The sequence below is a fragment of the Nelumbo lutea genome, chromosome 7 (genome assembly GCF_056320005.1).
Source record: "Nelumbo lutea isolate HS-2025 chromosome 7, American lotus-T2T, whole genome shotgun sequence".
Lineage (NCBI taxonomy): Eukaryota > Viridiplantae > Streptophyta > Magnoliopsida > Proteales > Nelumbonaceae > Nelumbo > Nelumbo lutea.
The window spans coordinates 36,898,822-36,970,910 of record NC_142690.1 but is presented as its reverse complement, the minus strand read 5'-3'; the positions used below and the strand labels follow the sequence as shown (position 1 = coordinate 36,970,910).

The 72,089-nt window shown below is 38.0% G+C and overlaps 3 protein-coding genes across 4 annotated transcripts; 2 read left to right on the top strand and 1 right to left on the bottom strand.

Moving 5' to 3' along the window:
* Positions 1 to 26,337: 26,337 nt before the first annotated feature.
* On the bottom strand, positions 26,338 to 56,307 carry LOC148846110 (uncharacterized). Of its 2 annotated transcripts, XM_088953009.1 has the most exons (4): positions 53,639 to 56,210; positions 53,349 to 53,508; positions 26,928 to 27,261; positions 26,338 to 26,839 (listed from the first exon to the last, which is right to left on the bottom strand). In XM_088953009.1, exon 1 carries the CDS (start codon positions 55,808 to 55,810, stop codon positions 53,921 to 53,923), a length of 1,890 nt encoding a protein of 629 aa, XP_088809135.1. In that variant the 5' UTR covers positions 55,811 to 56,210; the 3' UTR covers positions 26,338 to 26,839; positions 26,928 to 27,261; positions 53,349 to 53,508; positions 53,639 to 53,920. The 2 variants fall into 2 exon arrangements, with proteins under 2 accessions (XP_088809135.1, XP_088809134.1); XM_088953008.1 differs by lacking the exons at positions 26,338 to 26,839; positions 26,928 to 27,261 and having other exon boundaries at positions 53,190 to 53,508; positions 53,639 to 56,307.
* Positions 35,077 to 35,586, top strand: LOC148846112 (uncharacterized). The gene has a single exon (XM_088955926.1). The coding sequence runs from the start codon at positions 35,077 to 35,079 to the stop codon at positions 35,584 to 35,586; it is 510 nt and encodes a 169-aa protein (XP_088812052.1).
* On the top strand, positions 35,979 to 36,641 carry LOC148846111 (uncharacterized). Its single transcript, XM_088955925.1, has 2 exons — positions 35,979 to 36,415; positions 36,527 to 36,641. Exons 1-2 carry the CDS (start codon positions 35,979 to 35,981, stop codon positions 36,639 to 36,641), a joined length of 552 nt encoding a protein of 183 aa, XP_088812051.1.
* Positions 56,308 to 72,089: the final 15,782 nt, after the last annotated feature.

Sequence of the window (72,089 nt, the reverse complement as noted above, 5' to 3'; positions counted from 1 at the left end):
GCAAAGATCTAATCTTGCAATGGTAGATGGCGGCAGTAGGAGGAGATTTCCAAAACAAAAAGGCTGAACTGTTTTTCTATTTTTTTTTTGGAGAGTATGAATCAGATCAGATCTGAATTCGCAGGAGGTATCCTATACCTCTTCAAGGTGGTTCGAAATCTCCTCCTTTCTTCTTGATTAAGAAACATCCTTTTTAGGAGTTATCCCAATCCAAATCAGTATTTGGATAGGGGATAATCTTAATCCCTTTTGCAGATAGAGTTAGCTTACTCCTGATCTTATCAGGAGGTTACCAGATTCAAATCTAATTTGAATTTGGTCTCTAAGAGTGGATAAGGCTAAAGGCCCAATCCTTTTACTAACTTTAATCTCAAATTCGCCCCAAGGATGGGTGATCATATCAGCCCACCTCAAAATGGGCTTTTGGCCCATTAAGTGTTCAGTGTCTAATTACTTTCCAATCTGCTGCCCAGTTGGGCTTCTTTGAATGGCGTGGGACCCAAACATTGATCTACACACCAGCCACATGGGTTCGGCCCAGCCTTTAATACAAGGCCCAGCCGAATTCACTGAAAAACTCAATGAACCCCTTGAGTCCATCATATGGACCCTATGGGCCCAACACTTACATTAAGTGGTCCCTGGGCCAAGCCATCTTATAAAAACCCAGGGACTGTGGGCAGGTGCAAGATTAGCCCATCAGGTATTATCCTCAATGGTCTTACACTTAACCTCTCAGCCCTTAATGATCAAGCATTGCCCGACAAGAGAGGACCTCTCCCTCGGCTGCAAGGAACAGTGCCGCACTCTCCTCTCACATGGATCCCGGGAATTAAAACCATTTGCAAACAATTCGAAACCGTACATATATATATAAATATATTAATTTTGCAAAACAAAATTCCAACGATTGAAATCAACTGCCGGCAGTTTGGTTTCCATCAGAGAGAGTGCATTCCCGATCATTACCCTTTGTCCGACAAAGTGGCTGATTCTGTCACTATGATCACCCAGTCAGATGAATTCTCAAACTGCCCCAACATACCCAGGTTTTGATCCCCGCTAAGGATCTCACTGAATGGCATATCAAAGGCATCCTGATCCAACACCTAGTGAAATGTCATAATCGAGTCTAGGGGTCAGGTGTAACTTTCCAGTTTTGCCCATCTATCTCCAAGGTCCAGGGCAATACTGGAAATCTGGTCCGGTTCAAGGATTCAAGTAATCCCATACTGCATGTGCCTCGGGTCTTACCCTAATGGCTGAGACAAGCCATCCCAACACTTGGTGGCACACCAGTATCAGCCTTGGCAGGATAAATCTCCCCAGACTTATCCAACGGCTGTGAACATTTAAAACTAACATGAGTCTCTATAAATGTCCAGTTTTTAGGGTTTTACACAGAATTAAACCAAACAACATGAATCAAATATGCACTTTATTTATTTCCACTAAATAACAAAAGTACATCAAATCAGATTGAAGCTATGGGCATACAAAACTGTCTAACATCGACTCGGAGCGTCGACTGATCGATCTTTGCTGAGATTACCACTTTTGTACCATAGATTAGGCTGAAGGGAGTTTCTTCTGTGGTCGTCCAAGGTGTGGTTCGATATGCCTAGAGTACACTATTCAATTCATCGTCCCATAAGCCTTTAGCTCGGTCTAACCTCGTCTTAAGTCCATCTAGGATGGTTCTATTGGTGACCTTGGCTTGGCCATTTGTCTGGGGGTAGCCCACTGAGGTCTATTACTGTCTGATGTCGAGGGAGGCACACCACTCTTGAAATTTGGCATCATTGAACTTCTTTCCATTGTCGGTGACTAGAATGTGAGGGAGGCCGAAGCAACAAATGACGTTTTCCCAGAAGAAGCTCTAGATTGCCCAAGCTGTGATAGTGGCTAAGGGCTCGGCTTCAACCCACTTTGTGAAGTAGTTCGCTGTGCCAACGAGGTATTTTCTGCCCTCCATTGCTTGTGGGAAAGGGCCGAGGAGGTCCATTTCCCATTTAGCGAGGGATCAGGGGCTGCTGAGGGCTGAGAGGGTTGTCACAGGTTGATGATATATGTTGTTGTGCCTCTGGCATTGATCACATCTTTGCACAAGTTTGGTTGCATCTTTGTGAAGTGTTGGCCAGAAATATCCTTGTCTCAATGTCTTCTGGGCAAGGGCCCTGCCACCGAGGTGGTTTCTACAGATGCCTTCATGAATTTCTCTGAGCATGTAATCCCCCTTCTCGGGGCGAAGGCATTAGAGGTAACGTAGGGTGAAGGATCTTCTATATAATTTTTCTTCAATCAAGGTATAGTGGGCCGCCTGACGTCAGAGTCGTCTAGCCTAGTTCTTGTCGTCAGGCAGCTGTTCCGTCTGGAGGAAATTGACGATGGGGTTCATCCATGATGGCTCAGCCTCTATTGGTTGTACTTGAGCTTCTTCAATGAACGATTGAGGTAGCTTCTCCACACGAATGGTGCAGCCGAGGACCATGCCCGAGGTGCTTGCCCGCTTGGATAGGGCATCGGCTCTCGCATTGTCAGCTCGCGAGACTTGCTGCAGGGTGAAGCACTGGAAATGGCGGGCTAGCTCTTGGACTTTGGTGAGATACTTGGACATGCTTTTCTCTCTAGCTTCGTACTCGCTGTTCAACTAGTTGACCACCAACTGAGAGTCGCTGAAGGCTTTGACATGTGAGGATCCAAGGCCCTTTGCCAGTTGTTGTTCGGCGAGAAGGGCCTCGTACTCGGCTTCATTGTTGGATGTTAGGAAGTTGAACCTCAACGCCTATTCAATGGTTGAGTTGTCTGGGGTAAGGAAGATAAGGCCAGCACTGCTTCCTTTGGCATTGGATGACCCATTTACAAAAAGATTCCAAGTAGGGGAGCATCTCTAACTGGGTGCCCTTTTCCCGGTTCATCTTTCGGGGCCCGAGGGAGAGCTCGGTTGAAGGTGCACTCTGTCACAAAATCTGCGAGGGCTTGTGCTTTGATGGTAGGCCTCGGTTGGTATCGTGTGTCAAATTTGGAAAGATCGATGGCCCATTTGATCAGATGCCCCGAGCTCTTGGGCTCGGCAATGACACCTCTGAGGGGCTGTTTTTCAAAACTGTGATGGCGTGATCTTGGAAGTATGGCCTAAGCTTTCGAGCTGAAACCACGAGAGCAAAGGCCTGTTTCTCCACTTTAGGGTATCTGGCTTCGACATTACATAGTACCTTGCTGATGTAGTATATCGGTTTCTATGCTCTATTGTCTTTGATTAGAACTGAGCTGACTGATTCGTCCCGGCTAACAGTTACAGGTATAGAGTTTCTCCTGGGACTGGGCGGGTCAAGAGGGGAGAGGAGGCGAGGTACTCCTTAAGTTCGTTGAAAGCTTGCTGACATTTCTCTGTCCATTGAAAGTCTTTTAGTTTCTTGATGGCTCAAAAGAAGGGAAGACATCGGTAAGTTGACTTTGACATGAAGCAGTTGAGTGCTGCCACTTGGCCAGTGAGCTTCTGGGTTTCCTTCACCGACCGAGGAGGTTCCATGTCCAATATGGCCTGTATCTTCTCAGGGTTGGTCTCGGTGCCTCATTGAGTGATGATAAAGCCAAGAAACTTGCCCAAAGTGACGCCGAAGGCACACTTATTGGGGTTTAACTTCATATTAAACTTTCGCAAAGTGTTGAAGGTCTCGGCCAGGTATAAGGTGTGGGCTTCGGCTTTCAAACTCTTCACCACCATATTATCTACATAGGCTTCAACATTCCTCCCCATCTGATCCTTGAACACTTTATTAATAAGATACTGGTAGGTAGCTCCTGTGTTTTTAAGCCCGAAGGGAATCACCTTATAGTAGTAGTATGTACCATGTTCGGTGATGAAAGAGGTATTCTCTTTGTCTTCGGGGTGCATCTTTATATAGGAGTATCCAGAGAAGGCATCCATAAAGCTAAGCAATTCATATCCTACAGTGGCATCGACAAAGTGGTCTATTCTTGGCAAAGGAAAATTGTCCTTAGGGCAGGCTTGTTTAAGGTCTATAAAGACAATATAGATTCGCCATTTCCCATTAGCTTTCTTAACCAAAACCACATTCGACCACCAATTAGGATAGTATACTGATAACTCTATATTTTGATGCCTTAAGGGCATCATTTTAGGGGTATTTTATACCTTAGACTGACTAATATGTACCCATTTTTCAGTTAAATTCAACGTTGTAACCTCTGAGGGTCCTTGTGCAAATTTTGGATAAAAACTGGGAAATTTATAGAGTTTTCTGTAGATTTTTTGTAGCTGGTGAGAATTCTAGTTGAGAGAGGGGGTGTTTCTGTGAGAAACTGAGCATAGGAGGGCGCCTCCTATTGGTTAAACCCAGATAGACGCCCCTTCTATTGTATTAGCATACTCCCCTCTCCTTAGCAAACCCTAAGGTGCCTACCCACTCATTATTTTCACCTCTAACAAACCTTAGCCGCCCTAGGCTATCAAATCTCCACCCTCCACTCTCTCCTAACCTCTAATCTCAACCATCCAAGATTTAGCAGCCCTCATACCCTTAGATCTTTCCCTATACAACATCCTAGCCTTACACGTCACTCCTTAAACCTCAACCAATCACCTTAGGGCGCAACATCACACCAACTAATCACATTTCTCCAGCTTTAGGCACCCAAATTTGCTCCCTCCATTCTGGGCGCCCAAATCTCAACCCTACATAATATTGGGCGCCCTCTCATTCACTTCTCAGCCTTAGGATCACCATAGAACAATCCTAACCCTCCATTCTCAACCCTAGGGCACCCATATATCTGCAAAACCCCAACTGCCGCCCCTCTCTTTCTCTCTACTCCCAGCTTTGTCCACCCTTCTCTATAAAAAGAACCCTAAGGGCCCTGGAGAAGGGGTTGGTCAATTCACCCAGTTCAAAGCTAAGATTTCTTGAGGAGTTCAAGGGTTGTAGAAGGGAATGACGCCCAGATCTTGTCAGGAGGGGTTCTTGTAAGCATTCTAGCTAATTTGTAACTACTGCAACTGGATTTGATCAACAATACTTTCGTTTTCTTTATTTTCTTTTATGTTATATTTGTTGGATTATGCCCCTAGGTAAGACGAAAGGTTGTTCTTGAGAAGTTCAAGGTTAGAGGAAGAGGAGAATGCCCAGGCAAGAGGTGGGGTTCCTGTTTGCAGTTCGCCAAGGCCACTACTACCACGTCTAGATCCAGATCCCAACTAGTTCCCATTGTTTTAGATTTACTTTTTACGCATGTTTTTATTTTTTGTTCTTTAATTTCCAGTTTTTATTTTATTTTTGCAATTTGATTTTATCAAATTTAATTTTCGTCTTCATTTCCGTAGATCTGAAATTCGACCAGGTAAGATGGAAGGCCCAGCTCGAGGAGTTCAAGGGTTAAAGGATAGATCCGAAGACTACTACCTCTGACCGAGTTGCAGATTTTTTATTTAGTTTTTTTATTTCTGTTATTTATTTATTTTTTTTGCAATTTTTACTTTCAGCATTGTTAGAATTTTATTTTAATGGATTCTAGCTCAGCTAATTAAATTTTGTTTTTTTGGAATATCAAATCTTGTTATAGTGTCCGGATTGAAGTAAGTAAAAATTTTCCCTCGCTTCCTTGTGAATACGACCCCTTTCTCACCACTAACTGCTTTTTGTAGTTATTTTGAGAATCGAAAAATTTATAAATATTGAGTGAAACTGGTGTTCCAAAGTGGTTAACGACACGCTTCTGGGGACACCAAGTTTTGGCACCATTGATGGGGAAGCAACAAAGAAAAATTTTTATTTGCTTTGTTCGTATCTGTTTAATTATTTTTTCATTTTTATTTTTGTTTGATTACTTGACCTATAATCTCATTTTAATTCTTGTTTCTCTTTGATTTTGTTTGCCCTAAGCTTCAATCAAATTGATGTACTTTATGAGTTTATTGTAAATGAATAAAAGTGCATATTTGATTCATGTTCCCTTGGTATGTTTCTGTGTAATACCCTTAAACTAGAAACTTAATGAGACTCGTGTTAGTTTAGAATGTTCACAGCTAGTGGGTCGGTCTGGGGAGACCTATCCTGACAAGGCTGACACTGTGGTGCCACCAAGTCGGTTGGGGTGGCTTGTCTCAGCTACCGGGGTGAGACCCTAGGCACATACAGTGTGGGATTAATTGAATCTTTGAACTGAACCAGATTTCCAGTATTGCCCTGGACCTTGGAGATTGATGGGCAAAACTGAAAAGTTACACCCGACCCCTACACTTGATTATGATACTGCACTAGGTGTCGGATTGGGCTATCTTTGATATACCAATCTGTGAGATCCTTAGCGGGGGTCAAAACCTGGGTATATTGGGACAGTCTGAGAATTCATCTGAGTGGGTGATCATAGTGACAAGATCAGCCCCTTTGTCGGACAAAGGTAATGATCGGGGATGCACTCTCACTGATGGAAACCAAGACTGCCAGCAGCCGATTTCAACCATTGAGATTTGTTTTGCAAAATATATTTTATATGAGATATAAAAAGTATATATATATATTATGGTTTTGAAATGTTTGCAAAAGGTTTTAATTCCCGAGATCCATACTTGAGAGAGTGCAACACTGTTCCTTGCAGCCGAGGGGGAGGTCCTCTCTTGTCGGGCAGTGTATGATCATTATGGGCTGAGAGTTTAAGTGTAAGGCCATTGACGATAATACCTGATGGGCTAATCTTGCATCTGCCCACAGTCCCTGGGTGCTACAAGATGGCTTGGCCCAGGGACCACTTAGGGTAACTGTTGGGCCCATAGAGCCCATTTGATGGGTTTCAGGGGGTGCACTGTCCATAACAGTGTATTCGGCCAGGCCTTGTAACAAAGGCTGGGATGAACCCATGTGGCTGATGTGTAGATCAATGTTTGGGTCCCACACCATATAAGGAAGCCCAACTGGGCAGCAATTTGGAAGGTTTAATAAATACATAACCCTAAATGGGCCTTAAGCCCATTTCGAACTGGGCTAATTTGATTAGTCTTTAAGGGGTGAATTCTAAGATAAGATCAACTGATAGGATTGGGCCCACACCCTATCCACTCAGAGATTCCAAGATCTAAATGAGATTTAGATTTAGATACTTCCTAATTAGATTAGGAACTGGCTGATCTAATCTACAGATAAGATAAGGTTTATCCCTTATCTTAAAGGGACTTCTAATCCAGATATGATTTGGGTTAGCAACTTCTAATGAGATTAGGAGCTGATCCCTTTAAGTCTATAAAAGGAAGAGGGGGCGGCAGCCTTTAGACAGACAATCACCAGCAACAGTCTTGTTTTCAGAGCTGAGATCACAGAGGAGAGAATTCTGCACCCTACAAATTCTGTCTAGCCGCCTCCTTCCTGCAGCCGCCACCTATAGCAGTTCGATCTCCATTGCTTGGGAGAAATCAAGATCAGATCTTGATTCCAATCTTTTGGAGAAAAGATTGGTAGCAGTTATATTCACTAGCCGCCCAGGTGAATCTTGGGAAGAATCAAGTTCTTAGGAAGGACACTACTGATTCTGCTCCACCCTACACTACACCATCTTCAGTGGGAGCAGATTTTGGTTTCTACCTTGGGCGTGAACACCTCCGTTGAGAGATATTATTTCTCTGTATCAGGTATTATCTCTTTCTCCTCCTTTTGGTTCAGATCTGGTTCAGTTTATAGTTCAAGAATGATCCTAGAAAATATGATTTTCTAAATAGGGAATTCAATTCCCAGTTGAAGGGAAAGAAAATTTTTTGAAATTCGCCCGCCCTTTATTCCGCAATCTTGGGCGTCCATATGATGGTTTCCAATCCCTTCAGGGGTATCAGAGCCAGGTTCAAATCTTGAGCCATTCTGTTTCAGATCTGAACCTGAGCAATCAGGGAGAAGGCGTTCTACCCAATTTGCACAGATATGGGTTTTGGGAAATTTGTTCCCAAAACAGATGGGCAAATAATCTGAAATTAATTTTAAATAAATCTAATTATTATTTAGAATAGTTCTTTATAATTTTCTGGATTTATGGGCTATTCGTACAAGAGGAGATCGAAATCTTGGATTGCGTAGGGAGAACTGCAAGATTTGCAGTTTTTGAATTGAATTTATTACGGTCTGTAAATAATTTTTTTCCTTTTAGACTCAAAGTATAGGCATTCGATCTGATGTAATAATTGATAGAAATAGGATTTTTATTTATTTTTTAATTTTGGATCGAAGATGGCGGCGCAAAGAAGGAGATTTCGCAGATGGGAGATTCACTATATGCGATTTGCAGTTTGAGAAACTGCAATTTATGATCTAACCTCTATTTTGCAGGATGGAGTGTGCGAACAACCTTGATTAACTGTTTTTGTTTTCCTTTTATCAGTTATTTAATTTTAGATTATTTTCTTGAATTAAGGAGTTAATTAAAAATCAAACCCTAGACCCATTCGAACCAAGATTGGTTCAAACTGTTTTGACCAATTCTAAGGTTTAATCAAGTCTGAAAGTCAGCCCTAATTTTCCCACTAATAGGCCTAAGGATTGATATTTAATTAAATGGTTAATTCGGCCCAGCCTGTAAAGGCCCAGTTTTAAATAGTTAAAACTGCAAAAGACCATTTTAAATGATAAAGCTATATGGGCCGAACTGGGTAACCCTAATTCAACCCATATACTTAGATAATATTAATGGTTAATATTATGGAATTTTAACGGGCTTCCAACTGGCCTTACAGATAATTAATTGATTGGATCAATTTATCCCCGCATGAGATGTATGGATGTGTGATGTGTTGCGTACATGGGCCATAAGTACTTGGCCCATGCTCATTCGACAATGACTCTTGCGCACACCATGGCTGAATGCACATCATTGCCATGGTGTCCCTTTTGGCCATTGGAAGACTTCCCTCAGTGGTGGGACCCACACCTCATCAAGAGGTCACGTGTGGAACCCTAGCCGATTTAAGGCCCACCAAAATCTGGCTTTATGAAAGTCAGTGGGAGCCACTTTGGTTTGACCTAAATCAAACTAGGGCGTAATTTTGTTCCCTCCAGCTAATATGAGTGCATGTGATAGGGAGATTCATATGATGAACTCTCTAAAGGCCTTCCATCATTAGCATGAGGATGGGTCCTTCAGTAATGAGGAAACGCACCAGAAAATGGGCTATCCATTTGCTGTTGGGCTTGTCTGAATGTTTCATAAGATGATAGGGGCGTCATAGACCGATGTGAGAGGGGCTTCACCAGAAAATAGGAACTCTCTCACGATACCTTGGCGTTCACGAATATGATGAGTAAGCACTCACTGGACAGAAAGGTTTACTTGAAAATGACTCTGAACCTTGTCTGACAGAGGCCAAAGGGAAAACTCATATGATGAGTGGATATGATCCTTCACAGAAAGGTGGTGGGGTTATGCAGCTGAAACAGTTTGCTCCATGCACCCTATGTGATTTCCCACATTTCCAGAGACAACTCGTAGTCTCCGTCACTGAGAAAGGAGGAAAATCTCAGAGATGAATAAATGGAAATGGGTCGTAGATTAAAATCCATATCTATGAAATGAACATGAATCAAATTAGGTTGTGGACTGATGTTTGCTCTTTTATCAGAAAATGGCAAACGGGTCTTTTGCAAAGCTTCTTGATGACAACAAGCTTAAGGGCCCAAACTACGTCGACTGGTACAGGAACCTTATGCTGGTCCTAGCTTCAGAAAAGCAGGACAAAGTGGCAAAGAATCCTGCCCCGGAGCGTCCGGGAGACAGGGCTTCTGAGGCCCGAAGGAGAGACTATCAGGAGTGGGAGGAGAAAAACTCCCTAGCCCGATGTTACATCATCGCTTCCTTAGACAACCCAATACAGAGGCAATTCGATCAGATCGAACTTGCCAAGGACATATTGGACAGCCTAAGGACGATGTATGAAGAGCATAATCGTTCTACTCGGCAAAAGGTCTTGAAGCAGTTCATGACCACTCAAATGTCCAAGGGCCAACAAGTTCACGACCATTGTCTTCGGATGATGGGTTACATCAATGAACTGGAGGCTCTTAGATCAGGGCTAGACCTCCCAACCCAGATAGACGCTATCCTTAATTCTTTGCCTCCTTCCTTTAATCCGTTCATAATGAACTATAACATGAACAAGCTGAATGTCAACTTGCATAAGCTCAGCAATATGTTGCAAAGAGCTGAATAACTGATTAAAAAGGATGAGCCTATAACTATGCTTGTTGAGGCTAGCAAAACTGGCAAGAGAAAGAGGAAGGCAAAGAAGCCTCAGAAGAAAGCCACCAAGGGCAAAAGGGAGAAGAAAGACAAAGCATCAGATGCATGTCACTTCTGCAAGAAGACCGGCCACTGGAAACGGAATTGTCCTGCCTACCTGGAATCCAAGAAAGGTAATTTTGAAACTTGTGTCATAGAAACCAATTTATTGGTAGCTTTTGCGCCCTGGGGACTACTGCAACTGTTGCAGCCACAACAATAGGAACCATGGAGTTAATTTTTAGAGAAGGAAAATTTATACTCAAAGATTGTCTTTATGTACAAAACTTAAGAAGAAATTTGATTTATGTTTCAAACTATGTGCATATGGTTATTCTGTCTTCTTTAGTAATACGATTACTATTAAAAAAAATAATAGATTCATCGCATACGGGGAACTGGAGAACGGTCTCTATGTTCTACATCCTTCCCTAGAAATTAACATAACCGAAACTACGTCGGCTGAAATCCCCAAGAAGAGAGCTCGTGATACAGTTAATCACACGTGTCTGTGGCACTACCGACTTGGCCACATCGGTATTAACCGAATCACAAGGTTGGTAAAAGATGGTCCTTTGGATTTTCTAATTGTAGAAGATCTTCCCACCTGTGAGCCTTGCCTACAAGGCAATATGACAAAACGGCCATTTGACGGTAATCCTGAAAGATGTACAGGCACAATTGACCTAATGCATACTGATGTATGTGGTCCCCTAAGTGTTAGGAGACGGAATCAACACGTGTATTTCATCACCTTCTCAGATGATTTCTCACAATATGGTTACGTGTACCTAATGAGACACAAATCTGAATCCTTTGAAAAGTTCAAAGAGTTTAGACAAGAGGTCGAGAAATAGTTGGGGAGAGAAATTAAAGCCCTTCGATCAGATCAAGGTGGCGAATATTTCTCTGACGAGTTCAGGGACTACTTAAAAGACAATGGGATAGTATCACAATTAGCTCATCCTGCTACGCCACAACTTAACGATGTTTCAGAGATGAGGAATAGGACCTTATTGGATATGGTCCGGTCACTTCTCATACAATCAAAGTTACCCACATTCTTTTGGGGTTATGCATTAGAGACTGCGATCTACATGCTGAATCGGGTTCCAACCAAATCGGTTCCGATCAATCCATATGAACTTTGGACCGGAAAGAAACCAAGTGTCAGACACTTGAAGACTTAGGGTTGTCCAGCACACGTTAAAAGAACGAGTGCAGACAAGTTGGAATCAAAGACCAATCGTTGCCTGTTTGTAGGCTACCCAAAAGGCTCTGTAGGTTACCTTTTCTATGACCCAAGTGAGCAGAAAGTGTTATGCAGTTGAAATGCCCAGTTCTTGGAGACCGATTATATCCTGGACACCCATCGTCAGGAAATTGTTCTTGATGAGGAGAGCTCAGGAGCAGTGGGACATGTCCCACAAGTTCCAGGTAGTGACCAACCTAGAAGATCCACTCGGGTATCCAGGACACCAGTCCATTATGGTTATGACCGGGATAGTTACCTGGTGGAAACCTTGACTAGTGAAGAGGATCCCGTGACTTACGCGGAAACTATGTTGGACATAGATTCTCAGAAGTGGGTGGAGGCCATGAGAGCAGAGATGGACTCAATGGAGACCAATGGAGTCTGGACTCTAGTAGATCCGCCCTCCGGGGTAAAAGCAATTGGTTGCAAATTGATTTACAAGAGGAAGAAGGGCCCCGATGGTAGGGTTGAGACCTTCAAAGCTCGTCTGGTGGCGAAAGGGTACACTCAGAAAGAGGGCATCGATTATGAGAAAATCTTTTCGCCTGTGGCCATGCTTAAATCCATTAAGATCCTGCTAGCTGTAGCAGCATACCATGATTATGAGATTTGGCAAATGGATGTCAAAACTGCATTCCTGAATGGAGATCTTACTTAAGATATCTATATGCAGCAGCCGCAAGGCTTCATAGCTGCGGGTCAGGAAAACATGGTATGTAAATTTAATAGATCCATTTATGGACTTAAACAAGCTTCTAGAAGCTGGAACATCCGTTTTGACTCTACTGTCAAATCGTTTGACTTCGAGCAGACTCCGGATGAACCTTGTGTTTACAGGAAGTACAGTGGAGATAAAGTTACCTTCTTGGTTCTGTATGTAGATGACATTCTACTCATTGGGAATGATGTAGTAATGTTGACTACGGTAAAAGTATGGCTTTCACAGCAATTCTCCATGAAAGATCTTGGAGAGGCCTTCTATATACTGGGTCTTTAACTCTATAGAGATAGATCGAAGCGGATAACAGGATTATCCCAATCTGCCTACATTGACAAAATAGTCAAAAGATACAGCATGGATAAATCCAAAAAAGGAAATGTTCCTTTCAGGCACAGAGTCACTCTCTCCAAGAAGATGTCTCCCATGACTTCTGAGGAGATTGATGGCATGAAGGACGTTCCCTATGCCTCTGCCGTAGGGAGCATCATGTATGCCATGCTGTGCATTCGCCCTGACATTGCTCAGGCAGTGAGTGTAGTAAGCAGATTTCATGCCAACACAGGGTAGGAGCATTGGACTGCTGTGAAAAACATACTTAAGTACCTTCGAAGGACAAAAGTGTTTGTCTAATCTGCAGATAAGATAAGGTTTATCCCTTATCTTAAAGGGACTTCTAATCCAGATATGATTTGGGTTAGCAACTCCTAATGGGATTAGGAGCTGATCCCTTTAAGTCTATAAAAGGAAGAGGGGGCGGCAGCCTTTGGACAGACAATCACCAGCAATAGTCTTGTCTTCAGAGCTGAGATCACAAAGGAGAGAATTCTGCACCCTGCAAATTCTGTCTAGCCGCCTCCTTCCTGCAGCCGCCGCCTATAGCAGTTCGATCTCCATTGCTTGGGAGAAATCAAGATCAGATCTTGATTCCAATCTTTTGGAGAAAAGATTGGTAGGAGTTGTATTCACAAGCCATCCAGGTGATTCTTGGGAAGAATCAAGTTCTTAGGAAGGACACTGTTGATTCTGCTCCACCTTGCACTGCGCCATCTTCAGTGGGAGCAGATTTTGGTTTCTACCTTGGGCGTGAACACCTCCATTGAGAGATATTGTTTCTCTGTATCAGGTATTATCCCTCTCTCCTCCTTTTGGTTCAGATCTGGTTCAGTTTATGGTTCAAGAATGATCCTTGAAAATATGATTTTCTAAATAGGGAATTCGATTCCCAGTTGAAGGGAAAGAAAAATTTTTGAAATTTGCCCCCCTTTATTCCGCAATCTTGGGCGTCCATTTGATGGATTTTCTATCCCTTCAGTTGCATGTAGATATCTTCACTATGATCTCCATTCAGGAACACAGTTTTGGCATCCATCTGCCAAATCTCGTAGTCATGGTATGCTGCTATAGCTAGCAGGATCCTAATGGATTTAACAATGGCCATGGGTGAAAAGTTTTCCTCATAATCGATGCCTTCTTTCTAAGTATACCCTTCCACCACCAAACAAGCTTTGTAGGTCTCATTCCTGCCATCGGGGTCCTTCCTCCCCTTGTAGATCCATTTGCAACCAATTGCTTTTACCCCTGAGGGCGGATCTACTAGAGTCCAGACTCCATTGGCCTCCATTGAGTCCGTTTCAGCTCTCATGTCCTCCACCCACTTCTGGGAATCTATGTCTAACATAGCTTCCGCGTAAGTTACGAAATCCTCCTCACTAGTTAAGGCTTCAACCAGGTAACTATCCTGGTCATAACCATATCGGACTGGTGGTCTAGATACCCGAGTGGATCTTCTAGGTTGGTCACTACCTAGAACTTGTAGGACATCTCCCACTGCTCCTGAGCTCTCCTCATCAAGAACTATTTCCTGACGATGGGTGTCCATGATGTATTTGGTTTCTAAGAATTGGGCATTTCGACTGCAGAACACTTTCTACTCACTTGGGTCATAGAATAGATAACCTACCGAATCATTTTGGTAGCATATAAATAGGCAATGACTGGTTTTGGATTCCAACTTGTCTATACTTGTTCTTTTAACATGTGCAAGACAACCTCAAATCTTCAAGTGTCTTACACTTGGCTTCCTTCTGGTCCATAATTTATATGGATTTTTCGGATCTGATTTGGTTGGAATCCGATTCAGCACGTAGATAGCAGTCTCTAATGCATATCCCCAAAAGGATGTTGAAAATTCTGAGCGTATGAGAAGTGACCGAACCATGTTCAACAAGGTCCTATTCCTCCTCTCTGAAACACCTGAATTGAGGTGTAGCAGGAGGACCTAATTGTGACACTATCCTGCTAACCTTTAAGTAGTCCCTGAATTCATCAGAGAGATACTCGCCACTTCAATCCGATTGAAGGGACTTAATTTCTCTCCCTAACTATTTCTCGACTTCTTGTCTGAACTCTTTGAACTTTTCAAAAGATTCAAACTTGTGTTTCATTAGGTACTCGTAACCATATTGTGAAAAATCATCTGTAAAGGTGATGAAATACAAGTGTTGATTCCGTGTCCTAACACTCAGGGGACCACATACATCAGTATGTATCAAGTCAAGTGTGCCTACACATCTTTCGAGCTTACCGTCAAATGGTCGTTTAGTCATCTTACCTTGGAGGCAAGGCTCACAAGTGGAAAGATTTTCTACGGTTAGAAAATCTAAAGGACCATCCTTTACCAGCCTTATGATTCGGGCAATACCAATATGGCCAAATCGGTAATGCCAGTGGCACGTGGGATTTACTGTATCATGAGACCTTTTCTTGGATTTTTCGACCAACGTAGTTTTAGTTAAGTTAGTTTCCAGGGAATGATGTAGAACATAGAGACTATTCTCCAGTTCACCGCATGCGATGAATTTGTTATTCTATTTAACAGTGATAATATTACTAAAATAAACAGTATATCCATCAACACACAGAATGATGTAGAACATATATGACGCCCCTATCATCTTATGAAACACTCTGACAGATCCAACGGCAAATGGATAGCCCAATTTTATGGTGTGTTTCCTCATTACTGAAGGACCCATCATTGTGCTAATGACGGAATGCCTTTAGAGAGTCCATCATATGGATCTCCCTATCACATGCACTCATATTAGATGGAGGGAACAAAAAATTATGCCCAAGTTCTAATTTTAGGTCAAACCAGAGTGGCTCCCACTAACTTTCATAAAGTCAAATTTCTGGTGGGCCTTAATCGGCTATGGTTTCCGCACGCATCCCTTTTCAGGGTTGTGAGGCCCACCAAATAAGAAAGGACCACTCAATGACCTTATGGGACACCATGGCAATGATGTGCATTCAGCCATGGTGTGCGTAAGAGCCAATAACGAGTCATCATGGGCCAAGTGCTTATGGCACATGGTCGCAATACATCCAACATCCAAACATCACATGTAAAGGAATAATTGATCTAGTCAATTAACTGTTGTAAAGCCCATTGAACAACCCATTTAAAATCCATAATATTAACAATTAATGTCGACTAGGTATATGGGCTGAATTGTAGTTAGCAGTTCGGCCCATACAACTTTTCTCACAATATGGGCTTTTGCAATTGTAACCATTTAAAACTGGGCTTTACAGGTGGGCTGAATTAATCCCTATAATTGAACATCAGATTTGGAACAGCAAGTGTGAGAAAAGATGGACTGAAAACAGTCCCCTTCAAACCCTAGATTCGGTCCAAACAGTTTTGGTCCAATCTAGTCCGAAATTGTCCGAAACTGATTTTCAATTCAAGAGTTAATTCATGAAAGATCTAAAATTAATAATTTTAATTTTAAACAATCACAAACCAAATGTGTACTGTTCGCTCCACCTGCAAAACAAAGATTAATCACTAGGGTTGCAGTTTCACAAACTGCAAATCACAGAAAGTGATTTCTCCATCTGCAAATCTCCAGCGCCGCCTTCTTCTTTCATCTTCTTCAATCAAGAAAATAAAAATTACAGAAATCCTATTTCTATTAATTAATTACTTTCTTGATCAAATCCTATACATTCAGTCTAGAAAATAAAAATATATATATATATTTACATACCGAGTTGAATGAATAATAATAAAAAAAAAGGGTGCCCAGACCATCTGCACCAAACCTGCACTACGATCTCCAGGTTCGAACAGTCCATTAAATCCAAATAAATAAAGAACAGTTCTAAATAAATTTTAGATTTAACAGAAATTAATTTTAGATCAATCGCACTTAGCAAGAAACAATTTCTTGAAATAAAGAAAATAATCTGCGTAAATCTTGGCAGAACATCTTTTGTCCATCTGCGCAGGTTTAGATCTGATTTTCTTTTGGTTCAAGATTCAAACATGTGGCTCTGATGCCACTAAAAGAATGGTATGATCCATCGTATGGACACCAAAAAGGTTGCGGAATGGGTGCGCGAAATTCAAAAATTTTCCTACCTTCTTTCAATTGGGAATCATATTCCCTAAATTTTGGAATACAACATTCAAAGATCCTACTTGAACCATAATTGAACCAGATCTGAACCAAAAGACAATGAGGGAATTATACCTGATCTAGAGAAGCAGTATCTCCCAAAGTTGGTGTTCACGCCCAAAGAGTACACCAAGATTTGCTCCTACTGAAGATGACACAGTTGTATGTGGAACGGAACCAATAGAGTGCGTCATACACACTGAATCCTTCGCAAAAATCCACTACAAACTCTGAGCACCAAACCCTTTCAGTCTTTTCTGCAAAACTGATGTCAAGAACCGATTTCTTGATTTATTTCTATTTCAAAGATCGAATCTTGAAAGAAAGAATGGCGACGACTGGAGGAGAACTCTTGAAGTGAAGATGGCTGAATTGCTTCTCTTCTCTCTGGAGTGTGAATGAGATCCAATCCCAATTCGCAGGATGATTTCTTTTTCACAAAACCCTAGGTTCGAAATCTGATTATGATCTCTTAGGATTTCTCCTCTTTTCTTCTTTATTAAGAAACCTCCTAATTAAGAGTTATCCCAATCCAAATCAATATTTAAATAGGGGATGATCTTAATCCTATCTGCAGATTAAGTTAGCTTACTCCTAATCTTATCAGGAGGTTACCAGATTCAAATCTGGTTTGAATTTGGTCTCCCTGAATGGATAATGTTAAAGGCCCAATCCTTTTACTAACTTTAATCCCAGATTCGCCCCATTGATGGGTTATCATATCAGCCCAGCTCGAAATGGGCTTTTGGCCCATTAAGTGTTCAGTGCTTAACTAGTTTCCAATCTGCTGCCCAGTTGGGCTTCTTTGTATGGCGTGGGAGCTAAGCATTGATCTACACACTAGCCACATGAGTTCGGCCCAGCCGAATTCACTGAAAAACTCAGTGAACCCCTGAGCCCATCACATGGACCCTATGGGCCCAACACTTACATTAAGTGGTCCCTGGGCCAAGCCATCTTATAAAAACCTAGGGACAATGGATAGGTGCAAAATTAGCCCATCAGGTACTATCCTAAATGGTCTTACACTTAATCTCTTAGCCCATAATGATCAAGCACTACCTGGCAAGAGAAGACCTCTCCCTCGGCTGTAAGGAACAGTGTTGCACTCTCTACTCACATGGATCCCGAGAATTAAAACCATTTGCAAATATTTTGAAACTGTATATATATATATATATATAAATACATATAATATATGTAAATTTTGCAAAACAAAATTCCAACGATTGAAATCAACTGCCGGTAGTTTGGTTTCCATCAGAGAGAGTGCATTCCCAATCATTACCTTTGTCTGATAAAGGGGTTGATCATGTCACTATGATCACCCACTCAGATGAATTCTCAGACTGCTCCAACATGCCCAGGTTTTGACTTCAGCTAAGAATTTCACTGATTGGCATATCAAAGGCAGCCTGATCCAACACCTAGTGAAGTATCATAATCGAGTCTAGGGGTCAGGTGTACCTTTCCAGTTTTGCCCATCTGTCTCCAAGGTCCTGGACAATTTTAAAAATCTGGTCCGATTCAAGTATTCGAGTAATCCCACACTTCATGTGCCTTGGGTCTTATCCTGGTAGCCGAGACAGGCCATCCCAACACTTGGCGGCACACTAGTATCAGCCTTGGTAGGATAAATCTCCCCAGACTTATCCAATGCCTGTGAACATTTAAAACTAACACGTGTCTCAATAAGTGTCCAATTTTAGGGTCTTATACAGAATTCTACCAAACAACATGAATCAAACATGCACTTTATTTATTTACACTAAATATCAAAAGTACATCAAATTGGATTGAAGCTAAGGGCATACAAAACCATCTAACAGCAATGTCATCCAATTTGTTATTATTGTCGTAGTAATTTTTTTGTTTATTATTGTTGTTGCAATTACATAGGATAGTTATGTGACATATGAACAAATGACAATGGTTTAGATAATTATATGTACAACATACGGACATGTAGGTGATGACCATTGCTTTATTATTGTAAACTTATGTATGTATTAAATGCTCTGTATCTTATGGGATTTTATCATTTTATATTTGTACTAAGAATTGAAGCTTTTTAAATTGTTATTAAGTATTATTTTATATTTTAATAATTTAATTTTTATTTTTAAAATTTGTATATTTTTAATAAACTTAATTATTAAATATCTTATTTTGTATTAATTAAACATGGAATTTATTCATATTTTTCATTGTATTAATATTTTTTATTTGTGATTAATTATTTTTATTAATTTTTCTTGTGTTATTTATAATTATTAAAATTTTTAATAATTATGATCAATTATTATTTATTTTACTATTTTTATTCATGTTGGTTCATTATTATTAACACTAAATAATTAATTATTTATTATTTATTATTTTTATTAATTATTTTAATTTTATTAAATTTGAATCATATTCATATTTTTTATTAGTGATTATTTATTTTTATTATTTTTTATTGTGTTATTTATAATTATTATTTATTTTCAGTAATTATTATCAATTATTGTTTATTTTATTATTTTTATTCGTGTTGGTTCAGTATTAGTAATATTAAATAAGTAATTATTTATTATTTATTATTTATTAATTTTATAAAATTTTAATCATATTCATACTTTTCATTAATGATTAATTATTTTTATTATTTTTTATTGTGTTATTTATAATTACTAATTAATTATTAATTATTTTTTTATTCGTGTTATTTCAATATTATTAATAGTTAAACAATTAATTATTTAATTATTTACTATTTTTTATTCAATTTTAGTTATTTTTATTATTTTTTTGTATAATTTCGATATTATTATGAATTTGATAAGTTATTTTATATGAAGTAGTGCTAATTGCATTCAAAATTATAAAATAGCATATACCATGGGTAAAATAGTAAAACAAAGCAATTTTATATGTTCACAATTGATCCAAAACAAACAACATTATCTATTGAAATCCTCTAAAAGTAGAAAAGCATGCATGCCTCTTTTCAGATTTCAGACATTTATAATATCATTTTAACTTTTTAGATTTGAAATTTCAGATTTATCAAACGCCACACCACCTATGGCAAAGAGCAAAAAGTGTGTAGGTTAAAGAAATCCTTATATGGTCTAAAATAATCACCAAGAGCTTGGTTCAACAAGTTTCATCTGGCTATGCAACAGATTGGCTACAATAGTGTCAGACTAACCATACATTACTTTTGAAAAGGGGGGAAGGAAATATTGTAGCCTTGATAGTATATGTTGATGATATAGTGATGATAGGTGATTGGAAATTCAAAGGCTAAAAGACCTCTTAGCCACTCAATTTGAGGTGAAGGATCTAAATGCCTTACGATACTTCCTTAGAATTGAAGTGACACGCTCACAAAAGGGAATTTTCATTTCTCAAAGGAAATACCTCATAGATTTGTAACATGATTCAGGAAAACTAGGGGTTAAGCCACTTGACACTCCCATTGATCCAAATAATAGGTTGGGTGACAATCGTGGTGAGATTATCAAGAATGTAAAGCAATTCCAGAGACTTATGGGAAGGCTCCTCTATTTGTCCATGACCCGACCAAGCATTGCTTATGCCATAGGTGTTCTTAGACAATTCATGCATGTTCCTAAGACCACACACTTAGAAGCAGTCGACAAAATCCTCAGATATCTAAAGAAGTTTCCAAGAGTTGGTTTGTTATTTTAGAAGAATGGGTACTTGAAGATCGAAGTATATACAGATGCTAACTAGGATGTATCAATTGATGGCAGAAAGTCCACTAGTGGGTATTGTTCTTTTGTGGGAGAAAACCTAGTCACATGGAGAAGCAAGAAACAAAGTATGGTCGATAGGTCTTGTGTTGAAGCTTGAATGTAGAACAATGTCCCATGTGGTGGCTGAAGCTATGTGGATAAGCAATTTGTTGAACAAACTAGGTTTTCCATCTGATGACCCCATGCCCTTGTATTGTGATAACAAGGATGCCATCAATATTGCCACCAACCCAGTTCTTCATGATAGTACTAAACATATTGAAGTTGACAAACACTTTATTATAGAGAAAATTGTTAATGGGAAAGTGTGCACCCTATATGTTAGTTCTAAGGAGCAATTAAGCTGGCTTAGATATAAGGGCGGTCATATGCCTGCCGCCTAAGTCGGTGTCGCCTTAGATCAAGACCACCAGCTTAGGTAGGAAAGGCTGCATTTGCTTCCTAATCTGAGGTGGTTCATAGTTATCAAAAGCAGTGGTTTTTCCATGACCGTTGGCTTAGCCTGGAAGTTGGCGGTCCAAACCCTTAGGTGCCATAACGTTCCACCATTTTTGTTAATAGCTAGCTGGCAGACATTAACTCTCGCTTTAGGTCTTATCCAGCCCATATTTCTATGTTGCTCATAACTAAGCCAGCAGATACTGACCGCTGGTACAGACCTTTTTCTTTTAAAATATATATATATATATATATATATATATATATATATATATATATATATATATATGCCTACTTAATTTCAGCATTTTTCGTACTTGAATTTTTCTTATGATTCAGCATTTTAATATGCCTACTTATTAGAAATCTTATGACAATTGATACATGAAAACTTGATGAATAAAAGATGTAACCTAAAACAACTAGTAACATTACAAGAACTTTAAAAACTTTCAAATTTTCCAATAATATCCAATTGACATATTAACGATATATGCCACTAGTAATAATACTTGTCTTCCATTTGGGCATTAAACTTTGGGTTTCTCAAATTTCCTCACTGCTCCTTGTGAGTCAAGCATTAGAATGTTAGCAACACTTTTCATTTAATAGATGTGTTAAATTCAGCAAGCATTGAATATGGCAAGAAGAAGCAAGAGTGATCTCCAAAGACTGAACTTGCTATATTTGATAAAGCCAATTGAGTAACAATAGCAAGGCAAGCCGGTCTATCTACAATCACAAAAGTGAGATAATTCTCTATAGACTATTGTAACAACCTTGACTCCGAATTCTATGATGGATCAGTCCCAATTGCTCAATTGATTTAAAATAATAAATAAATAGGTTATTACAACAAAAAATATGTATACTAACTTCAAATCTCCTACTTACAGTAAAGCCAACATAAGATGCTAGGGTTTCACAAACCATGGAACTAAAGAGGAAAAGGAGAAGATGCAGCCACTCCTACCAACCTTTCTAGATGCCTCTAGTAGGAGAAGAAATGGTATAGACATTTCAGCCACAAGCTTCTAGCAATCACAAAGAAAGGTCATTAATCTCTAGCTAGATTTAGCCCTTTTCCTTTTCCAAAGCTAGGCCTAGAGCTAGATTTGTCTCTTGAACCCCTACAATGAGTTATACGCATGAGTCGAAGCCCCAGAGGCAATACACTAAGAAGTAGAAGTGACCAACAGATTGATCTCTATGATGAAATAATCGAACGTATCTTGTTTCTTAGTCTCGAGGTATTGAGGACAATTCTTCTTCCAGTGGTCGGTCTGCTTGCGGAAGTGACAGGCATCCAATGCCTTATCTTTCTTCTGCTTTTTGGTTTTGCTACCCTTCTTCTGAGTCTTCGTTTTAGCCTTCCGCTTTTTTTTGTCTGATTTGCCACCTTCAAAAAGCATAGCTATCAGTTTATCATTCTTGATCAATTTTTCAACCCTCTACAAAATATTATTGAGTTCCTAAAGGCTAACATTTAGCTTATTCATGTTGTAATTCATGATAAACTGATTGAAGGACGAAGGCAAGGAATTGAGGACAGCATCAATTTTGGTATCATGATCTAACCCTGACCCGAGAGCCTCCAGTTCATTGATATAACCCATCATCTTTAGACAATGGTGATGAACTTATTGGTTCTCGGTCATTTGTGTAGTCATAAACAGTTTTAAGACATTTTGTCGAGTAAAACGGTTCTGCTCTTCATACCGTCTTCAAACTATCCAATATGTCCTTTGACACTTCGATCTTATCGAGTTGTCATTGTATCAGATTGTCTAAAGAAACTATAATATAACATTGGGCAAGAGAATTTTTCTCCTCCCATTCTTGATACTCTCTTCTTCGGGCCTCAAAAGCCCTGTCACTCGGACGATCCGAAACAGGGTTCTTAGCAATTTTGTCCAATTTCTTGGATGTCAGAACCAACATAAGGTTTTGGAACCAATCAGCATAATTAGGGCCCTTGAGGTTGTTATCATCCAACAATTTTTTGAAGTTTCCGTTTGCCATTTCTGATAAAGGCAAAACAGATTTATAAGTCTACAACCAAATTGATTCATGTCACCACATAGAAAGAGCTTTTAATTTATGTTCCATTTTCATTTTTGGGCATCTCTAAGATTTCCTCCAATTTCAGTGACGGAAATAGTTGTCTCTAGAAATGTGGGAAATCGCATGGGTGCACGGAGCCCACTGTTTCATCTGCAAAACTCCACCACTTTCTATGAATGATCTCATCCACTCATCTTATGAGCTTTCCCTTTGACCTCTGTCAGACGAAGTTCATAGCCATTTTAAGTTAAACCTTTCTGAGTCTTCAATTTTAGGATAGGCCCCTCCTACATCGGTTTATTACGCCCCTATCATCTCATGAAACAATCCAGCCAACTACATTAACAGATGAATAGCCCAATTTTATGGTGCATCTCCACCCACCAATACAGTCAACCTTCATACTAATGATGAAAGGCCTTTAGAGAATTCATCATATGAATTTCCCTATCACATGCACTTATATTTAATAGCGAAAACAAAAACCCCATATATCTTATTTAGGTCAAACCAAAGTGGCTTCCATTGACTTTCATAAAGTCAAATTCAAAGTGAGCCCAAAATGGCTAAGGTTCTAAGGTGTTCCTCTTAGAGAGAAACTAAAGTGGACCCCACTAAGTAAGGAAAATCATCCAATTATCTTAAGGGCACAATGGCAATGATGTGCATTCAACCATGGTGCTCGAAAGAGCTACTATCGAATTAACATGGGCCAAACACTTATGGCCCATGTACGCAGTACATCACATCATATACATCACATGCATGGAATCCATAATTGATCCAATCAATTAAATAAGTAGAAAACCCATAGCTAAATTTAAAAAACTTTCGGCCCATTTAGAGCCCATAATATTATCAAATAATATTACATAGGTATGTGGGTTGAATTGCAAAGAGCAATTCGGCCCATATAGCATTTATGTTGAATTAGGCTAAAGCAGTTTTAATAATCCAAAATTGGGTTTTATAGATGTGGGTCAAATTGCATCTTGCAATTAACCATCAACTCCTCGACTCATATAGGAAATTTTAGGGTTGAGAACAGCTCCATCGAACCATAGATTTGGTCCAACCAGTTTGGTCCAGTCTGATTCGAATGGGTCTAGGGTTTGATGTTTAATTCAAGATGTAATTCAAGAAAGAAATGAATGGAGGAGATATCCATCGTATGAACGCCCGAATCTTGCGGAATAGAATGGATGAATTTCAAAATTTTCTCTCTAGCCTATTGGGAATCATATTCCCTATTTTAGAAAAATCATATTTTTCAATGATCAATCTTGAACCAAGAACCAAACTAGATCTGAACAAAAACAGTAGAAGAATGATAAACCTGATACGAAGAAATAGTATCTCCCAATGGAGGTGTTCACACCCAAGAAAAGAACCAAAGACTACCCCCACTGAAAATGGTGCAGTGCAGGATGAAGCATAATCAGTAGCGTTCTCAAAAGAACCAGATCCTTCGCAAGAATCAACTAGACGGCACATGAGCACTACTTCCAATTAGCCCTTTCACAAATGACTGATATCAAGATCCAATCTTGATCACTCCTACTGACAAGAGGAAATCAAACTGGCAAATATGGCAGCAACAGGAAGTGGCGACAAGAGAGTTTTAGCACAGCGATGCTGAATTCTCTCTTCTATGATTTCAGCTCTGAAAATAGAACGTGAATATGAATCTCTTCTAAAGGCTGCCCCTCTTCCTTTTATAACATTAAAAGAATCAGCTCCATATTTGCCAGTTTGATTTCCTCTTGTCAGGAGTGATCAAGATTGGATCTTGATATCAGCTCCATATAACATTAAAAGAGTTTCTGATCCAAATCATATTTGGATCAGAAGTCCCCTCAAGTGATAAGGGTAACCCATTATCCTATCTACATATTAGATCAGCCCCCTCCTAATCCTATTAAGAGGTTTCCATATCTGAATCACATTCAAATCCAGACTCTTTGAGTGAATAAGGTTAAGACTTCATCCTATCTACTAATCTAATCTCAGAATTCGTCTCTCATTTAACTGATCAAATCAACCAGTTCGAAATAGTCTTTAAGTCCAATAAGGTTATGTGCTCACTTAGCCTTCCAAACTGCAACCCAATTGGGCTTCCTTGTATGGCATGGGACCCAAACATTGATCTACACATCAGCCACATGGGTTCAATTGAGCATTTGTTACAAGGCCTGGCCGAATACACTATTATGGACAATACACCCCCTAAAACTCGTCACATGAGCTCTATGCGCCCAACACTTACCATAAATGGTCATTGGGCCAAATCACCTTATAACACACAGGGACTGTGGGCAGATGCAAGATTAGCACCCAAGATTAGCGCTAATCTTTCATATCTTGGACCTGATACGAAGTAGTAGTAATTCCTAATGAAAATGTCCACGCCCAAAGAGAGGTATGTACTTGATTAGAGCAAAGGGCATAATTGTCTAACAAAAATACCATCCCAAAAGTTGAATATTTTTATATATGGCTCATTTTTAAATAAAAAACAAATGAAAGAAAAAAAGAAGTTTGAGGTTCCTTCTTTCACAAAGTAACTAACATCTTGGTCCAACCTTCTTAGCTTTCCTTTCAAAAAAGACAATTCTAACCAAAACTAAAAAAAGAAAAGAAATGGCTTAAATCAAACATTGTTCCAAATGACATGCAATTTCTTACATCAAACAGTGTTCCAAATTCAACCCCTCTCTTGGTACTTTTTATGGGCTAATTGTAGACTTTGTCCATAAAGCTGGAACAAAAAGAAACTTTCCTTTTTTCATATGGCATCATCATCATCTAAGCCTTTCTCATATGGTTTAATGAATTTAGAAAGGAAACATTTTTAGGAAAGTTATGAACTATATATATAGTAATGGTTAATGAACCTCGAATTTAATTTCTCTTTTCTGGACCCTTTTGTTGAGGTGTTCAATTACATCCTATAGAGGCATTCTAATTTCTTTTAGAGAGGTAATGCTTTGCATGCAAAAAAAAATATTTTGGAATATTTAATTTTAAATTTTTCTCTATTATAACTCAAACATGAAAAATATAGCCGTTTTCACCAAAAAACAAAGGGACAATATAATATAAACCTTGAGATACAATATTCAAGGTTCTCATGGATTTCTAGCACATGGATTATGCAAACTCACTATGGTAGGACTAAGAAATAAGCAAAAGGGGTCTTGGCTACTTAAATCAATGCAAGTAAGAGAAACAAGTTTAGTAGTTCAAGTTTACAAACTCATTATTGAATATTTTACCTACAGACTTAATAATAAAAAACAAAAGGAAACATACTAGAGAATGACACATGAAAGAGAGAGCTTGATAATTGGCCAAGGATCCTTGAATGAAAGGGATGAAAAACCCTTCCATGTTTAGGGAAACCTCCACAAATAACAAATAGCTATCATGCTAAGATTGTTGATGCCATTGCACTAGGAAATCTCAACTTATACTTTACTGTTAAAAGCCATGACAGAAAGATGTGGGTTGAAAGTGAAATGTTGCCAAAAATGCAATGATCATGTTTTTGCTTTGTATTGAGAGATACATTTGGCAAGTGAAAATAAACATCGAACGTCGTTCACGTGGACCTATAGACTCTTCAAATGTATGTTGTGTTTGAGTTTGGGGCCTTGTGGGAGGTGTGGTAAGAGTGTCAGCAATGTCAATAGGAACCCTCTTATGTATCATCATCTACACGGGTAAAGGCCACTGGTCTTGGCCTATTTGCCAACGGAGTCCAGCCAACTTTACCAGTTGAACAGACCCCATCAAAAAACGCTTTGCACTCGTCGACAAATTGCAGTCTTGCATACCTAAATACTTTCGCATTTGGGTAGGCCTATTATCAAACAAACAAACAAGCCATCCTATTAGATCCTGCATACAAATACATTACCTCCGAACAACAAATTTTTAGTGTAGTTTACCTTCAAGAATACTTCCCACTACTCATTTGACTAGTCAACTGTACCAATAGATGGATTATACCCATTTCCAGTCCTATTGATAGTGTCAGTCATAGTTGATATTTTCTCTTTAGGTAATCGAAACCATTCTTTAGTTGTTTCTGTGAGAATTTATTTTGGATATTTTCCATTAACTTCTCCTGAACCCGTGTCCACGATTCTTTCTTCAGTGAACCACCTTGTCTCCCATGGCTAGACACCTCATCAAGGCATAAGTCCAACAATAGTTTTTGCAAGGCTTGGGTCCTTCCAAGTGGCTTTATCAAAATTATCTCCAGTAGCCATTCCTAACCCCCTATTAATGATAAGGCATGGATTATGGCAGAAGTAGAAAACCCAAACTCAAAGCATATAGTTATCACAAAAGAAAATTCTCAAAGCAATAAAAAGTAATACCCTACACACCTGAAAGAGCTAATCACGTTTAGGAAAGCATGCCATAAAACAAAGCATCCTATTGTATGCATAGCCTATACAATGACTCTGCTGTGAGTTTAATGACAAACCATCCTATTGTATGCCATAAAACATCTAACCAAGTTTCAATTCATATGGGAATAACCGAGTTTGTTTTCAATTCAGGTGGGGAGTTTGATTTCAATTCTACACTACCTTGGTGGACAATGGAGATTACAGATTAGTGATGGATTCAGTTTATAACATGGCAAACTAGATTCCTTGCAACCAAGATATCTCTATAATGAGTATATGCTAGTTTGTGGTTAGTACCACATTGGGATTGCTTAACTAGTTTTTAGAATATATTTCCATTTATATCCACCAGTCTTACGAAGTATCTGATCCAATATTTCCACTTAATTTTAGAATATACTTTTGTAATTCCATTCATAAAATCAAAATCATCAAGATTACCGAATAAAATCAGTATCATCTATTGCCCATAACATTTAAGTAAGAAACCAAGAAAGTGCTGTGATTAAAGAAAGCTGTGTTACAGTATTTGTATGCAAGCAAATTTCAGACAATTAACCGATAAGCACACTACCAATCAAAATGGAATCAGATCTTGGAGAGAAATCCACAAGATACGAGAGCTTATTGAAAAGGAATACTCGAAAAGCAACAAAATGGAAGAGAAATACAAAGCCATTGGGCCCAATGCAATCCGTTAACTGAGAAAGATGCAAGTATCCTCATAAATCATTATCATGTCAATTTTTCAGCATTTAGTCCCCCTTAGAAGATGGGGGAAACATCTAAAAAAAAGAAACTAGCAACTAGGATACAGTCTTACTGCCCAGCTGTTTCACTCGATTAAATCCCTAAAGTAAGAAGGCTAACCTTAAACTAGGTTGGAATCTTCTACAGAAAGAATGTAAAAGCTGCAAAAAATCCCAAAGACAGAAGGAAAGAAACAATGGGTTACTAGTCATGTACCTACTGCCACTTCTGCCCAAATGGCAAAAAGATGAAATGCGGGAGAAAGAAACAAAAAATAAGGCTTATAGAAATCTTATAGAACCTCTTCATAATTCCCACTGATGCAACATTACCCAACCCAGGCACTTGCTATCAAACCACTTGAAGAAAGTTTCATGAAGTGCCTGTTGTAGATCTGCTTTGAGCTTTACAGGGTTGTGTTCATGGCTTGATCTCTTTTAAGCTAATAGAAACAGCAGATCTCTTTTAAGGCGACAATTAAGGTTCAATAAGAGATACATCCTTTAATTTTACCCAGCTGGGTTGATCCTTTCCAATTAATTTATTAATTATATTATTAGTAGATGAATCATATATATTAATTATATTGCATGGCCAAGGGCAGCTAACCATTCACAAAATCCAAATTCTAGTAGTATTTAACGGTTGGGTTATTCTCATCAGGAACTATTAGAAATACCCTGTTAAGACAGAACTTAATTATAAGCTGGATGAAAATGAATTGTTATTCTCACCAGTCACCATTTTGATGGGTCCCCAGAACTAATAAAGACTGCGCATTACAGAACATGACTGCATTGAAGTTCTAACATTTGAAAAGGAGTCAAAAAAGGGAGACCTGTACGTAGCACTGGATATGGTGGTAAGAACAAGAAAAAAATAAACAAGTGCATATATATATATATATATATATATATATATATATATATATATATATATACAGAAGCCCTGTTGAAAGAAAGTTTCAAACTGAAGAGACTTCTGTTGCAGTTGGAAGGGTCTGTGATAGAGGTCATAGGTGGATGTGCTCCAAGACTATTTCAGATTGTGTTGAAGCACTAATAGGAGCTTATTTCATTGGCGGTGGATTAATGGCTACACTTTCATTAATGAAATGGTTGGTATGGATGTTGAATTCAATCCTATATTAATTGATGACCTCGTTAGAAATGCAAGTCTGTGGTCTTCAATGCCAGAAGTTAATGAACTTGAAACACTGGAAACGAAGCTATGTTATAGCTTTTCTGCCAAGAGTCTTTTGTTGGAGGCTGTAACACACCCATCAGTGGAGGAACTAGGGGTTCAGAGGATGAGCTGTCATCTTATTCCTGTTGATTTCCTTCTTTATTTCATTTCTTTTGTACTCTTCTCTTCGGCCTATTGTCAAACACATTTAGGGCAGAAGATACCCTATGCAGCTCCAAAGGATGAGCTGCGCTACCACCTTGACCTCACAAACGTCACCACAGGCAAGGGTAACGTAAACTGTCAGAGGTCTCTAGAGGAACTCAGAACATAAACCATATGACTCCCCCCAACACCCAAAGCCAAGAGGGAAAAAAAAAAAAAAAACCCTCAATAATCCTTCGCTCAACAAGGCAATCTTCCAAAAACCACCAAAGCAAAAAAACAACAGTTCATCTTCCGAAAAAAACATAAATAAATCAAACGAATCAGATTATTATCACCAGAGCAAAAATATTTGAGCACATAAACAACAAAATAAAGAAGACACATTTGTTTGAAGAAGAATGACTACCTGGAGCTTGGATTCACGAGCGTTCTTCCTGGAGCTTGGATTCACAAGCAGAGCTTCCTCCCTAAGAAAACACGAAAATGACTATGTTTTTTGGGTTTGGGGTTATCAGGGGTAGCGTGTGTCATTTCCAAAATATTGGAAGGGTAGATTCAACTATGCACCAGCTCTGAAACGCGTCTAAGCGTGTTAAAGAGCCGGACCAAGCTCTAAAGTTTTCAGATCTGAAAATAAGATTCAAATCAAGTTTAAGAGGAGAAACCAAACAAGTGTAAGGATCTGAAAAGCAACATTTTCAGATCCAGACCTCTAAAAAGTGCAATCAAACGCCTCCTTAGGCACTAAAGCCAGGGGTTGTACCATGTATACCTCTTCCTCAAGGTCTACATTCAGGAAGGCGTTTTTAATATCTAGTTAATGAAGATCCCAATCAATATTTGCAACAAGAGAGAAAAGAACTCTGATGGAGTTCATCTTAGCTACTAAAGCAAAAGTCTCTGCATAATCTACTCCATATACCTAGGTAAACCCTTTTACGACCAACGTGGCCTTGCACCTTTCTACTATGCCATCAGCCTTGTGCTTCACTGTGAACACCCACTTACACCCTACCGGTTCCTTACCCTCAAGAAGATCCACTAACTCCCATGTACCATTTTTATGTAAGGCATTTATCTCTTCTTTCATTGCATCTGTCCAATTAGGTACTAAGAAAGCTTCTACCACGTTTTTGGGGATAGGGACATTGTCAATGGAAGAAAGGAAAAAACGAAAAGAGAGTGAGATGTTCTCATATGAAACAAAATGGGAAATAGGATGCTTAGTGGTACAAGACCTAACTCCCTTTTTGCAATAGGGATGTCTGGTAATTAGCATATGAAGTATCAATAGCAAGAGGATCAGAAACATCAATAGGAATAAGAGTACCTAGTTGGGTATGATCTGTCCCCAGTGAATCTGATGATGTTGGTGGTATAGTGTCAAGTTGCTCCACAGCTCTTGAACTCGGTAAACAGGATCAAAACACCAATAACCCTTCTAAGAAGAAGGATAACCCAAGAATACAAAGGGAATGGTACAAGGATAAAGTTTACCATGAGTAGGAGACAGGTCTTGAACAAAACAACAACCAAACACACAGATAGGAATGGAGAAGAGGGGAGCCTTGGGAAATAAGAGTAGATGAGGGGCCTTGTACCCTAACAAGCGAGATGGTATACAGTTGATAAGATATACAACACAACATCCAACCAAAAACGTTTTTAGGAACATTCATGTGTATGAATAACCCACGAGCAACTTCAAGGAAATGGCAGTTTTTTCTTTCGGCAACACCATTCTGTTGGGGGGTTCTAGCATAAAGTTATGATGGATGGACCTACATGAAACAAAAAACTCCAGGAGATCACTATGAAAGTACTCTTTAGTATTGTCCAATTGGAAAATTTGGATCTCCATTTGAAATTGAGTGAATATTAAACGTTGAAAATCTTTAATAATTTTGGGTACATCTCTGGACCGCATAGGATACACCCATGTATATCGGGCGTAGTCATCAATAAGTGTAATAAAATACTTATAGACAGTTATGAATGTTAAAGTAACAGGGCACCAAACATCAGAATAAACAATATGGAAAGGAAAATCAGATTTATTATACCTTGAAGTAAAATGATTTCTATAATGTTTGCTCAAGTTTGACATATGAGTTCAAACACTAACACTGACTTAAACAAATCTAGAAACATTCAAAAGATGAATGACCCAAACGACTCTACCATAAATAGACTGACTCTTACTAGACAAACTCTTGGACGCAAGAGCCGTAAGACTAGCTTTATTCTCTAGCATATAAAGACCATCCACCATATGACCTCTACCAATCATCTCCCCCGATGCTAAATCCCGTATCGCATAAGGGAAAAAGGTTACTAAGCAGTTTAACGAATTTGTTATACTACTAACAGAGAACAAATTTATAGGTAGTTTTGGAACATGTAGAACATCAGAGAGGGTGAGTCCAACAGGAATGGAGATGGTTCCTTGACCAACTATGGTAGAGAAGGAACCATCAACAAGTCTCACCTTGTCCCTACCAGATAACAGATGATAAGATTGAAAACAATTTGACTTACCTGTCATATGGTTCAATGCTCCAGAATCTTTTTTTCAAAGGGAATCTGAGGGATGAAGGACACATGGAAAGTTATGGCAGAATTACCATTACCTGATGTAGACGCAAAGGAAGTCGAGGGGGTCGAAGAAGAATCCATCTAGCGGGTTGCCCTCCCATACAGCTCCAAATGGTCACGGAAAGAATTAATGATATCTTCCCTGGAATCAATCATATAAGGGCTCATGGTAGTGGTAGATGATTGAGGCTCCTGATAGGCCAAGTTTGTTGCATTAAACTTCTTCTGACCTTGTTGTCCCGACTTTTTATTTTGGTCTGACTTTTTACTCAGCTCCTGGGCCCACTTTGGCTTCCCATGAAGTTCCCAACATGTATCCTGAGTGTGTATAGACTTCTGACAATGAGTGCACCATATTTTATCCTTGTCATCAACTTTCTTCGAGAAGTTGCTCTTCTTAAAGGAATTACCACCTCTTATAACAACACGCCCTTTAGCTACTAATGCAATCTACTCCACCTCATAATAATTCATCACATTTCGTCTGCACTCTTCTAACTATACTAGGGCATACACTTTTTGCATTGATGGGAGATCTTTACTCCCCAATATATGAATCCTAATAGCCTCGTATGTAGAATTCAACCCTAAGAGGAAGGCAAAAACACATTGTTGGGAACTCAAAGACTTATAGGCTTTAGCATCTGCATCACATTTCCAATCTATATTCTAATAATGATCTAATTCTTTCCAAATAGAGGTCAAATCTGAATAGTAGATGGAGAGATTCCTCTCCTCCTACTTACAAGTTGAGGAGGCAGCCTACAACTAATATATTTTGGCATAATGTCATTTTTCTGAATATGTAGATTTAGCCTACTCCCATATTTCAGGAGTTGTTTCTGCCCACATGAAGGTCTTTTTCACTTGTTGCGGCATGCACAATAATAGCCATGACATCACCATGTTGTTTTCTTGGTCCCACCTATGACCTATCATGTTTTACACCTCCAAACTATGGTTCTTTAACTCTACCATTGATATACCCCACTTTGCCCCTTGCAATATGTAAAGCTTGATTCCTCTTGACCATTCTAGGTAATTGAGACCATCAAAGGGAATCACAGCCATGGGAAAACTCATGTCAAAACCTTCACTCATTCCACTCTGACTAGAGGTCACACCAGACATACCAGAATCCTCAAAAGACATGGTACTTGTTCTCAGTTCAGTCATAATTCAGTCAAGGTACTAGTTCAGTCACAGACTCACAGTTCAGTCAAGATATTAAAATTTAGTCTAGCCACAGTTCTAGGCACAAATTAGTTCTTGTTCACAACAGCATAATCAAATCTGATCACACAACATCACTCGTTCTCAGATTACCACACTACTGAACCAGTTCAGATGTAAAAACATATCAGTATCAGGTCTGACCAGTCCCTTCAAGCAATAATTCACCATTTTGTTTGCCACACGATCATTGTAGTTTTAATAGGAACTAAGGAAAAAAAACTGCTGTAACAGCAGTTACAGAACATGCAGACCTGAATAGCCCACCTTTCAAGTTTCAAGGCACAAAGAAGGATCACTCAATCCACATAGGTTGAGAAGAAACACTTTCACAGCAGCCACAGGTCATTAGACCTACATAACCCACTCACCTGGGTACAGAACAATCAATCGATCCACAAAGGTGAGAAGAGAAAAAAATAATCAGGAACACCCTTTACAGCATTTGACTTCCCTTCCCTTGGTGTTTTCTGGGCCCACAACCAAAAGGGAAGAGGAAGAACTAACAGCAAGTCTCCTCACGTCAACCAGATGTACCTTTTCTTTGGATTCGATCCACAATAGACAAGAAAAAATTGGAGGAAGAAAAAGACTGATCACACTGCTCCTAAACCCAGATCTATCGCTCTAATACCATGTTTTCTCATCAACCAGATGTACCTTTTCTTTGGATTCGATCCACAATAGACAAAAGAAAAAATTGGAGGAAGAAAAAGACTGATCGCACTGCTCCTAAACCCAGATCTATCGCCCTAATACCATGTTTTCTTCGTAAACACACGGCAGAATATCAGAACAGTGAGAGAAGAGAAGGGAGAAGAGGAGAAAAAGTTTTGGAGTCAAAAACATAGATTGGCAGTGCTAGCCTTTTAGTTATTTATATTAGGGCAACCCTGAACAAGATTTGAGACAGACGAAGAATATAGAAGAGAGAAGAGGGGAGGGATCAGGTGGAAGGGAAGGAGAGGAGGGGAGAAATGGAGGGGAAGATCTAGAGAGGACAAGCATGGAGGAATCCAATAGGGAGGACCTAATAGCATACTTCGTGGGGAAGTTGGCGTGCAGAATGGAAGATTTAAATGTTTTGAAAGGTGGCCTGCAGAAGGAGAGGAAGGAAATTAAAATAAAGAAAAGAAAATTGAGTGAAGTTGAGAGGCTGAAAAGATATGTTGAAGGTGACAAGAAGTTTAGGGTAAAAGGAGATACAAGGAAAGGGGGGAACTAGTGGTTTTTGAAGAAGGGACTTAAAGAAGAAGTGTCTATAAAGATTCTTAGTTGGAATGTGAGGGGTATTGGAAGTGCGAGGAAAAGAGCGACGATTAGAGGTAACAAAGAGGTATGACCCAAACATTGTATTACTGCAGGAATCCAAGAGAATGGAGTTTAATAATAGATGGACAAGAAGTATTTGGAAAGCCAGGGGGATTAGTTGGGTGGTTGCTCCCTCTTGGGGTGCTTCAAGGGGGATTTTGACAATGTGGAAGAAGGATGTGGTGGATGGCCAGGAGGAACTGATTGGAAAATACTCAATCTTAGCGAAGTTCAAGCAACAAGAAGATGATTTTGTGTGGGTGCTCACAAATGTTTATGGGCCAATTGATTACGGAGAACAAAATGAATTGTGGGAGGAACTGACTAATATTAGGGGACTTTAGGATGGGTCGTGGTGCGTGGGGGGGGGGGAGTCTTCAATGTGGTGAGGTTCACGGAGGAAACTAATAATACTAATCAGAGGGTGACAACTAGTATGAGGAAGTTTAACAGGTTTGTGGATGCTTTTGAACTCAAAGAGATACCATTAGCCCAAAAGACATTCACTTGGTCAAATCTCCAATCAAGGCCCACCTACTCCAAGTTGGATAGGTTTCTGCTCACTTTGGATTGGGAAGAACATTGGGAAAACCTAGACTCTAAGGCTCTTCCAAGATTGACCTCTGACCATTGGTCTATAATGATATGCAAGGAGGAAAGGAGGAATGGTGGACCTGCCCCCCTTAGGTTTGAGAATATGTTGTTGCTCCACCCTAGATTCACTAAAAGAGTAAGGGAGTGGTGGTACGAGTGCAACCCAATGGTGGAGTGGGAAGGAATGAGGTTCCATAGGAAGCTACAATTCTTGAAAGCAAAGATCAAGGAGTGGAACCAATTGGAGTTCGGAAGGCTTGAAGAAAGGAAGAGAACCTTGATGGACAAGATTGAGAGCCTTGACTTGAAAGAAAAAAGGGGAGACTTTGGAGAGGCAGACAAGGAACAATGAAGAGGTTTGAGAAGCCAACTTGAGGACTACCTACATAAGGAGGAATTAGCTGAAGGCAAAAATCTAGATGTAAATGGCTACAAGAGGGAGATAGAAATACCAAATTCTTTCATTCTCTGGCAAATGGGAGAAGGAGAAACCTTGTCTCCAAACTGGAGGTAGATGGAGTTGAGTTAACATAACAAGATGAGATTGCAGGAGCCTTTGTGGGACATTTTAAATCAATTCTAAGAAGGCTTGTAAGTAGGGGAGTATGGTTAGAAGGATTGAATTGGCCAGATGTAGGAGATGATAACAGGAGAATATTGGAGAGAAGGTTTGATTTGAAAGAGATTAAGGTGGCTATTTTCTCTATGGATATAACAAAAGCTCCAGGACCGGATGGTTTCACAATGGCTTTCTACCAAGACTATTGGGATAAGGTGAAAGATGACCTTTTGTTGGTTTTTGAGGAATTTCATAGGAGAGGAGTGGTTAACCCGGGTGTGAATTCCACCTTTCTAGCCTTGATTCCAAAAAAGAAAGATGCATTGCATCCAAAGGATTTCAGGCCAATCAGCTTGGTGAATAGCTTGTACAAGACCCTTGCAAAGGTGTTGTCTCTAAGGTGGAAGGAAGTATTGCTAACTATTATCTCACCAAATCAAGGAGCTTTTGTGAGTAGCTTGAGCTTGGTGAATAGCTTGTACAAGACCCTTGCAAAGGTGTTGTCTCTAAGGTTGAAGGAAGTATTGCTAACTATTATCTCACCAAATCAAGGAGCTTTTGTGAGTAGCTTGAGCTTGGTGAATAGCTTGTACAAGACCCTTGCAAAGGTGTTGTCTCTAAGGTTGAAGGAAGTATTGCTAACTATTATCTCACCAAATCAATGAGCTTTTGTGAGTGCAAGACAAATAATAGATCAAATTCTAATTGCTAATGAGAGTGTGGAGCATTTCAGGAAAGAGGGGAAGAAAGGAGTGGTCTATAAGTTGGATATGGAAAAAGCCTATGATTTGGTGGAATGGGAATTTTTGAGGAAGGTTATGACCAAATTTGGATTTGGGGCTAGATAGTGCAAATGGATTATGGGGTGTGTTCGTAATTGCCATTACTCGGTACTAATGAATGGGACAATGGTTGACTTCTTCCTGGCCATTAGGGGTGTAAGACAAGGAGATCCCCTATCTCCCTTCCTGTTCACATTGATTGCTGATGTTCTGGGGAAACTAATTTACAAAGCAGATTCTAGGGGCCTTATTAGAGGTTGGAGAGTGGGAAGGGAGGATACCCCCCTAACCCATCTACAGTTTGCAGATGACATGATTATGTTCTGTGAAGGGGGAAATATGAGGTATATAAGGAACTTGAAATTGATGATACAACTCTTTGAACAAATGTCAAATTTGAAGGTGAACTTTAAGAAAAGTTGTGTAGTCGGTGTGAATATGGAGGAAAGTGAGGTCAAGAAGACTGCAGAAGTGCTTGGGTGTGAAGTTTCAGAGTGACCTTTGAATTATTTGGGGTTACCGCTGGGCGACAACCCAAAGAGAGAGAGCTTCTGGAACCTGGTGGTGGAAAGTTTTGAAAAGAAACTTGTCTCTTGGAAAAGGAATTACCTTTCTACAAGTGGGAGGATAACACTGATTAAGGCTACTCTAGCAAATTTACCTATTTATTTCCTTTCAGTGTTCAAGATCCTGGTAAGGTTGCCAATAGATTGGAAAAGATGATGAGACACTTCCTTTGGGAGCCGGGAGAGGAGAAAAGGGATCATAGAGTAGCTTGGGAGGTGGTGATTAGGAGTAAAAATAGTGATGGTTTGGGGCTCGGGAACATTAGAAACAGGAATTTGGCTCTTTTGGGAAAATGGTTGTGGAGATTCCCACTAGAGAAGGAGAAGTTATGGGCCAAGATAGTGGGCAGCATACACGAGCTAGAGCTAAATGGATGGGATGCTGGAATCCGAGCTAGGACTATGTGTTTCACCTTAGAAAGTCATTCATGAATTGTTACCAGTTTTCTCCCCTTTTATCAGGTATGACTTGAACTCAGGTAATGCTATAAAATTTTGGGAACAAACTTGGGTGGGGGATGGTCCCTTAAAGGACTAGTTTCCTTCTTTGTATGCACTCTCTAGCCTTAAAAATGAGCCAGTTTCATCCTTCATATCCCCCTCTTCCACTTCTGTGTTTGGGTGGAATTTGGGCTTGAGAAGGGCTGTGAGAGACTAAAACCTTGATAGCATCTCGAGTCTTCTTCAACTTCTTGACAATGTTTTCTTAGACCTTGCTAAGGTGGACTCCAGAACTTGGACTCCTATCCCCACTGGTTCTTTCTCCTATGCCTCTTTCTTCAAAGTCTTAAGCCAATCCACCAGTCATGTAACCCTCCCTTTTCCTGTTCATGAGGTTTAGTGCAAACCAATCCCTCCTCGGGTTGGTAGTTTTTGCTAGGAAGCCTTTCTGGAAAGATTCAACACTGGTGATCTGTTCCAAAAGAAGAGACACAATACTTGCTTGTCCCCTCACTGGTGTGTTCTTTGAAAAGCTGATGGGGAGACCAGTTTTCACCTACTAGTGTCTTGCCAATATGCAAAGTCTATTTGGGAGTGGGCTCTTTCCCTATTTGGGTGTAGCTGGAACCCTCCATCAAATATGCAAAATCTGTTTTCTCCTTTTTTAAAGTGGCACATGAAAAGGGGCAAGATTATGTGGAGAGGATTGAGGGCTGCAGTTTGCAGGTCCTTATAGGAAGAAAGAAATGCTAGGATTTTCTCAAAAGTTGAGAAAAGAACTAAGGAGTTGAGGGCCTTGATCCTTATAAGGGTGGTACAGTGGATAAAATCATTAGAGCTATTCACAGATTATACAGTGGATGACATGTTGAGGAATTGGGGTGAGATTGCTAGAAGTACTTAGACCAAAACAGTGATGAATGTGTCTTGGACTCCCCCCCCGCCCTACGGGTTTCATAAAACTAAACTTTGATGGGAGAAGTAGAGGGAATCCTAGACAATCAGGGGTTGGGGGTGTCTTCAGGGATGAGAATGGGGTTGTTTCTGCCATGTTCGCAGACCCAACTGGAGTGGATGACTCCCTCCGAGCCGAGATCCATGTGGTTATGGAAGGAATTCAGAAAGCCAGGGAGATGAATATCAGAAAACTTGTAATTGAAGGGGACTCGGAGGTGGTGGTTGGATGGCTAAATAAAGACTACAGTGGCTTATGGAATTACAATAATATGAGAAGGAAATTTAGATGGTTGGCTCGGGAAATGGAGGTTAAGATTAGTTGGGTTAAAAGATCAGCTAATTCTTTTGTTGATGGGTTAGCTAAACAAGGGGTGGTGAGGGAGTCAATGTTCTGGGCACAGTTGTAATTATTTTTCTGTTTCTCCTTTTCTTTCTCTCTTTCTTTTTCCTTCTTTTGGGGCTCATGGCATAGCTAGAAGATAAGAAAGTTTGTCTTCCACTTTGTAATTATCATTGAAAAGTTTTAATGAAATTAATGAAGTGTGTTATTGATCAAAAATAAATAAAACAAGATAATATTACATATGTGCCCCTGTGGCACTAAACTAAAGAGAAGACTAACATATTCAACACTCTCAAAGGAAAAATCCCAATCATTGATGTGCTGAGAATGAAAAGTATGGTCATTGTCAACCAATGCTCCCTTTATGGGATGGTTGAGGAAAGCATCCAACATACCCTAGTAAATTACAGCTATTTTTTATCAATAATTGCATCATTTCAATTCATTAATGGATCAAAAAGTGTGCAATAAATAAGAATTACAAGAGAAAAAAGAGTTAGTCAATGAGAGATAAAACCTCTTATCTCTCCTCCGGCTTTCCTTCAATTACAAGAGTGCCCAGAATCCTAGTAAACTATAGCTTCTCTTATGGCTTATGGTCCCATGTTTTGCAACCTAACCAACGTTATCACAGACTCAAGAGAAAGGATTGATGCAATGCCAAGTTTGGAATGGGCCCATAACCTATCTTGGGGGTTGGAATTTTAATGGGGAGGCTCATCTTAGAAACTAGAGATGCCAATGAGCTTCTAATGGACAATTCTGATTGGAACCAACACCAGCAAACTAGGATACAATAGTTGATTATCTATTACTCCTAACTCTGGATCAACCCATCTCAGGCCAAAAGGACCCCTGGCATTTCCTCCTAAAACTCATAAAACTTGGAGGGTGACCACTCAAATTCAACGTGGTTTAATCATGAGAATGAGCCCAACATAATGTTGTTTATTGCTAAGGGAACCTAGGCATCACAATCTACAATAAGAATACCCAAATTCAAAGGAATCTAGGGGATGAAAGGCTAAGGCCATTATGAGAGTCATCATGTCTTAGCAGCGACAATGAACAGTATTGTCACAAACATGAATATGGAAAACAATAGTGTCCTATTTTATATCCTTGTATTATGTTTTTATATCTAGTTTTCGAAGTTGAAGTGTCATTTCTTCAAGAACCCCCTATTTGGTAATGTTGTTCATTCATTCACCTTAATAAAATATCTTCTTAAAAAGCAATTAAAATTATAAAATCATTATTTTTTATGTGAAAATTAAGAATTTAAGACCCTAACATGGAATTGTTTGGGCTTGCTTCAAGGGGCGTGGTCGGGGGGTCCAAGGGTGGACCGGCCCATCTGCTAGGTTCAAAAAAAGCAAAAAAGCGTAAAATTTTCAAAAGGCTCACACTTAGGCTAAGGCATAAGGCACATCAGGCACACACCCAAGCGCACTAGGTGCGCCTCAAGCATGCCTTTTAAATCACTGGTTGCATTTAACCCTAGACTTGATTATGATACTTCACTAAGTTTAGGACTGAACTGTCTTTGATGTGCCAACCAATGAAATCCATCAAGGGTCAAATATCTAGACATGTTTGGGCAGTTTGGGATATCACCTGAGTGGGTGATCTGAGTAATAGAATCAGCCCCTTTGTTAGACAAAGTGAACATCAAGCTTTACACTCTCTGATAGAAATCTAAATTGCCGTCAATGGATTTTAACTGTATTTGAAATTTGATTTGCAAAATATATTTATATGTAATATTATTATTTTATGAAAAAGGTTTGTAAAAGGTTTTAATCTCGAGATCCATCCAAACAGAGAGTGTGACACTACATTTCACAGTCATGGAAGAGGTCATTCCCTATGGGCAATGTTTCGATGATTATGGGCTGAGAGACTAGGTGCAAGAGACCATTACAGGGTTGATTACCTGAAGGGCTTTATCTTACATAAGTCCATTATACTTGAGTCTTCATAGGGTGGCTGAATCCAATGATCATTTATGTGTAATGTTGGGCCCAAACTAAGCCCAAGCTGATTGGGTCAAGGGTTCACTGCCCCTGAGCAGTGGATTCGGCCTAACCTCTACCAGAGGTGGGCCAAACCCTTATGGACTTTTTTGAGACCTTTGTGGGTCATGCACCATACAATATTCAAGCCAAAATGGCCATACAACACCTTAGTACGTGAACCATTAGAGAAAATGGGCATAAGGCCCACTACTAATATGATTATTTAAACGATTACATGACAACTTGATTTGAGTTGAAAATGGGCATGGATCTAGGTATGGAGCACCCATTCTCTTAAGAAGAGAGTTCTTATCAATCAAGGATAAAGTCCTAATCCAAATTTGATCTAGATCAGCTCTTAATTAGGTTAGGAGAGTGCTCTATATAAGGGACTAAGAGGGGAGGGGTGAATTCACCAATTCTTTCCTCTCTCTTGCTCTTTTTTCTTCATTACCTCCCAGAAGCCCTAATTCGGCCCAGCTGTGGTAAGGACTAATTTCCATCAGTCCTCTACTGTGTTTTTGCAAGAAAAAAAATCAAAGGATATCAAGTTCACATACCCACTTTGATTCCAGCAAGTTGGAGACCGATTTTGCTGAAACGGTGTTGTTGAATCGGCTTCAAGTACACACTTCGCTATCTTCAATTGGAGGCCAATTTTGGGACTGATATTAGGCGTGAGCTACGACTTTGGAAGCTGCACATTGCGGTCTCTGTATCAGGTATGATCAATTTTAATTTGGGTTTCAAACATGGTCCAATTCAGTGCAAGATCAATCCTGAAATTTCAGATTTCAAAATTACTGAAAAATCGATTCCCTGGTGGGGTTAGAAAAATTTTAAAAATTCAGCCAGCCACTAAACCTAGTTCGGCCATGTCTAATTTGATTTGTAACCCTTCCAATAGGCATTAGCGGAAGACAAAAACCCATAGATACTAAAACAGCCATGGATAGTAAACTGGCCCGAAACCCATGTCAGGACTACCATGAAATAAAAGCCTTGATAAGAAATACCAAATGAAGGTTGTTAAATGAACTTGATTCCTACCTTCCCTAACATTCTTTAGGTCATGATACCAATAACTAAGCCATCTATGTAGCAGCGTCTTGCCACAATGGCTCATACCTCTCAAAGAACCCTTAAAAGCAGCAATGTGCTTCGATAAAGCCTTATAAATTCCAAAAGCCCCTCAATAGGCATTCAATATTCTACAACTCGAAAGGACTATACTTCGACCTCATGGACAAACCCAACAAACAAACTACATTTTCGATTGTGAAGGCACTCACAAAAGTGTGTTTGGCAACACCTAGGGCTGTTCATAAGAAGGCCCAGCCCGACAAAACCGACCAACCCGGACCGACCCAACCCAAGTCGATCGGGTTTTCATCAGCACCGGTCAGTTTTGGGTTGTACAAATTCATAAACCGACCCGAACCGAACCGACTTATTTCCTACTTAACTGAAAACTGAAATATCTGAAAATATATATTCCAATATCTATATCTAAAAAATATATATTAGGAAATATGTCAGATATATATTTCCAGAAAATATATATTCCAATATATTTCCAGAAAACTAGGTGGCCATGGGGGGCATGGATGAACTTAGAGCCGAAACCGACCCAAACCGACCCAACCCGACTCAAACCGACCAAGTCGGTTTTGCTTAACACTGGGTCAGTTTCGGTTTCCATCTCAGGTAACCCGACTAGGTCGGTTCGGTTGGAAAAACCTCAGTAAACCGACCCAACCCGACCCATGAACAACCCTAGCAACACCACCAAGACACGAAAGGAATTAAACCATAGGTCCCTCACCTTGGCCATTCCAATAAAATAATCAACTGCCCAAATTAGAGAGGAATCAAGAAGGAACTTACAGAATATGGGCGATTACAGAACAAACTTAGCCCACTTGTCGTAGTTGTCACCACCGGCTTCATGGCAATGCCAAACAATCTCTTTGTGCAGCGATGGAGAGCGAAAACAAAGAAGCTCCTCACCTTTAATAATGTCATAAGGCACCTCACTAGGAATAGCAAGCGTAGGGAGCACTATGATTGACCAGCAAACGACTCCTTCACCCTTCTAGCTTGCTCCTCCAGGTTTTCTACATCCAATTGCTAAAAAAATGATAGAAGCACCAGACACTGACTTCGCCATGGATAGAAGAAACAAAAAACCCCAAGAGATTCAAATAGCTAAAATTTAAAACCAATGGATAGAGGGAGCAACTTTTGAAGCCCGTCGCATGTCTTAACCTGCCACACATCCAACCCATATTCAACCCATGACGCCAAGAATAACTTCTAAGGACTGCCATCTCTCTATTTTACAAATAGGGGGCCCTGAAACAACCCGCTTCTAAAATATAAAAAATATATATAATAACAATAAGAAAAGGAATGACACAAATGACAATCAAAATTACCATTAGGGGAAAGGGAAAACAAAGTACGAATAGGGAGCACACCACAATCCAAGGTCATGCCTACTTAAGAATTCACTCCTTTAGTAGGTAAGGTGGCTGAGTGACATGGAACGACCCAAAAATCACCAGTCCAATTCTCACTAGCAAAATCTGGAATAAGTGCTTACTAAAGGAGATGTTATCGCACCATCAACAAGTTAAATAGCCACTATTACATAGCATGTCATAGGATGCCACAACACCAAATACTAAGACAGAAGGAAGGGGGTTATAGTCAGCATGCTCTAGCACACATGACAGTATCACAACCCCAGAAAAGCATGTGGCAAAGCCCTAATTAGCACAAAAGAGGAAACAGATCAACATGATCCTGAACTTTTAGGGATCAACATCATTTTTTTGAAGGATGAAAGGAAATTTCATTAAACTGAAAAACGCAATACATCTCAAAATGTTGGTTGTCTAGCTGACAAACCAACTTCAAAACAGAGATTACAAAAAATAATTTCTTGGAGAATAACTACCGAGGCAATTCCTCACTAACTTCCTCATTCCATTCCTTATACTGTTAGACAGTTTTTGTATGCCCTTAGCTTCAATCTGATTTGATGTGCTTTTGTTATTTTGTGGAAATAAATAAAGTGCATGTTTGATTCATGTTGTTTGGTTTATTTCTGTGTAAAACCCTAAAACTGGACATTTATAGAGACTCGTGTTAGTTTTAAATGTTCACAGCCGTTGGATAAGTCTGGGGAGATTTATCCTGCCAAGGCTGATACTGGGGTGCCACCAAGTGTTGGGATGGCCTGTCTCAGCCACCAGGGTAAGACCCGAGGCACATGCAGTGTGGGATTACTTGAATCCTTGAACCGGACCAGATTTCCAGTATTGCCCTGGACCTTGGAGATAGATGGGCAAAACTGGAAAGTTACACCTAACCCCTAGACTCGATTATGACACTTCACTAGGTGTTGGATCAGGCTGCCTTTGATATGCCAATCAGTGAGATCCTTAGCGAGGATCAAAACCTGGGTATGTTGGGGCAGTTTGAGAATTCATCTGAGTGGGTGATCATAGTGACAGAATCAGCCACTTTGTCGGACAAAGAGTAATGATCGAGAATGCACTCTCTCTGATGGAAACCAAACTGCCGGCAGTTGATTTCAATCGTTGGAATTTTGTTTTGCAAAATTAATATATATATATATATTGTACGGTTTCAAATTGTTTGCAAATGGTTTTAATTCCCGGGATCCATGTGAGAGGAGAGTGCGGCACTGTTCCTTGCAGCCGAGGGAGAGGTCCTCTCTTGTCGGGCAATGCTTGATCATTAAGGGCTGAGAGGTTAAGTGTAAGACCATTGAGGATAATACCTGATGGGCTAATCTTGCACCTGCCCACAGTCCCTGGGTTTTTATAAGATGGCTTGGCCCAGGGACCACTTAATGTAAGTGTTGGGCCCATAGGGTCCATATGATGGACTCAAGGGGTTCATTGAGTTTTTCAGTGAATTCGGCTGGGCCTTGTTTTAGAGGCTGGGCCGAACCCATGTGGCTGGTGTGTAGATCAATGCTTGGGTCCCACGCCATACAAAGAAGCCCAACTGGGCAGCAGATTGGAAAGTAATTAGACACTGAACACTTAATGGGCCAGAAGCCCATTTCGAGGTGGGCTGATATGATCACCCATCCTTGGGGCGAATCTGAGATTAATGTTAGTAAAAGGATTGGGCCTTTAGCCTTATCCACTCTTGGAGACCAAATTCAAATTAGATTTGAATCTGGTAACCTCCTGATAAGATCAGGAGTAAACTAACTTTATCTGCAGATAGGATTAAGATTATCCCCTATCCAAATACTGATTTGGATTGGGATAACTCCTAATTAGGAGGATTCTTAATCAAGAATAAAGGAGGAGAAACCCTAACCAAGAAAGAGAAATATCAGATTTCGAACCACCTTGAAGAGATATAGGATATCTCCTGCGAATTGAGATAGGATCTCATTCATACTCCAGAAAAAGAAAAAGGCAATTCAGCCTTTTCGCCTTTAGAGTTCTCCTCCTGCCGCCGCCATCTGTTTTTGCAAGATTAGATCTTTGCAAAAAAAGAAAGTCAAGAAATCTGTTCTTGACATTAGTCTTGCAACAAAGACAAAAAGGATTCAGTGTTTAGTGTTTCCAGAGGATTCTTGTGAAGGATCCAGTGTGTAGGACGCACCCTGCTGGTTCTGTTCCATCCACAGCTGTGTCATCTTCAGCAGGAACGGATCTTGGAGCATTCTTTGGGCGTGAACACCAATTTTGGGAGATACTGCTTCTCCGGATCAGGTATATTCCTCCCATTTATCTTTTGGTACAGATCTGGTTTGATTATGGTTCAAGTAGGATCCTTGAATATTGTATTCTAAACTTAGGGAATATGATTCCCAGTAGGGAGAAGGTAGGAAATTTTTTGAAATTCGCCCACCCATTCCGCAACCTTTATGGCGTCCATTAGATGGATCCTACCATTCTTTCATATACCTCTTACAAATCAACTAAGAATCCTCATCTTCCTCCCCCATTCCCTGTCTTCCCCCGCCCCCCAATTACAAATCAACATCAATCATGTCGTATAAGAGGAAACTTCCCAATGATGGAATACCTCATAATCTCTACAGAAGGCAAGCTTATATATAGAGGACCCCATTACTAGGGGGATCATCTTCTTATCCGGAAGGAAACCTTAGTAACCCTTCGAGAACCCAATAAGAAAAAGCCTCCCCTAACACATTAAGCCAAGCAGTCGCCTTCCAAACAGACCTCTCCTTCCCAGCACCAGGCTACACCCTGCTACAAGAAGTAATGTGAGAAAGCATACCATCATTTGATCAGTAACTCTTTGAATCTAGAACCAAAGGACTTGGAAAAGTGATAAAAGGCATTAAGGCAAGCACATACCATGACTTAGCAAAGGCAATGGAGGGTGCACCAAGGCCTATAAAACAAGACACCCACTAGTCTCAAACCAAACCAATAGATTCCTTAATTTCCCTGCAACTTCAAAACTGCTAGCTCATGTGGAAGAATGTTGAGAGGTAGCAACAATAGCATTTCCTTTCTTTCCTATTTTAAACAGCTCAGTCTTCAAGGTAGGATGAAGCTTCCAACACTTATCTCCAATGTGTCTTGACCTCTTATAATAGTCACATAACACCTCTTTAGATTTCCCAGAAGATACACCCTTACCATTTTCTCTTTTCTATCTCACGGTAAACAAGTTTAATGCTCTTCTACTAGAATAGGCATCACGATGATCCTCCTCTCTTCTTCCTAGACAATAGAATGCCAATAAGAAGAATGAGAATATCAGCTTAGAATGTGTTTTTTGGTAAAATCACAATTAGCATTCAGCCCAGTCAAGAGTTTAATTGTTCAAATATGTTACTTAGCCAACACAATACATTCAGCCCAGCCATGAGAAATCAAATATTTGATTTCCCACACTACTTAGCATCAAGTGGATCCCTCAACTCTAGTGCCCCCAAATGACCACTCTCTTCCCAAACAACCATAATGAGGAGAAATATACAACAATAGACCTCTCTCCCTGCTGCATATTACAAGTCTCCCTCCTAGTTTATAGACTCTAACAATGGCAACATTTTGGGGTTGAGAATAAGTAGCATGACCTCTATCCCGTATCTCCTTGGAAGTTGATAAGAACATGTAATTCCTGGCCATATGCTACTACATAGAACATATTAGCCAGGACATAACAGTAGGTTTTACTGTAAGAAATCCTAGCTTTCCTTTGCCTTCAATAGACAACTTAGCCAATTAAGACTACTCTAAAAAGTTATTTCCATTCAACATAACTTAGTGACCTGAATGTTAGAACCCTCTCAAATTCCCATAACACTACTGACTACTTGCACCAGCTATAAAATCAAAGGGGACAAGCTGATGGTGTCTCAGTTGGTAGGATCTCTGACTAGTTGTAGCAGATACCTGGAATCAAATCCCACTGCCACCAGTTGGGGGTTAAGGGGAAGGGGGATGGGCTACCCACCATTGTGTAGCCCCATGAAGCCAAAAGACAAAAATATAGGAACAAAGGGGACAGTCATAAAATACTAAACTCAAAACACCATCTACAATTCACTGACCAAACATAACAGTCCCACAAAGAACTCCTCTTCTGGGACATAAAAAAAGATTCTCTCCTAGTCCTTGGAATCAAAACACTCTGGCAGAAAACACAAAGCAATAAACAGCACTTCAGCCCCTTCAAACATCAATGGAGACTGAAATCATGCTTCCAACATCATCACCAATCGGCAGCATTGTTGTGATAATGTTCTGGAATTTATATCTACTCGAACCAGTCATGATTCAACCAAAAACAACTCAAAATGACTGATAAAGATAGGAAGCAAAACAGAGGGAAGAAAAAGTTGCCAAATTTTCAAATACGATCAAAAAAATATAGGAACACTTCCATAGTCTTCAGAAATATGTTACAGATCAAACATAAGTGGTCTTAATCAAAAAAAAAAAAAAAAAAAGAAAAAAACAAACAGCATCTGAACCTATTCATTACTGCAATCAATTCTGATTTTTTTAATTTTTCAGAAAAAAAAAATCTACAAAAAATATCAATCGGCCTCTTAACAGATTCTAGGTTTCTTGTGAGGGGTTACTTGACAAGACATACAGTTGTGGAAATCATCATGCTTAATGGATGTTGACATCAGCAACACCTTGGAAAGTGTATGAAGATAGATTCAACTTGAAGAAAGCTCTGAATCCAACTTGAGAATTATTCCTTATTAGAATCAAGTTTGAAGAAGAAGAAAAAGAAAGAAGAGAAAATCAGAATGGTTAGCTGAGAGTCTAAGTTTCTTCTCACACCCTAATCAGTATATTTTATAGTTTATACTAGAAAGATAAATTATATGAATCCCCAGATCCCCTTATTTAGGCATCCCTCAACAAGGCTTATGTAAAAGAACACAAATAGCCCATTGGGAGTAGCACACCACTTCAATAATCCTCTTCCACACCAACATCAGATTCTCAATCAGCACAAACAAATCTAGATGATTCACCAGAACCCCTCAAAATAGATTGCTGCTAAGACATTACCAAACCTTGGAAAGCAGGTGCAGTCCAAGACCTACAGGTAACTTCATTCCTCAACCAGGGACTGGGTCAAATCAAAGAGCAATTATGGAGATACTAATAAGGTTCACCTTCCCACTAGATGGTACATTATCTCTTCTAAACTGGTGGCCCACTCATCCACAAACATGGCAGAGTGACAATGATGTCAGTGGTACAACTTAAAGTTGCTCTACAACTCTTGAACTCGGCTGGCCCTTCAGTGACAAAGGAAAAAATGGAATGGTGAGAGTTGTTTCACTATGTCTCAACAAGCTAGAAAGGAGGGGGATATAATGGAGATTAAGAGCTTGGCCGACAGGGGTGTTAGAATAGGCAAGAGCTTAGGGTTATTTTTGGGGTGGAGAGGAATTCATGAGCTTTCGAAGCATTTGAAAAGAGCAAAAGCGAAGAGAGAATGAAGAAGAATTTGATAGGGGAAGGAGGAAATGCATGGTAGAAGGAAGAAGGAGAAGGTCACTGTGAAGATTGAAAAGGGGGCTAGGATCCCTAGCAATAGCGATGAGGCCCATGTTTGATGTGATCAATCTATGGTGGAAGTTGGAGCTGTGACATTGAAGGAAAATGTCCGTACTTCGTCTCCGGTTTCTATTTCTGGTGCAAAAGGAATTTGCAATTTTGGCTAATGTTTCTATCAAGATCCATAAAGAAGGAAAGATTGGGCTGAAAGAGAGGGAGAAGGACTCAAGAGGGGTTGTTGTTGCTGATTCAGGACTCAGGAGGTGAATCAGGGTTTGGCGACGGAGGAAATGTTGACTTTGGCGCGGTCTGTTGAGCCCTGCCTCAAGCCAAGGGTGATGATGCTGAGCACCGGCTATTTGAGATGGTGATTGGAGGGTTAGGTGTGAATTCGGGGAGGAAAGAGGAGGCTGAGAAAAATATGGGTGTAGCTGAAGCAGTGACCTCCAAAAAATCTCTTGGAGTTAATGGAGTGAGATATTCACATGCTATTCACATCATCAAGGAACTACAAGAGGGTGTATAAGAGAAGAGGGAGTAAGAATGTTTTATCGACAAGCGAAGCAGTTGAAAGATTGGTAGGATCCATCTAATGGACGCCATAAAGGTTGCGGAATGGGTGGGCGAATTTCAAAAAATTTCCTACCTTCTCCCTACTGGGAATCATATTCCCTAAGTTTAGAATACAATATTCAAGGATCCTACTTGAACCATAATCAAACCAGATCTGTACCAAAAGATAAATGGGAGGAATATACCTGATCCGGAGAAGCAGTATCTCCCAAAGTTGGTGTTCACGCCCAAAGAATGCTCCAAGATCCGTTCCTGCTGAAGATGACACAGCTGTGGATGGAACAGAACCAGCAGGGTGCGTCCTACACACTGGATCCTTCACAAGAATCCTCTGGAAACACTAAACACTGAATCCTTTTAGCCTTTGTTGCAAGACTAATGTCAAGAACAGATTTCTTGACTTTCCTTTTTTGCAAAGATCTAATCTTGCAAAAAACAGATGGCGGCGGCAGGAGGAGATCTCCAAAGCGAAAAGGCTGAACTGCCTTTTTTCTTTTCTGGAGTATGAATGAAATCCTATCTCAATTCGCAGGAGATATCCTATATTCCTTCAAGGAGGTTCGAAATCTGATATTTTTCCTTCTTGGTTAGGGTTTCTCCTCCTTTATTCTTGATTAAGAATCCTCCTAATTAGGAGTTATCCCAATCCAAATCAGTATTTGGATAGGGGATAATCTTAATCCTATCTGCAGATAAAGTTAGTTTACTCCTGATCTTATCAGGAGGTTACCAGATTCAAATCTAATTTGAATTTGGTCTCCAAGAGTGGATAAGGCTAAAGGCCCAATCCTTTTACTAACATTAATCTCAGATTCGCCCCAAGGATGGGTGATCATATCAGCCCACCTCGAAATGGGCTTCTGGCCCATTAAGTGTTCAGTGTCTAATTACTTTCCAATCTGCTGCAGTTGGGCTTCTTTTTATGGCGTGGGACCCAAGCATTGATCTACACACCAGCCACATGGGTTCGGCCCAGCCTCTAAAACAAGGCCCAGCCGAATTCACTGAAAAACTCAATGAACCCCTTGAGTCCATCATATGGACCCTATGGGCCCAACACTTACATTAAGTGGTCCCTGGGCCAAACCATCTTATAAAAACCCAGGAACTGTGGGCAGGTGCAAGATTAGCCCATCAGGTATTATCCTCAATGGTCTTACACTTAACCTCTCAGCCCTTAATGATCAAGCACTGCCCGACAAGAGAGGACCTCTCCCTCAGCTGCAAGGAACAGTGCCGCACTCTCCTCTCACATGGATCCCGGGAATTAAAACCATTTGCAAACAATTCGAAACCGTACATATATATATAAATATATTAATTTTGCAAAACAAAATTCCAACGATTGAAATCAACTGCCGGCAATTTGGTTTCCATCAGAGAGAGTGCATTCCCGATCATTACCCTTTATCTGACAAAGTGGCTGATTCTGTCACTATGATCACCCACTCAGATGAATTCTCAAACTGCCCCAACATACCTAGGTTTTGATCCCCGCTAAGGATCTCACTGATTGGCATATCAAAGGCAGCCTGATCCAACACCTAGTGAAATGTCATAATCGGGTCTAGGGGTCAGGTGTAACTTTCCAGTTTTGCCCATCTATCTCCAAGGTCTAGGGCAATACTGGAAATCTGGTCCGGTTCAAGGATTCAAGTAATCCCATACTGCATGTGCCTCGGGTCTTACCCTGATGGCTGAGACAGGCCATCCCAACACTTGGTGGCACACCAGCATCAGCCTTGGCAGGATAAATCTCCCCAGACTTATCCAACGGCTGTGAACATTTAAAACTAACACGAGTCTCTATAAATGTCCAGTTTTAGGGTTTTACACAGAATTAAACCAAACAACATGAATCAAACATGCACTTTATTTATTTCCACTAAATAACAAAAGTACATCAAATCAGATTGAAGCTAAGGGAATACAAAACTGTCTAACAATATTCACATGCTATTCACATCATCAAGGAACTACAAGAGGGTGTATAAGAGAAGAGGGAGTAAGAATGTTTTATCGACAAGCGAAGCAGTTGTTAAGGAGGACTCTCGGGTTGTCTCCTAAATGGGTAATCAGGTGGGGACTCTTCTGCATGAAGAAACTATGGAAATTGGATCTGCTTCTATTGTGAGAGTTCCTGATAAGAGCTCTGAAAAAAAGGTGGAGAGACCTGGAAGTATTTCCATTGAGAAAGCTGCTGAAAAAGATGTAGAGATTGGTAAAAGCCTTGGCTTGTTCTTCTGAGGCAGTAAAGGAGTTTGCCAGGAAAGCCTTTGAAGAGTTTGGGAGGAGGAAGAGGGAAGAAAGCGTAAAGGTTTAATTGGATGAGGAGAGATGTCAGATAAAGATGACGATGGGCAGGAGGAAGTGTTGGAAGGGGAAGATTAGGGTCCTGATTTCGCTAGGTTCTATATGCTTGCGATGTAGGTGGGAGAATGTGGAGATGGCTCAGGGTCTAGTCCTATAGGTGTTTTCATCTTTATTATGCTAGAATTCTGTAGTATGCTGTTGATTTGTATCAGTCTGTGTCTCAGTTTTGTTTCTCCTCTCGGGTGATAACTTATCACCTTCCTCTTGTATTCTCTTTTGGTTTTTCTAATGGAATTCTTATTTACTTTTCAAAAAAATAAAAAAAAAATTAAGGTATGAAACGAGGACGACGACGGGTATGACGAGACCTTTGAAGCTGAAGACTAGCTGCTTTTGTATGGGGGTCTCTAGTTTTCATTATGATTGTTTGTGTCTTTGTGGTCCTTGTCCTTCTGTAGTTGGATTGGGTGTTCCAAACTGCTATTACAAAAAGATGCAATTTGGATTTTCAACCCAGCCCTCTTCTTATCATAACAAAGAAAAAAAAAACATGAAATTTGGGAGGGAACCGCTATACCCAAAACCTTTCAAATCAGAAACGTGGTGTCTCCATCCAAAACTAGACATTTGTAAAAGGACAAAACAAAGAATTTCTTTGAATTACTCCAATGCCATATCCTTTTATCTGGGTAATTACCATTCATCTTTGCATCATTTAGGACCTACAGTAATTCCAATACAGATTTACTTTCCAATCATTAGGATTTCTCCTGAAAACAGGATTCTAACCAATAGAACCATTCTGCTCATCGTAATATTCCTTCATAGAAGCAACCTTGCTTAGAACCTAGTCCAAAAGAGCTGAGAACACATCCTTGACGGACCTTTATAAACCCCATCTCTCCTCCCAGAAGCTAATCCTAGCTCCATTCCCTGCCTCAAAGCTGATACCCTGCAAAATTGTCGGTACCTTCTCTAATCCATTCACAGTGAGCATCCATAGGAGTTACTTGCCCAACCAGGACCCCAAACTCTATTATTGGATTAATACTTGTCTGCAATCATTTTCTCCAATAAAATATTGCGATCTTTGGCATTTGTAAGGCCACAATGACTTCATGAATGTGTTCCTTACCCCAAACCCCCTTCCTCCCTTGGAGCACAAACTCTTCTCCAATTTACTAGGTGAAATTTAAACTCCTCCCTCCAACCTTTCCATAAAAAGCTTCACATTTTCTTCTTAATTGCTCTTGCAGTGCTAGTCAAATTGGTTTTATGGCGAGCAAATAAGTAGGAAAACAAGAAAACACATTTCTAATCAGCAGTTCAGCACCAATTCCCCCTTCAGATAAATACTTCGACTTCCACCCTCTTTATAATGGGGTTCCAAATTGTTTTTGAGGTATATTTTGCCCTAAAAGGCAATCACTAATATTTAGATGGAAAAATCCACATTTTACAACCCATTTTGTCATCCAATAGAACAAGATTAGCCACTTCACCTGCTGCAATATTCACTTTTGTGCATGTTAATATGCAACCCAGTTACTGGTTCAAACCACACAAGGATTCCTTTTAGATTTGACACTTGGTGAGTTGAAGCACTGCAAATGTTAGATCATTATTCATATTTCCTGAGATGAAGAAAAGCTGTGAACAGCCCTGCAAGAGAGAAAGTCAATGATATAATAATCACCTTTATTATGAAACAATGCCATATTATCACATTAACAATCAAAAAAAACCAAGATATATTATCAAATTTTATGGGATGGGGATGCCAGGTTCTTACCAAGTATAAATTTGGTCTCATACTCTGAATAATATTATCTGGTTAACGGCAATCATTTCTTTGGGCCCCTAACCATCATCATGGACATTACCAAATCCTAGTCTCAGATAGGTATTACCATCTGAAGATGCCCCTCTCCTTCATTTCATTGAACACCTTCAACCTTTATCCAGAAGGAGCTCACTGTCCAACTGATTCAATGTGCAAATACCCATCAACCAGACAGGAATAAGCGACAACATCTGGTGAAAAGCCTCTTTGTTTAATTTCAGAGAACAGTTTTCAAGCTGTCTTCCTGTCTCTAATTTTACAAAAGCCAGCAATAACTTTTTTGTAAGAAATTTCATCCGGCATCAAACCCTTTGCAATCATTTTCTTGAACAAATTCAAGGCTTCATGAAATCTGCCACAACTACACAATCCTTTGATCAGGTTCGTATATGTAATATTGTTGGGTTTCACTCCATCTTTTGACATCCTTGCATACAACTTGAAGGCCTTATTTAAATTTGACTGGTTGACAAACCCATCGATAAGAGTATTATAGATAACAACATCAGGAAAATGACCACTCTTCAGCATCAAAAGGAATAGTTCCCAAGCACTCTCTGATTTCCTTTCCTTGCAAAGCCTGTTAATTATTGCATTATAGGTAAACAAGTTGGGAGTAATACCTAGGTCTTTCATTTCATTCATAAGTAAAAATGCTTCATTCATACGCCCTTCCTTGCAGTATCCCTCAACAATAATGGTGCAAGCCACAATATCCGGTAATATACCTCCCTCCAGCATGAATCTAAAAAGTTTCAAGGCTTTCTCCAAGCGTCCCCTCTTGCAGTAACCATGGATCAATGTGGTATAATTGATAACATCAGGAGAAAATTTATTTCTGATCATTTCATCCAAAAATCTATTGGCACAATCTAATTCTCCACACTTACAAAATCCATTGATTAAGATATTGTAAGAAACCTGATCCGGCATATAACCAGCAGATTCAAGTTTATAGAACACTTCCAGTGCAATTTCCATGTATCCACCTTCACATAGACCATTCAAAATTGAGTTATAGTCATGCACTGAAGGCCTTAAGTTACTGATCACCATTTCCTCCAGTAAACTCAGGCCTTTCAGAATATCCCCCTTCTTGCAGCTCCCATTGATCAGAATGCTGTAGCTGTAAACATCCGGTGATACTCCATATCTCTTCATTTCTTCAAAAATCCACATAGCCGTGTGTAGCTCACCTTTATTACAAAAACCATATAGAACAGCGTTGTAACAGTTACAACCAAGAGGCTGGTTTCTATGTCTCAAGTCACGAAGAAAGTTCAGTGCCATTTCTGCATCTCCTAATCTGCAAAGCCCATGAATATACGTACTATATGTCACATCTGTTGGGCATACACCACACCTGCCCATTTCTTCTAGTATTGCCGTAGCTCGCTTGATGTCTGCCTCAGCCTGCCCAAGACCTCCTTTGCAGTAAAAGTTCATCAATATGGTATAAGTATAGACATTAGGAAACGGCCCAGTGTTCTTCATTTCATCAAACAGATAGGTAAGCAATTCTTTTCGGTTCCCCTCGGCCAGATACCTGAGCAACAAATTGCAGGACAAAACATTTGGTTCAAGCCCAATGCCCTTGGCTTTCACAAACACATCGATTGCATTCTCGAGCATTGAACACTTCAAGAAAACGTGCATAAGGACTTCGAATGTGAACACTGATCTTTCTGCCCCAGACAAATGCAGCAATGAGGGGAGCAATTCAAATGTATCATAGTCTGCTTCCTTGTAGTAGTGCACAATCTCTCCCAATAAACAGGATACCTCCCTTCCCATGCCTGCTGATGAGAAGATATGGACCATGAACCCAAAAGCATGAATAGAACAATAAAATCCATACCTCTCGACAGCTTCTGAGAACGTTATCTTTCTGGCAATTCTCCAACTCAAAGAATGGAATACTCGGACTATCAATGGAAATAGTTTACACTCTCTACCGTGGTAAGAACTCTCGCTGGGAACGACATCATTTTCATCAGCTATGGCGCAAGTGGAGGGATGTTCATCCAAGGATGCTGCAGAAGCACTAAAGTGTACTCTAAAGATCGATTCTTGTCGAAGAAGAGCTCGATTTTGGAACAGTAGGATGCGAGCAACGCCCATAAGTTAGGTTTCTCTAACGAGACTAACCAACTGAACTGACACGCAAGTACCCATCAACTCCCTTTGATTAATTGGAGCTAAAATTAAGCAAAATCCGCGCTTCCTCAGCTTCTCAAATTTCCTTTTTTTTCTTCCCTCAAATTTCAAAACGAAAACGAGGAGCAACAAAGGAAAAAGAACCCTTAACACTTTAGAAAGGGAAGGAAAAAGGCTGGACCGACCCAAATAGCTGAAGTTAACTGAATTGAATGGTTTGTAGAAATGATGGGGAAATGGAAATTCTCGAAAAGGATATCAGCCAACGAATTCTGCTTTAGTAAGGGCATGTCCATGCTCACACCCTTCGAACAGCCTCCTGCAGTTCGTTTGGAAAAAACGAGTCTTGCATTGAATATCTTCCCATGAAATAAAGCATATAAGTATGAGATATTCTAAATGCAATGGTGGAAAGGCTGTTGGAACGACTGAAACCGATCGTGGAAAAAACAGGCTGGGCTGTTTTGAGAGCCTCTACACATTACACTTAATTCAGGTCCTCATTTTAGTTTCAACTAAAAGTATTGAGTGTAAATATTATTTTACCCACACTCGTTATGAGATATCATTCATAACCTATTCCCAAAATAGTCCAAGTTGTTTTTTGCAAACAATCAAAGTTTTGAGGAATATTGTCTTATTTAGTTATTTAATTAAATACTAGTGGGGACATGTGCAATGCACGTGAAGATCCGAAAGACTAAATAATTGTATTTACTATTAATCAATTGATAAATTAATAATAAAATTTTGTTGTTAATTAACTAAGAATATTCAAAATTGTTATTAATATTTAAAATTTTAATAGTTGTATTTTTATTTAATGTTGATTTACAAAAAATAATTGTTGTTAATTTCATAGGAATAAATGTTTCTAATAAATTTAATTTTATTAATCATTTGTAATAATTTTAATGATTGTTATTATTTTCATTTTTTTAAATGAAATTTTGATTTACCTTAAATAAATAAAAATAATTACAAAAGCTAACATTTAATTTTATAATTTCACTTATAGTGAATAATTATATAAGAATGGCAACAGGGCAGGTTCAAGACGGGGCACCCCCTCCTTGTCTCCACCCCATAGTCAAAGACACTCTAACCCATCCCCGCTATTAAGCGGGTTCAAGGCAAGGCACTCACTCCTCGTTAGGGATAGAGAATCCTCAAATTTCCATGCCTCGTACCTAGTATCGAGCGGGTTCACGACAAGGCACCCACTCTCCGTCAAGGATGGGAAATCCTCGAATTTCCCCACCTCGTCCCCAGTGTTAGGTAGGTTTAGGGCAAGGCACCCACTCCCCATCAGGGACAAGGAATCCTCTAACTTTCCCCACCCGTCCCTGGTGTCAAGCGAGTTCAAGGCAAGGCACCCACTCCCCGTTAAGGATGGGGAATCCCTTGAATTTCCCTACTTTGTCCCTGGTGTCAAGCGAGTTTAGGGCAAGGTACCCACTCCCCATCAGGGATAGGGAATCCTTGAATTCCACCCTCGTCCCCATTCATGGGTGAGTTCACGGTAGGGCACCCACTCCTCATCAAGGACAGACAATCCTCAAGTTTTCTTGCCTCGCCCCTAGTGTTGGGTGGGTTCAGGGCAAGGCACCCATTCCCCATAAAGGACGGGGAATCCTCAAATTTTCCCTACCCCGTCTTAGCGTCGAGCGGGTTTAAGGCAAGGCACCCACTCCCTATCACTCCATTAGGGACGAGGTGAAGGGATGGAAGATCCATCATATGGATGGCCGAACCCTACAGGAAGGTTGGGCGAAATTTCAAAAATTTCTTTACCCTCATCTAAGAATCCTATTCCCAGTTTAGAAAATTGCATTTTCAAAGTTCAATCTTGTAATCAAACTGGACCAAATCTGAAACCAAGATTAGGGAGGGATATACCTGATACGGAATCCATGCAAAAAGCTCCTCCCAACATAGGTGTTCAGGCCCAATGAGTGTACCAAATCCTCCCTCCACTGAAGATGGACACAGCTTAGGATGAGACAAGATCAGTAGGTAGTTCTTCACCAAGAACTTGTGATTCTCTAGCAAGAATCGAATGGGGTAGTGAGCATAGCTTCAAAATTGTTTCTTCTAGCAAGAAACAATATCAAGATCAAATCTTGATCAGATCCAAGAATTGGAGATCGAACAGGGTAGGGCGACAAGAGTAGGAAGAAAAGGAATTGAAGGCAAGACCATTCTAACTAAGTTGTCTTCTATAATCTGATTAGGAGTCTCCTGATCCAAATCTTTATTTGGATCTGGACTCATTAAGTGATAAGGATTATCCCTTATCTTATCTGCAGATAAAGATAAGCTATTCCTAATCAAATTAGGAGTTCCTTGATCCAAATCTCTATTTGGATCTAAACTCTTTAAGCGGATAAGAGTTATCTTCTTATACTTATTTGATGATCCAAACCCAGATCTGCCCCTATATAATTAATCCAATTAACCCTGTTCGAAATGGGCTTTGGGCCCATTTAGTCACATAGCTCACTTTCCCTTTAAATGCTGGCTAGCTTGGCACTCTTTGTATGGTGTGGGACCCTAACATTGATCTACACATCAGTCACATGGGTTCAGCCTATCCTCTGTTACAAGGCCTGGCCGAATTCACTACTAAATACAGTTAACCCCTGAGTCCATCACTATGGGCTCTTAATGGTCCCAACATTTACACTAAATGTTCCTTGGGTCTAGCCATCTTATGAAGGCCCAAAGACTGTGGACAGATGCAAGATTAGCCCATCAGGTATAACCCTCAGTAGTTATACACTTAACCTCTTAGCCTGTAATGATCAAACACTACCCGACAAAAGAGGACCTCTCCCTCGACTGCAAGGTACAGTACTACACTCTCTACTCACATGGATCCTGGGAATCAGAACCTTTGGCAAACATTTTGAAACCATTATATATATATATATATATATATATATATATTTTTTTTTTTTTTGCAAAACCAAATTTCAAACATATTTGAAATCCACTACCGGAAGTTTAGGTTTCCATCAAAGAGAATGCATTTTCCCGATCATTCACTTTGTCCGACAAAGGGGTTGATCATGTCACTATGATAACCCACTCTGATGAATTCTCAGACTGTCCCAACATACCCAGGTTTTGAGCCCCTCTAAGGATCTCACTTATTGGCATATCAAAGACAACCCAATCCAACACCTAGTGCAGTATCATAATCAAGTCTAGGGTCAGGTGTAACATTCCAGTTTTGCCCATCTATCTCCAAGATCTAGGGTAATATTGGAATTTTAGTCTAGTTCAGAGTTTCAAGAAAACTAACATTGCATGTACCTTAGGTCTCACCCTGGCAGCTGAGACAAGCCACCTCAAACAACTTGGTAGTACATCAGTGTCAGCCTTGACAGGATAAATCTCCCCAGATCTATCCAACGGCTGTGAAGATTCTAAACTAACACGAGTCTCATATGTGTCCAGTTTAAGTGTATTACACAGAAACACACCACAATAACATGAATCAAATATGTAATTTATACATTTACTATAAATGTCATAATGTACATCATGCTGATTGGAGCTAAGGGTATACACTGTCTAAAATGAGGAACCCAATATTCAATTTGATGACAAAAATGATCAAAAGGATATACTGAGTATCAACCAAATGGTAAATTTCCAAAAGTATACTAAATTATCTTTAATTTTCAAAAATGTAATTTAGGAAAATTTTGGAAAATTTATTACATGTGTGTAATTTTGAAAGGTTATTGAAATTTATTTTTAATTTGCTATTAAATAATTTATTTATTTTTAATTTGCTATTAAATAATTTATTTATTTTTAAATGGTTTACTTACAAAATTACACTAATTTATCTTATAGTTTCTAATATAAACTAATCAAATAATTTTGTTTTTCCAATATTATACTAATTTATCTTAATAATTTGTGTAACAACTTTCCCTTTCCTATACTCATTTAGCTTTAATAATTTATAATGAAAATTACACAAATTTTCAATAATTTTCCAAAATATTCCAATAATTTTCAATAATTATTTACTACATGATACATTCCTAATGGCTTAGGGGAGATATCTTGGGAGAGAGATTCTAGGAATAGTTTTAGGTAGTTAGGTTGGGAATAGAGAGGGAGAGTCTAGAGACTTGGCTTATTGGGAGTGGTGGGAAGGAGAGAGGAGAGAGAGTCAAGGAGAATGTAGTGTGAGGGTAATGGAGCAAGGAAAGGCATTGTGACATGGACCTTCTTGCTATATATATAGATAGATTTCATTATTTTAACTATTTAAGATTTAATTATGTTAAATATTTCATTATCTAAAATATTTAGTTATTTAAATATTTAAATAATATGTAAAACATTTAATTTTTTTCATTATTTAAATTTTGTTTATTTTAAAATTATTACATAATATTAAATACTTTGTTATATAATATTGAGCTACTTTTAATATTTTGTTATTTATAATATTTAGTTATTGAAATTTTAAAATAATATTTTATTCTTTTATTTTTATTATTTAAATAATATTTAAATTGAATAATTCATAAAAAAATATAATATATATTGTTAGTACATAATTTTATTTGAATTTCATAAAAGTAGAAAATTATTAATAATATGAATATTATTAAATTTATGACTCTTTTTTGTTTTTAATAAATATTTTAAAGTTATTACATAATTTCATTATAATATTTAAATAATTCTTTAATTTTTTAATTCAAACTTTCTTTTGATAGATATAGACGAAAAGTGGGGTATAGGATAAATACGAATTAGAGATAATTTAGGAGAGAACTCTCTACTAAGGTGACGTTTGATAAATCTAAAATCTGAAGTCTGAAAAGTCAAAAAGATATTAAAAGTGTCTGAAATCTGAAAAGAGGCATAAATGCTTTTCTACTTTTTAGAGGATCTGAATAGATAATGTTGTTTGTTTTGGATCAATTCTACAACATCTGAATAGATAATGTTGTTTGTGGAAATGATGGGGAAATGGAAATTCTCAAAAAAGAGATCACTTTGGCTGTTTTGAAAAAATGAGTTCGGCTTCAGTAAGGGCATATCCATGCTCACACCCTATGAACAGCTTCTTGCAGACTTGCATTGGAATATCTTTCCATGAAATAAAGGATATAAGTATAGAGATATTCTAAATGAAATGTTGTAAAGGTTGTTGGAACGGACTGAAACCGATCGTGGAAAAAACAAGCTGGGCTGTTTTGGGAGCCTCTATACATTACACTTAAATCAGGTCCTCATTTTAATTTTCAACTAAAAGTATTGGGTTTAAATATTATTTTACCTACACTCATATCATTCATAACCGACTCTCAAAATAGTACAAGATGTTTTTTACAAACAACCAAAGTTTTGAGGAATATTGTCTTTTTTAGTTATTTAGCTAAATACTAGTGGGGACATGCACAATGCACGGGAAGATCTGAAAGACTAAATTTAATTGTATTTACTATTAATCAATTGAAAATCTAATAATATAATTTTGTTGTTAATTAACTAAGAATATTCAAAGATATTATTAATATTTAAAATTTTAATGGTTGTATTTTTATTTAATGTTGATTTACAAAAAATAAATGTTGTTAATTTCATAGGAATAAATGTTTTTAATAAATTTAAGTTTATTAATCATTTGCACTAATTTTAATGATTGTTATTATTTTCATTATTTTAAATGAAATTTTGATTTACCTTAAATAAATAAAAATAATAACAAAAGCTAACATTTAATTTTATAATTTCACTTATAATGAATAGTTATATAATTTAGGAGAGAACTCTCTACTAAGGTGACGTTTGATAAATCTAAAATCTGAAGTCTGAAAAGTTAAAAAGATATTAAAAGTGTTTGAAATCTGAAAAGAGGCATAAATGCTTTTCTACTTTTTAGAGGATCTGAATAGATAATGTTGTTTGTGTTGGATCAATTCTACAACATCTGAAATTGCTTTGTTTTACTATTTTACCCCTAGAATAGGCTATTTTGTAATTGTGAATGCAATTAACACTATTTCATATAAAATGACTAATCAAATTCAAAATAATATCAAAATTATACAAAAAATTAATAAAATAATCAATCACTAATAAAAATATTAAAATGATTAAAATTAAAAATAATAATAAAATAATTAATAAAAATTAGTAATTAATAAATAATTCATTATTTAATTGTTAATAATATTGAAATAACACGAATAAAAATAATAAAATAAATAATAAATGATAATAATTACTAAAAATAATTAATAATTATAAATAACACAATAAAAATAATTAATATTTAACAAAAAATATTAATATAGTTAATAATTAATAATTACTAAAAATAATTTATAATAAATATAATTATTATTATTATTATAATAACGAGTGGCATTCTTCCTTCCCATCCTTGAGAGCGAAAACACGAATGGCCTAGGTTTTTTGGGTTTGTATTACATAGGGGTAAAGTGTGTCATTTCGAAAAGAATTGAAGGGTAATTTTGACCATGCATCGGCTCTGAAACGCGTCTGAGCGTGTTAAGAGCCAGCCCATACGCTATGATTTTCAGATCTGAAAACAAAATTCATATCAGATTTAAGAGGATACATCAAACGAGTCTGAGGTCTGAAAAACAATGTTTTCGGATTCAGACATCTGAAAAGTGCAATCAAACGCCACCTAAATTAGAGATAATTAGGAATTATATATAATTTAGGAGATAAATAGGAATTATAGATAATTTAGGAGAAAGTGGGGGATAGTGGTGCCACTTGGCTAAATTAGATTAGATTTTGGTAGAGAGAGATTTTAGGAATAGTTTTAGGAAGGGATAAACATAGAGGAAAGAGGGATGGGCCAAGCATGCTGAGATGTCAAAATGAGAAAGGGAGAAGGGAGTGCTGACGTGGCTTCATGAGGGAGCTTGAAAACTCTACCCACGTAACATGCCAACATGGAGCCATGCATTGGGAATATTTTCCCACCTGAATTCTACGCTTTTAGAATGTGTACAAAGTTTTTTGCTTGTAGGGATTGTACCTAGTGGTTCCAAAACCACTACTTAAAATATACCTTGCTAGTTGCCCCCTCAAATACAATTCAGATCTCCTACCCACACCTACCAACATGACACTATAGTTGTGCACTGGGATCATCTCCCCATGAATGGTAACATGAAAATGCGGTAGATGTTCTAAATGACTTGAGATTTTCTACCCACAAGTTGTCCCACATCCATACCCACAAAGGACCACCACAATGTATTGGGAACATCTCCCCATGAATGACAAGGGAGATATTCCCAATGCATAGTTGTCATGTCTCATGGGTAGAGATGTAGGAACATCTCGTGGGTAACAAATCCGAGCTCATTCTAAATGTACAACTGTAGTGAGATGTGGGTAGGAGATCCGGATAGCCTCAATTAGGGGTGCTCACAATTTGGTGACCATTTTTTTTTAAATTGAATCAAACCACTTGGTTTTTTAAAAAGCCAAACCAAAATTGAATCAAAACAAGTAGTTAACTGGTTCATACGTTAACCAATTTCAGTTTTTTGGTTTTTTATTATATTGTAAATTTCATTCAAAATTAAAAAAAAAAAACCCTAAACCCATATTAAAGAATAAAGGGAAGATGGTGTTAAATATAGCTTAATTGAAAGAATTGAATGGTGAATCCAATGGTTTAGCTATGTTTTAACAACTACATGTCTATGCTTTTAACATACAACAATGTATGTCTGAGATTGAGAGAGATGAAGAGTGAATTGAACAGCTCTAACTATGAACTATGGTGCTCGATTGGTACTGTTGCACTAGGAGTGTGGATTGTGGTAGTCTCACAAGTTGGTAGCTCATCACCGACATCCGACGACGAAGCAACTAAGTTGAAGGAATCTATGTGGTTGGGAACAAAGAAAGGAAATTAGGAAAATAAAAAATTGTTTTGAATGGGCCATTAGGAAATGGGAACGCATTAATGGCCAAATTGCCTATTGTTTAACCACTAGTCTTTTTACATTAACCAAAAACCGAATTGGTCTTTCAATTTATAAAAAACACCGAGCTAGATAACTAGATTTTTTTAAATCATTTTTCTTGTGTTTGAATACTTTGAACCTTGTATTTCAGACTTAAGTTGAAAGACGAAGAGAGAAAGAGAAAAAGGAGGAGAAGAAGATAATGAGAGAACTATGATCTCAACTAGAGAGAATCCTTTCTCTCTTAGCCTATCCAAGTTTATAGAGTTGTGATAATATTACAATGACTAATATGCCCTTACTTAAGTGTGGGGATAGTAACTTAGAGTAATACAAAGCACAACTTAATAAGAATGTAAAAGACCAAATTGCCCCAATTTAGTTGACTCTAACACTCCCCCTCAAGTTGGAAAGTATATGTCATATAATCCTAGCATGTTACATATGTAATCCACTCTTTCACGGCTCAATCATTCTGTAAACAAATCTGCCCACTGGTTTTTTGAAGTCACATTCTCTGTGCTTATCACTCCACTAATTAAAGATCTTTGTTCTTACAAAATGGCAATAAACCTCTATGTACTTCATCCTCTCTTGAAAAATTGGGTTAGATGAAATGTAAACGTCAACTTCATTATCACAATACAATTTAATAGGACTGTTTACTGAGAGCCCAATCTCTTGTAGGAGATTTTTCAACCACACAAACTCATATGTTGTGTGTGCCATGGCCTTGTATTAAACTTCAGCACTGCTTCCTGCCACAACTATATATTCTTACTCTTCCACGTAATTAGATTTCCTCCAAAGAAGGCATAACATCCTATGATTGATCTTACATCAGTGTAACCTACTATTTAATGTTTTCCTCCTAACTTGTACAACAATCCACAACCTAGTGCTCCCTTCAAGTATCACATAATTTTGAGAATTGCATCACAATGAGGTGCTCACGGATTCTACATAAACTAGCTTACCACAATAATTGCAATTGAGTTATCTGGTCGAGTAATAATTAAGTAGTTTAACTTTCTAACCAAACGTCTATACCTTCTAGGGTCATCAAATACATCACCCACATAGTGCTTAATTTAACATTTGCCTCCATGGGATTTTCGTCAGTTTAGCACCTAACAACCCTGTTACTCCAATAGATCAAGAACACACTTCGTTTGGCACAAATTTATACCATCCTTCAATCTTGAAATTTCTATACCCAAAAAGTACTTCAACTTGCCAATGTCCTTTGTTTGGAAGTGATCTTGTAGAAAGGCCTTTAACCTATCAATCCCCAACCTATCTCTACCGATGTAAACAATATAATCTACATATACAAACAACAAAATATTTATATCTTAGAATTATAGCTAAATACTGAGTGATCAACCTAACACTATCTCATACTAAATTCTTTTACAACTTCACTAAATCTACCAAACCAAGCTCGAGGAGATTGTCTTGGCCCATACATTGTCTTCTTGAGCCTACCTACCTTACCACCCACTCCTTGAGCAACAAACCCAAGAGGTTGCTCTATATAAACTTCTTCAACCAAATTACCATATAAAAATGAATTTTTAATGTCAGTCTAAACCAATGACCAATCATGCATAGTTGTCGAATATAGGAAAACATGTATTGAACCAATTTTAGAAATTGGAGAGAAGGTTTTCATATAGTCCACCCCAAACGACTATGAGTAACTCTTACCAATTAAATATGTTTCAATATTTTCGCCTTGCCATCTAATAAGTATTTGACAATATACACCACTTACAACCTACAACATCTTTACCAAGAGAAAGAGTGGGTAAGTTCCCATGTATGATTGTGTGCAAGAGTAAAGAGTTCTTCCATTGCTTGAAACCACACTTATGAGGTACAAGCTTTTTGGACATCCTTAAAAATAGATATGGAAGATAAAAGAAAAGTAAACTCGCGATGGAAAGTGGAAATGGAAACATAATTGGATATTAGATGAAGAGTACAATTACATTTACTTTTACACAAATAAATGAAAAGGTTAAGGTTAGAAGAAGAGGCAATACAAGGATAGGAACAATTGAAATATGATCTATCAATGAAGAATGAACTAAAGGAGGAGGAGCTGGTGTCTATTTATGAGTATACACTTACCCGATTAGTGGCCACTCAATATGTATCTACATTAGATGATGTGAAAGCTTGGCTACAACTAGAACAAAAGGGATGGCATCATCAATTGAAATTGGAAAAAAACCACCAAAGAAGTGGGAAAAACATCAACAATACTAAAAATGTAATTGACTAAAAAATGTAACATTAGGACAAACAAATGATAGTAAGAGGATTATAACACTTATAAGCCTTTGGGTCCTAGAATAACCAAGAAAGATACACTTTGTAGCACAAGCATCCAACTTGTCCAATATAAGGCCTAGATTTTGAACAAAATAGACAATCAAAGATTTAAAGAGTTAAAGGAAAAAGAAATAATACAATGAAAAAAATAGAGAATGGAGAACAACCATCAAGAAGGAATGAAGGAATTCAATTAATAAGAAAACAAGCAGTAATCACAACGTCACTCCAAAATCGTTTAGGTACATTCATATGATGTAGAAAGGAAGTAAACGACAATTCATTTTTTTCCTCCCACCCCATTTTGTTGTGGAGTGTGTATAAGAAGTTTGATAAATAATACTGTGATGTTCCAAATATTGTTGGAATGAAGTAATAATAACTTTTTGCTATTATTAGAATGAAGAATTTTTTATTAAAACACCAAATTGAATGCAAATTTCAACATAGAACTTTAAAACAATAGAGAATAATTCACTTATTTTTTTCATAAGATAAATTCATGTCATCCTTGAATAGTCATCAACAAAAATTACAAAATATTTATAATAGTTATATGACAAAATTCTATTTAGACCTCAAACATCTTAATGAAATGAAGCAAAATGACTTAATACATAATGATTGACTCTAGGACTAAAGGAAACCCAACGGTGTTTGCCATGCTCACATGATTCATATGATAATAATGACAGACAACTCAATGATGAAACAAGTAATTTGAGAGTTTTAAGATATTAATCACCAAGCCTACAATGCCACTAGAGAGGAGTAAGGAAAGACTGAAGTGCTACAATAGGACTACCACCATCAAGATAATACAATTCATTGATTCCATGCCCTTCACCAATATTTTTTCCTGAGATCCTAAAAAAAATACAAGATGGTGGGTAAAAAGTGATGAAACAATTGAGAGATGTAGTTAATTTACTAACGAACATAAGATTAAAATGAAATTTATACACATAAAGTAGATGACAAGGATAAAAATTGAACATCAACATTACCAACACCACAAATCGAAAAGGTAGAAATATTGGCAAAAGTAATAATGTGTGAGGTGGACTAAAAGAGTGAAGCACTACAAAAAAAGTTACATACATTGATAGTCAAAACCTGTTGGTATTAATGTTTCTTATCAATAGAAACTTGGATCTATCACTATATGTCTTGACAATATACCAGTGGAAGCATAATTCTGTCACTAAAACCTTATATATACCAACAATCATGTTTACTAATGGTTAAAACTTGTTGGTACAAGTGGTGTTTAGCGACGGATATTATCATCTATCATTATATGTATATAAAATACCAATAGATTCATTAGTCTGTCATTAGAGTTTCGAGTTATACTAATGGAATTTGTAATCCGTCGCTATATAACTTATTGATTCCCTCGTATTTTTAACATTTGTCAATATTATGAAAAAGATAACACTATGTATGTGTATGCTATATATTGTGAAATGATTTTTTAATTTTATGTTCTTTTTTTATACTAAAAATTTATATTTGAGAAAAAAAAATATTTTTGGTGAAAATATCAGTATAAAGTGGTGATTTTAATATCTACTATTGAATCTAAAATATAATGGTGATTCAAGAGGAGACATGGGAGATGGAACTAGTGCATCAATTTAATGGCTTTAATGAAAGAGATAGATAGGGGAAGAAAAGGTGAGAGCCATGACGACTAGAGAAAGGTTTTAAAAGCAACTCTAGAGACTAAATTGTTTTTCCCACTAGGTTGAACGGGCACATATACATACATATGCATGTATTCAACTAGCCATTAACACGGTATTTGACTAAAAATTGTTGGCAATGTCAAATTTCTATTCAACTAGTGCGATTGAATTGTTGACCCACTTGGTTTGGTCATTGGGTCACAAGTTACAAGATGAAAACTTTTGAAGGCCATAACTTTGTGCTCAATTGTTCGATTGGGGTGATTTTTGTTTTTTTTTTTTTTTTTGGTAACTTTTTGAGATATATGTGTTTGAAGGTGAAAAATGTGTCTTGTCCTACTATTTTTGCCAAAAGAAACATTTTTTGGCCTTAAATCCTAATTTTTAACTTATTTATTATTATTTATAAAAATTTAAAAAATATATTAAAATATAAATAAGACCTAAAATAAAACATATACATATATGTTTTATATATTATTTATTCTATATAATATATTTATACATATATGTATTTTTATATTTACTAATAAGCGTACACGTGCTTTGCACGAGGCAATTCTAGATAACAATAATGATAGTAATAATGTATCTAAAAATTTCTATAAATATGTATTTTTATTTTTTGTTTTTTATTATTAAACACCTCATCCAAATATGTGATAAGCATATCAAGTTTTGAAGTTTCAAGTATAACTAATAGATCTACCTGTTTGGCAAGATTCTTCCTTTTGTAATGCTTTATCTTTTTTATATCATTTTCTGTTCATTTATTAAAGAAATGTAAGATTTAAATAGAGAGAATTGAATGTAGCGAAAAATAGTAGTTCAATTTACAATTTAAACCTTACAATTAATTTGAGACTAAATTCAAAACTAAGTATTTTAGTCAAAATAAAGTTCCGCAATCTTACTCACATTTTTAATGGTAGTGTAGTATAGAATTATAGATATGTTCAAATTTTTCTATAGTTTGTTGTATTTCTATGTATAAAAATAATTTTTATTTGTCACACTAACTTTTTGTTTAATATGATAATTATATAATATTATACATGTGCCTAAATGTCTTTTTTGCGAAATTTATGTTTTTTTTTTCATTTTTTCATTTTTATACTTTATTCATTTCTATTATTTATTTATGCCATTAAATGTAAACATATTTGACCCAAAAATTGAACTATTTCTCTTTGCCAAGTTGTAAAATAATTTCATTTTTGGTTAATTCAAAATTATGTATTTAATTTTCATTATCAATAAAAATAATTCTTGCTTGTTACAATTATTATTTTTTATTTTATTAACAAAAATACCACAAATGTGCCTATTTTTTTCAACATTTTTGTAATTTTCTGTATTTATTACTATTTCAAAAAATTTATTACCTAACTATGACTTCATTGGTTGATCAATTTGATTCAGAATGTCGAATTGCTTAGCCACCACTTAGTTAAAGAATGATTTTGTTTTTGAGTTAGTTTTAAAATATATGGGTTTATATTGTTAAAAATATTGGCATAAATCTAATTAGTAGCATTTATTAGTGAAAAATAACTTAAATATAACATTTAATAAGAGAAAATGGGAGTTAATACATTAAGTATAAGACTTAATGAGAGGGGATTTAATGAGGTGGAAAGTAATAATTGAAGTTAACTTTTCAACCCTTACAATTAAAGATAGACTAAATAAACAAAGATGGTCATTTTATTAGCCATTAAAGTTGGCATTAAAGCTGTAATAAAATGAATTTTATAAATAGTCTAAAAAAACTCCCACTCTACATCAGCATTTATATATATATATAGATATAGATATAGATAGATAGATAGATAGATAATTAAATTGATGGCATGCCATACCTTGCTTGTTAGAGCCAAATGGTCGAATCATTGACCCATGATCTAGGGACAAAAATGATTTAACTACAAGATTGGATTTTAAAACAATAGCTAATATATTTAGAATATATAATTTTATTCTGCATATTAAATATTTTTTATCTTCAATTTGATTTTGTATACTAAACATTAAGATTTGAGGCCAAAAAACAACATCTTTTAACAAAAATAGTGGGCCAAAGTATCGAGAAATGCATAGATCTCAAAAAGTTATCCAAAATTAGAAAAAGACTATCACAATCCAACAACAGTGCAAAGTTATAATTTTTGGATGTTTCCATATAAATTATAACTTGCAACCCATGATCTGCTGATCGGGTCAATTGGATCAATGGTTTAACCACACGAGTCAATGCTTTTCTACAGGTCAGTGGTTTTTGAGTAGTTTTCAACTTTTAGGTTAATCCAAACCTGAATTATAATTGGATCATGAGTCAAATGGTCCAGCTGGATGGGTCAATGATGAATTGAAAACACTAATAGTCAATTCATTTTTGGATAAATACCTATGTTTTAAAAATTGACCTAGAACGGGAACCGCTTTAGCCACCAATTTCTGTGTGTGCAATTTGATCATCCGATATGAACAGATCAATGAACAATTGACATAAAAATTTTGTGGGTACCAATTTCTTCTTCTCACTCCACGTTCTCCCTTGAGAAAATCTCATGCATATTCATTCTTGGGCCATTTCATTGATCACTTTTCTAGCTTCTCAAGTAAAGTATGTGGTCAAAGAAATAAGGTAAGTTCTTGCTCTCTTCCAAGTTCCAACTCAAATCTCTTTCCTCTTCTTCTTAATCCTTAATGCTACTGCAAGGAAGTTTCAAAAAGATAAGTAAAGGAACTAAATCACATTTTAGATAGAAGTAAATCCATCCTCGTTGTGTTTCATTTGGATTTCATTAAGATTTTTTTTTATTTAGTTGTTGTGCTAATTAACTAAACAAGGGTGCCACTTGTTTTCCTTCTTGCCTAGGGTTTTGCCTTAAGTTTTACTACTTAGAAAATAAACCCTTTATTTGTTAACTTCTACTAGTTCATTTGGGGTCTCTGTTTATTCAAAGATTAGGGTTTCAAACTAGGCATAACCAAAGCACGTTAGAAAATTTGCCTTTTAGTAACCTCCATAGGAAGGTTTTACAAAGAGAAATGAAAGCATAAAATAAATTTTACAGACTCACATACACGTATAATTTCATTCAATTCAAAAAACACTATGAGAAAAAAGCCCTCATATGTCCGCTCTGTTCTCCCTGGACGGTGGACATGTTATGCCTAGTTTAAATAGCTTATCCCCTTAACACAGGCAATGGGCTCGCAAGCGTAGAAATAATTTTGACTCTTTCAATTCCTAATCATTGACAAGTAAGAAGTTTTTCAATAGATAAGCTCAAGCTCATATACATTTTGGTTAATTGTGGAATATTTTTCACGCAGGTGCTCATCATCTTTCTCTATCTTCTCTTGCACAACTTGAAAAATAATGCATCTTTATTTACTAGCAGATAAACTTGCATTCCAATAATCTATTGTTGCCAAAGCAAGATTGGTATAGATAGTCAAACCAATGACGTAGTGAGCTTTTTAGGCCCTAGCATTTTGATCAATTTTACCAATAGAATGATTGAAACACCAATTAAGCTAGTAATCTAATTACCACTAAGCTTTCTGATTCATGTTCAATCTGGGTCAAACCCCACTACTAGTGTGTTTGGAAGCTCATCATTTAACACTCCGAAACACTACTTTAATTACTCATAATTTTTTTTTATTCTCAAACACCTACTAACGCAGTAAAGGGATGAGAGTGGGTCGTATCCATAGGGAAGTGAGGGAAAAATTAATACATACTTAGATCCTGACAAGAGAATATAATCGAGAATTACAAAAAATAAGAAAATAAAATCTATTATTGTTGAAATTAAATGATTTAGAATTAAACAAAACAATAACTACAACTCATAATTTAAGAAAGTGCGAAAATCAACAAAAGAAATAAAAGAAATAAACAATGTTGATCCAAAATTCGGATCTAGTGGCGATAGTTGCAGATCGGCTTAATAGCTTGTAGGAACCCCTCCTAACAAGAATTGGACGTCATTCCTTTCTACAACCCTCGAACCCCTCAAGACACCTTAGCCTTGAACTGGACGAAATCAGATCTGCAAAATAGAAAAACGAACAAGAATTAAATCTAAAAGAATGTAGAAATAAAAATATCAGAAAATAAAAGAGTGGTTGATCAGATCCAGTGGCGGTAGTTGCAGATTGGTTGAATAGCTTGTAGGAACCCCTCCTGACAAGAACTGA

Coding starts and splice junctions, on each gene's coding strand:
- LOC148846112 (XM_088955926.1), top strand. CDS start 35,077: ATGAGGAAGTTTAACAGGTTTGTGGATGCTTTTGAACTCAAAGAGATA.
- LOC148846111 (XM_088955925.1), top strand. CDS start 35,979: ATGGCTTTCTACCAAGACTATTGGGATAAGGTGAAAGATGACCTTTTG. Junction 36,416..36,526: donor GCAAAGGTGTTGTCTCTAAG/GTTGAAGGAAGT, acceptor GGAGCATTTCAG/GAAAGAGGGGAAGAAAGGAG.
- LOC148846110 (XM_088953008.1), bottom strand. CDS start 55,810: ATGGGCGTTGCTCGCATCCTACTGTTCCAAAATCGAGCTCTTCTTCGA.